This window comes from Abrus precatorius, unplaced genomic scaffold (assembly GCF_003935025.1).
Source record: "Abrus precatorius isolate BTA unplaced genomic scaffold, Abrus_2018 Scaffold2, whole genome shotgun sequence".
Classification (NCBI taxonomy): domain Eukaryota; kingdom Viridiplantae; phylum Streptophyta; class Magnoliopsida; order Fabales; family Fabaceae; genus Abrus; species Abrus precatorius.
The window spans coordinates 36,413,726-36,472,274 of record NW_020874362.1 but is presented as its reverse complement, the minus strand read 5'-3'; the positions used below and the strand labels follow the sequence as shown (position 1 = coordinate 36,472,274).

General features: G+C 30.2%; 6 protein-coding genes across 19 annotated transcripts; 4 read left to right on the top strand and 2 right to left on the bottom strand.

Annotated features, from left to right (window-relative positions):
- Nucleotides 1-759: 759 nt before the first annotated feature.
- On the top strand, nucleotides 760-15,690 carry LOC113858370 (probable helicase MAGATAMA 3). 2 transcript variants are annotated; one of them, XM_027490994.1, is made up of 20 exons: nucleotides 760-895; nucleotides 985-1,138; nucleotides 1,469-1,602; nucleotides 1,796-2,005; nucleotides 2,875-3,066; nucleotides 4,581-4,616; nucleotides 5,521-5,606; nucleotides 5,800-5,844; nucleotides 6,979-7,090; nucleotides 7,164-7,269; nucleotides 7,750-7,847; nucleotides 9,885-9,998; nucleotides 10,081-10,173; nucleotides 10,858-10,911; nucleotides 11,422-11,480; nucleotides 11,578-11,662; nucleotides 12,932-13,300; nucleotides 14,631-14,753; nucleotides 14,845-14,931; nucleotides 15,192-15,690. In XM_027490994.1, the coding sequence occupies exons 1-20, from the start codon at nucleotides 794-796 to the stop codon at nucleotides 15,408-15,410; spliced, it is 2,478 nt and encodes an 825-aa protein (XP_027346795.1). In that variant the 5' UTR covers nucleotides 760-793; the 3' UTR covers nucleotides 15,411-15,690. The 2 variants fall into 2 exon arrangements, with proteins under 2 accessions (XP_027346795.1, XP_027346794.1); XM_027490993.1 differs by having other exon boundaries at nucleotides 772-895; nucleotides 5,797-5,844; nucleotides 15,192-15,553.
- A 7,314-nt stretch (nucleotides 15,691-23,004) lies between these two features.
- On the top strand, nucleotides 23,005-26,837 carry LOC113858204 (G-box-binding factor 4-like). 2 transcript variants are annotated; one of them, XM_027490721.1, is made up of 4 exons: nucleotides 23,005-23,890; nucleotides 24,134-24,205; nucleotides 24,619-24,648; nucleotides 26,223-26,837. In XM_027490721.1, the coding sequence occupies exons 1-4, from the start codon at nucleotides 23,393-23,395 to the stop codon at nucleotides 26,325-26,327; spliced, it is 705 nt and encodes a 234-aa protein (XP_027346522.1). In that variant the 5' UTR covers nucleotides 23,005-23,392; the 3' UTR covers nucleotides 26,328-26,837. The 2 variants fall into 2 exon arrangements, with proteins under 2 accessions (XP_027346522.1, XP_027346523.1); XM_027490722.1 differs by lacking the exon at nucleotides 24,619-24,648 and having other exon boundaries at nucleotides 23,121-23,890; nucleotides 26,223-26,759.
- Nucleotides 26,838-28,051: 1,214 nt separating this feature from the next.
- Nucleotides 28,052-34,906, top strand: LOC113857911 (probable U3 small nucleolar RNA-associated protein 11). The gene is made up of 8 exons (XM_027490199.1): nucleotides 28,052-28,261; nucleotides 28,341-28,431; nucleotides 28,507-28,598; nucleotides 28,745-28,838; nucleotides 28,937-29,016; nucleotides 29,784-29,867; nucleotides 30,363-30,462; nucleotides 30,547-34,906. The coding sequence occupies exons 1-8, from the start codon at nucleotides 28,206-28,208 to the stop codon at nucleotides 30,637-30,639; spliced, it is 690 nt and encodes a 229-aa protein (XP_027346000.1). The 5' UTR covers nucleotides 28,052-28,205; the 3' UTR covers nucleotides 30,640-34,906.
- Nucleotides 33,415-35,233, bottom strand: LOC113857910 (bidirectional sugar transporter N3-like). The gene is made up of 6 exons (XM_027490198.1): nucleotides 35,182-35,233; nucleotides 34,594-34,630; nucleotides 34,298-34,511; nucleotides 34,003-34,164; nucleotides 33,781-33,900; nucleotides 33,415-33,675 (listed from the first exon to the last, which is right to left on the bottom strand). The coding sequence occupies exons 1-6, from the start codon at nucleotides 35,231-35,233 to the stop codon at nucleotides 33,415-33,417; spliced, it is 846 nt and encodes a 281-aa protein (XP_027345999.1).
- Nucleotides 35,234-47,091: 11,858 nt separating this feature from the next.
- LOC113857405 (protein FAM135B-like) lies at nucleotides 47,092-55,878 on the top strand. Of its 10 annotated transcripts, none has more exons than XM_027489259.1 (16): nucleotides 47,092-47,155; nucleotides 47,560-47,721; nucleotides 47,797-47,882; nucleotides 48,836-48,990; nucleotides 49,763-49,824; nucleotides 49,957-50,151; nucleotides 50,882-50,936; nucleotides 51,121-51,336; nucleotides 51,431-51,564; nucleotides 51,904-52,096; nucleotides 52,241-52,300; nucleotides 52,394-52,639; nucleotides 53,742-54,000; nucleotides 54,097-54,302; nucleotides 54,543-54,593; nucleotides 54,752-55,878. In XM_027489259.1, exons 3-16 carry the CDS (start codon nucleotides 47,819-47,821, stop codon nucleotides 54,782-54,784), a joined length of 1,929 nt encoding a protein of 642 aa, XP_027345060.1. In that variant the 5' UTR covers nucleotides 47,092-47,155; nucleotides 47,560-47,721; nucleotides 47,797-47,818; the 3' UTR covers nucleotides 54,785-55,878. The 10 variants fall into 10 exon arrangements, with proteins under 10 accessions (XP_027345060.1, XP_027345058.1, XP_027345056.1 ...); XM_027489255.1 differs by lacking the exon at nucleotides 47,092-47,155 and having other exon boundaries at nucleotides 47,187-47,721; nucleotides 54,752-54,820; nucleotides 55,012-55,832; XM_027489253.1 differs by lacking the exon at nucleotides 47,092-47,155 and adding an exon at nucleotides 47,214-47,408 and having other exon boundaries at nucleotides 47,664-47,721; nucleotides 51,121-51,354; nucleotides 55,012-55,876.
- Nucleotides 55,879-56,078: 200 nt separating this feature from the next.
- On the bottom strand, nucleotides 56,079-58,332 carry LOC113857407. Of its 3 annotated transcripts, none has more exons than XM_027489260.1 (2): nucleotides 58,138-58,332; nucleotides 56,079-57,726 (listed from the first exon to the last, which is right to left on the bottom strand). In XM_027489260.1, the coding sequence occupies exon 2, from the start codon at nucleotides 57,586-57,588 to the stop codon at nucleotides 56,413-56,415; it is 1,176 nt and encodes a 391-aa protein (XP_027345061.1). In that variant the 5' UTR covers nucleotides 57,589-57,726; nucleotides 58,138-58,332; the 3' UTR covers nucleotides 56,079-56,412. The 3 variants fall into 3 exon arrangements, with proteins under 3 accessions (XP_027345061.1, XP_027345063.1, XP_027345062.1); XM_027489262.1 differs by having other exon boundaries at nucleotides 56,175-57,698; XM_027489261.1 differs by having other exon boundaries at nucleotides 56,210-57,716.
- Between the last annotated feature and the right edge of the window lie 217 nt (nucleotides 58,333-58,549).

Here is a 58,549-nt window from a genome sequence, read left to right as displayed (position 1 = left end):
TATGAATTTGTTAAAATTTTAATAACTAGTTTTTTAATCAATGATGCATTTTATCACTTATCCTCCATTGGTTTCAGTGAAAGAAAAGTGAATGGAAGGAAAAACATTTAAAATTTAAATTGAAGGAAAAGTAAAAGTTAAAAAAGTTTGAACTTTTTATTTCTACAAGTCAATTTTTATAATTTATTTAATTTAAAAAATCATTAAAGAACATTTTTATTATAAAGAAGCACAATATACAAAGTATAAAATAGCAAATACAAAATCAAAAATTTATTAGTCTTACAGCATAAAGCATAAATAATACAAAAAATATTAATGATTTATTTTTATTTATTGATTAAAATTTGTTAAATATCATCGTAAATATATTAAAAAATAGTTATATTAAATACAATTATATTAAATACTTAAAAAAGTTATATTATATAATTTATACACCTTAAAAGGTTATTTCATGCATTTTTCTTTAATAAAAAGAAGAATAAAATTTTAAATTAATTAAAAATTTTATTTAAATAATAGCGTATAAAATTTTATATTAAAATGGCATATCAGTAAAAAATTATTAATTAAATTCTATTAAAAATTACACTTTTTAGAGAACAAAGTTGAATTACATAAAATTTACGCATTAATTCACTCTTAAATATCCCGGTAAAAATACGAAAAAACACTGAGAATTAGAACTATAACAGCGGTTTGAGGGTTTTCTTTGAGGGTTCTTAGTCCTAAAACCCTGTCCCTGTCTCTATTCTCTTGTTGCAGTTTCTCCCTTTCCCTCTCTATCGTTATGGCGGTGGAAAAGGAAAAGCTGCAGGAAGAATCCGTAATTCGCCGCTTCTATCAGATTATTCTTAGTTGGGACTACTTTCGTCTCCTCAAGGAATCCAAGGCATTTCATTTCATTCCTTACTCTTGTTTTTTAAAACATTTACTAGTCATTCCAAAATTCACCAACTCTTTCAAATTTGGTGTTTTCAGAAGCAGAAGAACAATGGGGGAGAGGAGGCTGTGTCGAGACTCGTGAAGGTGAAGACCCGATACAAAGACGTTGACGATTATATTGCCACTTACGAGCCCCTTGTCTTTGAAGAAGCCAAATCCCAGATAATTAAGGAGAAAGAGGAGGAAGAGGGTACTTTTAATTTCAACTATTTTGCGCCTTTTTGTTTCAGTGGATGATCACTATTATAGACTAGCATTGTTTATTGTTGATGCCGTTGTCTCGGAGGGATATTTAGCCTTTTCTATATGGTTCTTGTTAATTGTTAATGGCATTGTGTTTTTATTGGGTGGTCATTGCTACCCCATGCATGCACATTGCTCTGCTCTGATTCTGAGGGCTATCAAAACTTTTTCAGTTGCGGTTCTCAAATTCTATCTTAAAATTAAATGATGGGTATTGATTCCACGTTTGAAAGTTTGGATTTTGACTGGGGTCTCTTTATCTTTTGGCTTACTGCAGTGACTGAATGGAAATTGGGAGTGGTAAAAAGTTGGAGTGAGGCGGATGACTTTCATTTTATAGAATTTCCTTGTGAAATCAAGGAGGGAGAATCAATATCGCAGAATGATCTTTTACTTCTTTCAAAAGATAAGGTACTGATGATCAGAGATTGTGTGTTTTTGGACTTTGCTGATCCTGCTATTATGTAATATTATTGTATATTGCATTTATACGTGTATTCTTGTTGCATTATTTTCCCTGAATTGTTTGAACTTTGAATTGTCTGCCTATTTGAACTGAGATTTATTTTTTATTGTTGACCTGTCAATACTTGTCACTGCACAGTTTCTGGATAGCAAAAGATTTCCAACTGTGTATGCATTTGCTTTGGTGGAACACGTACGGAAATTTTCTGAAACTAGACTTCTTCGAGTTAGACTCTATCTTGCTGGAGAGTTCTCCCATTTTAATACAGATAATGTACAATCTTGCCCCAGGCTGTTTAACATGCGTTCTCATATATGCGAGACAGAGAGACAGTTGTATTTTATGAAGGTAACTTGTTCTATCTTATATTGTATTCTTGCCCGGGTGAAATATTATATCTAGGCTCTTTTAGGAATTATTATATTATACATCTTGCCTTTATTTTCCTCTCACTCTCTCTCTTCCCTTCTTCCATTCAAAGCTTCAGTTCCTGCAACTCCTTCTTCAGCCTCTCGTTCTCTGCTTCCATCTCCTTCATTCTCCTTTTGCTCCTTAATTCACGTTTCACAATCACACACCCTTATCCTTTTCATATGTCTGTCATTACATGGTCCCTCCCATTTCCCAATATCTCCTTCCATCACAAACAAAGTTGTTCAATAATTATGTCCCATCTATCTCTGAACATTTAAAGCACTTTATGTTCTACAGTTCTAGTTAATAGTTATTCTCAGTTTTTTTTCCATGATATTAAAAGCAATGGTTTCAAAAACTTAATGTGACTCCATGTTTACTCCTATGTTATTGTCTGATGCAGAACTCTTATTACCTGTCTCCCCCACGTTTGCTTTTTGAAAAATTTCTGAAATTCATCTTTCTTCTGTTTACCCACATGTTTAGTTCTATACGGTATAGTTCCTGAAGTTTACGTAGTTTTCCATGTTTATGGTCTTCTTGTTTCCCCTTATCACTGTTTAGAATGTCGAAGACTCCATCTATCATAGATAATCAATCAAATGTATTTTCATATGAATTTTATTGAAGTGAGACCACTCGTGTGCTTTTTACACTGGGGAGGGGGGGGTCTTCCATTCTTGAGTAATGGATTTTGTTATGAGTTTGTAAAAGAAGGTAAAAGGCTTTTCGTTATTGTTTTCTTAATAGAAAAGGTTCTCATAAATTAGTTTGGCCTTTGAGCCAATGTGGAAATCCTGCAGGTATGCAGTTTATCTACCATTGCGCGTGAGTATTTGGCTATACGAACTATAAGCTGTCTCCCATACAAGGATTTAATAGTAAATGCAGTTGGAGAGAATTTTGGTACAGAAGTTGAGGGTTGGAAAATCCCAATTCCTTTGAAGGAATATGTTGAAAATACTTTCAATCAGTACCAACGTGAGGCCATAACAGTAAGTCTTTACTTTGGAAGTTCTTTCTCTTTGTATCATTGTTAGCTAACTTTTGTTGTTTGGAAAGAATAAATATGTGGTTCTGGCAATTAATAAGTTAAAATGTTATATTTTGAAGTTTGAGTTTGACATGTAGTTAAAGGATATAATAATTAAAAATCAGGATGTATTACTTCAATCAATTTATCATGCATAAATTATCATTCAGAGTCCTATTTCTCTCTTTTTTGTTTATATGTTTTCTGAATAATTTGACCATGTTCCTTCTTTTCTACTGTTTTTCTTTTCTTTTGTACGTGTTACTTTTAAAGGCTTAGACAATTAGACTTTCACAATTTCAATCCCATATTAATTTGTTTTTGTTTTGATTTAGAAGTGAAAGAAAAAACTAAGAAATGCAAGAGCAAATGAAAAGATGTCCTCCAGAACACTGCCTATAGTCAAAAAACAGTAAATTGAAACTTGCACTGTATATTTATCCCATATCATATATGCTTTCTTCTTTATCATTTTCTTTAGTTTTATGAACCTTTTTTTTTTTTGCTTGAGAATATGTCTTTTTGTTGATGAATCCTTTTAAAATGGACTTCTGTAAAAAGTGAAAGCTATTTTATGATATATGATTCATTGACACCAGGTGTCAAACTTAGATATTTACACTACTTAATAACTAATGCAAGATTGACCAATCTAAACTTGAATCATTTTATATTATCTTGTTAATCATGTATATTACAAATTTCACATAATTTATATCTTTATAGGAATATTATCTAAATTTGATATTATTTATATTTTAAAATCTCAATACCTGTTAAAATAAAATAATACGATGAAATACCTATTAATTTTGTTTTTGTATGAAAATAACGGTTGGATTGTCTAATCTTGTATTTTATGAAAAATTATTTAGTGGTTTAAGTGTTTAAACTTGACACCTAGTGTTAACAAATCCTAACTCATTTTATATTTGGATGCAATCTTCTAGAAGTACTTTTTAATGCTTGAACAACTTTTCCTTTTCTCAAAATTAGCTTTTGTAAGATCTTCTTTCCCAAAGCATAAAAATTTAGCTACCAAAAAAAAAAAACAACCAAAATTTTAGTTTTTTCAGTTCAAAGCTCATCCAAACACACTCTTGGATTGGTTGAAAATGAGTTGGCCAAATTTATGGCAAAGGGATAGTTGTTGATCATTCTTCAAATGATATATAGGAATAAAAGCTTTTTGATTGATCTTCACTTTCTTATAAAAGATTCTTTTGTCATTTTCTCTCTCTTTGTTGCTTGACTTGTGACTGATTCTGTCTTATGTTTATAGTGTAAATTTCTCTTATAATTTTGCATCTTTCGAACTTGGGAGAGCATTTTACAAAGGAAATAATCATCTGATGATAAAAGCTTTTTTGGGATGTTGCCAAAAAGTGATTATTTCTCAAAAATAAGTGGAACCAAGCATGCAAAGCTCATGTAGCATTTATTTATTCCACAATAAAATTTTATTTTCTGTTGCAGGCTGGTCTATCATCAAAAGCCTTTGTCCTGATACAGGTTTGCCTCTATGTCTAGTCTTGCTTCTCCTGCAAACTTTTTAATGCTTTTGCATACTTGTCTTTTGTTTTAGGTAATGTTTGATATTTCAAGCTCAAATGCAGCCACTTTTTTCTCTGATCTTGGGCAAAAAATTTTCCATGATTTTCCTTGACCTCCCAAAAGCCTGAGGAGATGGTTTTTTTAGTGTTATAAGAAACAAACTAATCAGTTAGACTGGTTGAATCATGAACTGGTCCATGATCTGGTTCAGTTCCTTTAAAGTTTGTTCTAGGTGATCTAATGTACCCTTTGCTGTTTTGTTTAACTTATCATACAAAGCTTAGTTGTTGGGTCATGATAGAAATAAGCCCATAATGAAAGAGTACATTATAGGAAAAGGAAGAGTGGGCCAGTTAATGTTAAGGCCCAACCTAGAGAAACAATCAGTTAGCTCATAATTAGGAAGCTGTTAGGAGACAGTTACTTGTTGTTAAGGTCAGAGTTAGGAGAATTGTGGTGTCCTTTTGTAAGTGAATAAGTCTGTGTAGGAGAGTTGCCAGGATCTCTCAAATATTTTTGGTATTGCATGATAATAGTCTGTGCTTACATTAGGTACAAAACTGTGTTCAATCTTAGTAATATAATTCAATATTTCTTTCTTTTTCCTTGCTGTACAAGTTATAACAGGTCAGAGTTTGTAATTTATTACTGCTAGAGAAATAGGTTATGATGTTGATTTATATCACAAGGTCCTTTGTAGATTTTTTGCTGAAGCTAGGTCCTTTCTTGATAATGTACTTGCTTTTGGAAATTCCACCTGACATTCATTATCCCCTTGCAAGATATGCATGAGACATATATCTTGGTTTTTATCTGCCTTCTTTTAAAATAATTGTAATTGAGTCTAACCAAATCCTTTTAGGGGCCCCCAGGGACTGGGAAGACTCAAACCATACTTGGGATTCTAAGTACCATTTTGCATGCAACTCCTACAAGGGTGCATTCAAAGTAAGTATAATAATGTCTTTAGATCTTCTATGTGTATAATTCTGTTTCTGCTTTATTTTGTTATCCTGAGCCAAGCATTATGTTAAGAGAGTGCCTGGTAGAGGCGAGATTTTGAAGTAATTTTTGGTTCTACCAAGCAATTTATAGTCAAAATTTTGCCTTACAATTCTCTGTATCTGATTCCATGAAGCAGGACTTATGAGCTAAGGCAGGGGCCACAATTACCAATTGAGGAGAAGTAAGTTACCCTTTGAGAATATCTAGGTTTCACTTGTTCAAGAAAATTTTATGACATGGATGTTGTTTTTTCATGTGATTCTGGTATGAGGTTCTTTTATTCCCCAGGTGGGACATCTTTTAAAATATTTTCTTTGTTCTTTTCATTATTGGTTTCTTCTTCTTGTGTTATACATGTTTTCTCTCTAAGTCTCTGGCTGTGCTTATCTTCTAGTACAACAACAACAACAAGCCTTATCCCTCTAGGGCTATCTTCCAGTAGACATAGTTCATATTTAAATTGTTTTGAATCAAATTAGAAGTGGAATGGTAAGGGTAAAAACTGAGATTTGTCATAAACATCAAGAAACTAGCTGTAATTAGGTGCACATTTTCTTGGTTTCTCTTGACATAAATTGGTTCAACTTTACATTGGCATTGTATGAAGCCAAGAGGATTGTTTAAAGCTTAAGGGCACAGTTTCCAAACTCATGGATTATACAGGCAAGAGTCTGGGCAATTACTTATTTGTTAACTTTGTTGTTAAAGGATGATAAGGGAGAGCAAATTGACTGGATTTGGTGTACTTTAGAATTTTCCAAGAGAAAGTATTTGGATTAGAGTATTCATAACTGGTGAATCATAATTAGATTTTCATTTAATAAGAGATCCTGATTAAAGTACAATTGTAGATGGTTGATGTATTAGGACCTGATAGCTCAGCTTTATTTGGTCGAGGTTAAGAATGACAGTCCATAGCAGAGTGCACTTCAAACTAATAAAGTTGATTTTGGCCTCCTTATCATCCCTTGCATATTTCTTTCATTCCTAGTCTTGTTGGAATTTAAGAATAATTCAATTTGATTAGACAATGTTGCACAAATGCCTTGCAATAGTTAGTTTTTAAATTGTATACTCAGTATTAGTAATCACCTTGTCGATTAATTTCACCTTCTCAGCTTGTGTTATACCACCAGACCATCTAGTCTTGTTCATTTAATAATCAATTTGGGATGTTGACCAGTTCTGCCCCAAGAACAACCATAATAGAACAAATATGGTTATTATACCAGCTTTATCAGTAGAATGCACTTTTCATAATTTATCTTGCTAGAAGATTTTTTATGATTTTTTTAATTCCCTTTTCCTGTGGCAGACAAAGACATTGGGGACTGGCATGTCCATGGCTTAACAGTATCAATCCAAGGGATAGTTTGATGCCGAAAGATGGTGATGATGGTTTTTTCCCAACTACTGGAAATGAATTAGTAAGTACTTATTTTCATTGGTTGAGATTGTTGATTTTACAAAATCATATCTTCTAATTATTGGTTTTATCAGAAACCTGAAGCTGTAACTTCAAATCGTAAGTATCGTGTAAGGGTGCTAGTATGCGCCCCATCAAACTCTGCCCTTGACGAGATTGTCTTGCGGGTTCTCAATGGAGGTATGAAGTTTCTTTAATGCATTTATTTGGGGAAAAGCTTTTTGCTTTACATTTGCTTGCATGATGTGACAAAGCTACTGGTGTAAAAGAGTGCAGTGGACTATTTGTTTAGATAGCAAGCAAAATTTGTTATTAGTAAACTGGAAGTAATTTTGTATTAAATTGTAATGCTGAAAGTTCTGAAGCTTGCAGAGTACAAATTTTCTTATTTATAAATTAAAATATGATGCATTGAATGCATAATGATATTCATCCCTCTTAGTTTTCTGTTTCGATGCTAGTGATGGTGTTATTTTGTGGTAGGGGTTGAGTCCAACTGGGACATTGTAATTAACTGTTTCACATTATAAGCAGACTGCAGTTGACCTAGCTGCTCTTATGCTTTTTTCTTATTATTTTTTTCTTTTAAGAATTTCTAATATCGATGCTATATTATGGTTGCATATTTAGTTTTTAATTATTGTTCATGGATGTTCTCAGGTGTACACGATGAAAATGACCGTGCATATTGCCCTAAAATTGTGCGGATTGGTCTCAAAGCACATCATTCTATCAAGGCTGTTTCCCTGGACGAACTTGTATGTGGTTGAAGATTAACCAAATATGTTTTGAATTAGCTATGATACTGCCATTATTATTTAATCTTCTACATGACTACTGTAAAATTTGGTTATAATGCCATTGTTGAGAGAGATGAGGGAAACAAGAGGAATAGCATGAATCTGTGTCTCAATACATGAAGGGGCTAATTATTTATAATGAGAGCGCATTAAATACATAATAAATACATGATTTGCAGTTACTTTGAATCATGCTAATTAAATGATTACTTAAATACTTTCTTTATTTACAAAATTACCCTTTTTACATTATTCCTAACAGCCATGATCATGCATGACAGGTTAAGGAGGAAGCTTAACTACTAAATTTTTGGTTTTGCTAACATTAACCCTTAGAGCTAATTTTTTAATGGAAAATAGAGCATTTATTACATTGAAAATATTAAAGTGTAACTAGTACGTGTTTTCCTAATAAATATTTACTAGTTTTAGATACTTAAAATCAATGTTAAGGGTTGATGTTAACATTTTTCTTAAAATAATGAAGACCTCAATAAATGCTTTATTTCCTTTAACATTAACGAAGAGCCTCAATTCCGTCCTCAATTTAACTAACATACCATCTATATATGTTCCTATACAGTTTATTAGGCAGGTGAATGTGTTGCTGGCATTTGTGAAGGAGGTTATATTTCACTTATTATAGATTACTGTGGCAATTCTCACCATCCCCAGGTTAGACATCCTATTTCTGCGTCAAATGTCTGAATGGATTTCCAGAGTGACAATGATAGACCCTCCAGGACTAAGATGTAGGAACCAAGGAGTACAAGGGATGTAGTAGATTAATCCATGGAAAATAGTTGTGCTGATAGAGTTGGGCATAACAGATCGCTGATGTGGCAGCCTGGCAGGTGAGAGTGAAGAGAAAAGATTAGTTAGAATAAGGGAAAGGGAGAGAGGAAGGGTGATCACAAAAAATTATAGTGGTGAGTTAGGGAGAACTAGCCCCTCGGAGCTAGTCTAGTTTCTGAGAGTTATGTTTCTGTTAATCTGAGAATCTGATTACTATTATATTTGGGGATTATTCCCATTTTCTGTAATCAAATACATGTGCTTCTATCATTTAGTCTCTGCCTCACTATCGTAAATATACTGACAGAGTATTCTGTCACCTTGTTTATAAGAAGAAATCAGAACTTGAAAGCATGGCCAGCTTCAGTGTTATGCATTCAGATTCAGACACACTGTAGATAAACAATAGTCGGTCATTCTGTTTCTTCAACTTATGTTGTTCTGTTTTTGCTCTCTAGAATCTCCTCTTTCCTTGCCATATTCTGGAACCTTTCAATGTTATTCATGAAATTCTTCTGATTTGACAGCCTGGATCTCTGCAAAGCAAGTGGTTTTTCTTTATCCATATGTGGATCTAGAGTACACTAATTTAATATTGACACCATTGTTATAAACCAAAAACCTGCAATTTTCTGCAGGCTTTTGACCAAAGGGTATCCATGCAATGCACCTAACTGCCTAAGCTCAACTTGGAGAACTGTGCCTGAATTGCACTTGAAGATATTTTGCTTCATCACTCTTTGCTAGGATTGGAACCTTATCTATATCTTTTGCTTTTATGGCTAGGATCTGTGATCACCAAAATAATTTTAATTTGTGCTCATCCTTCATATATCTTATAATTGGGCAGTCCAATCTTATCGTGTTATTAAACCCAAAACACATTAGTATGTAGATTTTCAGCCCAAAGCATATTCAACAATCTTGGTTTTATTTTTTGTGTTTCATCCTCTGAAGATATGGGGATGACCTTTTATATAGACCTTTGAGGAAAATATTCTTAAAGAAAATAAATTGAGCATAATTCATATTTCTTGAACTTGGTACAAATGAGCCAAATTAGACAGGCTTTGATTAATGAATTGGTAGTGTAAACTTTATTTACATAATTACTGATTATATTGCAATATGTATAGTGTATCTGCTCTTCTAAATGTAATTTGGGTCAATTTTTTCTTATGCTTAAAATTTTAATTGCAGCTGAAACAAAAACGTGCCAATGCCACCAAATCATCCACCGATAAGCAGAGTAATGGTCCTGCAGGAAGTAATGATGACAGCATCCGGGCTGCAATTTTGGATGAGGCCACAATTGTATGTATTTCAAACTTTCTGTTGAATGCAAAAGAAAAAGCAAAAAAACTATTTTTCTTAGTACTTTCTTTGTGCTTGGCAGGTCTTCTCCACACTCAGTTTTAGTGGTTCCCATGTTTTCAGTAAACTAAATCGTGGCTTTGATGTTGTGATTATAGATGAAGCAGCACAAGCTGTAAGTGTGAAATCTTTTTCAGTATGGTCGCCAAATAACATGTTAGGTTGCTAGTAATATAAATTGACCGAGCAAAGTTTTGTTCAAATAAGTTTCTGCATTTCTTGAAAATATTGTGACAACTACTCGAGTTGTAGCAAGCAGATGGAATATGTCATAGACCATCTAATAAACTTAAAGCTATTATGTGATGACTGACAACACTTGAATGGTTTATGTTGTAAATTTAACCCACCCCCTCACACAAGAGTCCTTTGGGCTTCAAGGGTGGATAATGCACACATCCTCTTATCTTGTGCTGTAATTTTTCTTTTTATTAGAAGAGAATAGGCAGGCAAGGATTGAATTCTAGATTATATGGTCATAGAAACTTTGATACCATGCCATGAACTGACTATCCTGATAGCTTAAGCTATTAGGTGAAAGACACCCATGACAGCAAACATATGTAAATATACTGAATATTTACATATGGAAGAATGAATACAAGATGAATTTACTTGCAAGAAAAATTAGAATAGTAATTCCAACTCTTATTTCCAAAATTACAATAAATCTAGACAATTTTGGAAAGTGTAGCAAGTTTATTATTTTCTAGTTTCCAGTTGTATTGTTTACTTGTTACTATTTGCAATGATAAGATTAATAATTGTCAATATGCAATGACATGTCACCCTTAAACAGGTGGAACCCGCAACTCTTGTTCCTTTAGCCAATCAATGCAAGAAAGTTTTCCTGGTACTTTTCATTGCTTTTCCTTACATTATTAGACCCTTTTACTATTTTACTTATAGTATTTACGTTGCAGCTGTGTTAATATGCCCACTATACATGTTAACTATCTAATCTTTCATAAAGTACAAATTTCAAGGGGGGAAAAAAAACCTTTTTACAGCATCTGTAAAGAAAGCATATTTATTTATCATTGCCCAAGAGATATGAAATGTTATACAAAAACGAGATTCATAATTCATGTCTAGTGATTTATAGTATGTTTGGTTCAGCATTTATAATCATAAACATGTTTTTTTTAAGCAACTAAGAGTTGCTTGTGGATCCAAAACATACGTGTATGTAACATTAACTAGCATCCAAACGTGCATTAACTGCTTAGACAAGGCCTGGTGAATGGAAATATTATTTTACAATTATTTAACCTTTTTAAAACTTGCTGGAGTAAGCAATTTTAAATAATTTTGGGTGAATGTTGTCCTTACTGCTGCTACATTTTCTTGCTATTTTTTGAAGGTTGGGGATCCAGCTCAACTTCCAGCAACCGTAATTTCTGACAATGCAAAGAATCATGGGTAAACAATTATTTTATTGATTGTTGTATCATTTTAATACATTAAACCATTCTTTTGGCTAACCCTTGAATTTTCTTTTTTGTTGCATGAATTTAAGATATGGCACAAGCTTATTTGAAAGGTTGAAGGAGGGTGGTTATCCAGTTAAAATGTTGAAGACTCAATACCGAATGCATCCCGAGGTTGGTGTATATTTTTAAGATTTTCCATATCGGCTAGAAATAAGACCAAAATATTTCTTATGGCTTGGGTTATTCTCTCCTCTTGAATTTGCTTTTGGAGTTGTGTTAGGTGTTAGCCTATTTCTAATACATATGTTTAGTAAAATCTTACAAAATTAATTTGTTTAATTTTAATATCCATGAGTATCAAGACATTGAGAGAATTTTCTCTGAATCAAGAGGATGAAACATGAGCAAATTTCCTTCAAAAACTAACTTGATACTTTGAATGTATTTTTAATATACTAAGATCCTTGATACTGAAATGAATGTAGCAAACATATATTCTTAATCTTTTAGAAGACTGTTGGGTAACAACTTTGTCATAATTGTTTGATGTAAATAAATCCCTTTTTCTTTTCTAATGCAAGCCAATTTAAAGTAATGGAATTAGAAATATTTATAGCCATTAATCTGTGCACTTAAAATATGCAGCATATAGCTAAGTTGAAAAAAGTATATGGCTGTGATTCGCAGCCCCCACCACCACCACATTTCTCTGTGCAATGTATGTATGGTACACTTATTACCTAAATGATATGCTGTCTTACTTTCTGCATCAAATTTAGTTTTGAGAGCTAGACAGCTTTCAAATTTTTATATTTTAAATTAGATCTCTAGTTTGATGGGTTTTAGCAAAAAATGAGTAAAATAGAATTATGGTTTTGAAGGAATGAATTTTAATGATGCATAGTCGAGAAACATATTGAATTGAAGGATATGTATATTGCAAAAAGATGATGTTAGAGAGAATCTTTTAAATTAAAGAGTACATGCTACAAGTGGAATGTGTAGAGAAATTTTTCAGCCTTCACATCTACAGTTCCTTAGGCATCGTTGAATTTGGACTCAGCCTAACTCAACCCCAAAAGCCAGCTGGGGGAGGATTGCTTTGGCCAATCTCTTATTTAGCTGTATCTATAATTGATGTGGGACTTCAACAGCCATTTTGCCTTGGATTTTATTGCTTCGCATAACAAAGTGAATGTAACCTGTTAAACAGAGTTTCCTTGTGTTGCATCAAGGTAAAAAAGCAGGAGTTATATCAATCTCATCAGGAGTCGGACCTTGAGTATCTAAGATATCATCCTTTTATAATTGTATTTCTCTGGAGAAAATACATCCTTATGTTTCTTTCTTCTATTACTCTTATCTTCTTTTTGTGTTCTCTGCATCTGTTGATATTTCCTATCAATTTTTTAAGTGGGTTTTTTTGTTATGGTCAAACAGATAAGAAGCTTTCCCTCTAGGGAGTTTTATGAAGACTCGTTGGAAGATGGGGATGGGGTCAAATTACAGACAGTTAGAGCATGGCATGATTACCGCTGCTTTGGCCCATTCTGCTTCTTTGATATACATGAGGGACAGGAGACTCGGCCATCTGGGAGTGGTTCATGGATAAATGTTGAGGAGGTTGACTTTGTCCTATTCTTGTATCAAAAACTGATAACGCTTTACCCCACACTGAAGTCAGGTAACCAAGTTGCAATTATATCACCCTATCGTCAACAAGTCAAGCACTTCCAAAAACGTTTTGAAGAGACATTTGGAATGTCAGCTGAAAAAGTAGTGGATATATGTACTGTTGATGGTTGCCAGGTAAACTAGCTTAATGTTAATCATATGATATCCTTCATTTTCTTTTTTGATTTTAGTATTGATTTTAGTATTGATTTTAATAATAAATTATGCAAATACTTGAATGTGGTTTTGACTGGAATATAAACCTGTGACATCAAGGGTAATTGCAAGACTAAAATTGTGAAGGATTTAAATCACTAGCTACGAATGTTGTTTGGAATAAATAAATAATAATAGTAAATGCACTTGGGAATAGTCCATTCGTGTTTCACATGATAAAATGTATTTAGTACTGATGGGTATTAATGTGTAGGAAGTACTACTCAATTAATAGTATCCTAGGAAACAGTCTTCACTAAGTCTATTGAGAGATTATAAATGGATGATATGCGGAAACTATGTACAGCACTACATTATACTGATTAAGAAAGCATTCTCATTCTGAATTCTCTCAAAACATTTTGGTTATCTTTTTCTTCCTCTCCCCCTCAACTATTGTGAAGGATTTTCTCCCACGATAGACACCGATCAACATGCAAATTCTCTTTTCCTCTTTTCCCATGACTTCATTGTCTACCCCTGTTTTACTATCATGGCATGAACCATTACAGTAATGCATTGTACATCAAGGCCACAGGCAGTGACCACCATCGTAGTGGCAAGTGGAATTGAAATAGACAAGGAGAGATCAGGGTTGGGATATTCAATAGTCGTAGTGTGAAAAGCCATAAATTTTGTTATTTCAGTTGGAAGGCTTATTATGATATTAGGGTTTACGCATCAATTAACTTGATTCATCATCATTTCTATTATGTCCTTGATCTGTTGAAGGGACCGACTGCAAACATTGGACTTGACTAAAGAACTTACTTCATGCCACTTTGAATCAATCCCCTTCAATTAATCTGCTTCTTCCTGTTTGTGGGTAAATTCTGATTTCCATTTGATAGTAATTTCCGTCTGCATGCCGTAGCTAATTTATCATGTCAACAAGAAAACAAAATCTAAGCTTTCACTAAGTATCTACAGAATGCTACAGCCATGCATTTCAAGCACTTCTATCAAAGGGTAAGTGCTTGATATACATTCACATGAACTGTTGCACTGCACCATAGACATGGCCACTAATTTTGTAGTTTTACTAGATTAAATTATAAAACTTTTGAAATTGAAGAAATATTCCATGGCTAAATGAATTGTATATTCCATAATATTTCTTTCATTTCAATGAGAGTTACACCGTTACTTAATGGTTTGTGAAACAACTTGGGCTTCTCTCCCTATTATGCTTCTTACATGGTTGGCACATTTTATTTGAGATTAAAGAATACTCTCCTCTTTCTTTCAGGGAAGGGAAAAGGACATTGCAATATTTTCATGTGTCAGGGCAAGCAAAGATAGAGGCATCGGGTTTGTGGAGGACATCCGACGAATGAATGTTGGGATCACTAGAGCAAAGTCTGCGGTGTTGGTACCGTATCTTTTGGGATTAATGCGATGCTTTCAAGAATTTCATTTGATAACATGTCTTAATGTGATCAATTTTTTTTTTGTTTACGTAGGTGGTTGGATCTGCCTCAACGTTGAGGAGGAGTGAACAATGGAACAAGCTAGTGGAAAGTGCTGAGAAGAGGAACTGTTTATTCAAAGTAAATATGCTGAAAATTTCTAATATTAGCAATGCAGTGAATTTGATCCATTAAAACATGAATTTTTAATTGAGCCTAACTGATCAAAATTTAGACGCTCGAGTAGTACACTTCCTCTTATTTATAATATTTACCTAAGTAATCATTTGTTGGTCTATCTAGAACTATGCATAATACATCCATAGTTATTTGATTATGGACTTAACACAAATTTCCACCTTGTACTTTGAAGCTGAAGACTAATTAATTTTCATGTGCAGGTTTCTAAACCGTATTCCTCGTTCTTCAGTGATGAAAGTATGACATCCATGCAAGCAAAGGTGGACGAATCATCTCAGGGGATGGGGCCTACTGATATGGTAGACAATAATGCACAGCCTGACAATGCTGCTGCATATAATGATCAAGCACAAGTTGAGGACCATGACTATGGAGATGGTGACGCTGATATGTATGATGCGGGTTATGATGATGATTAGGTTTAGTTGTCAGATAGCAATGTAGGTATGCAGACAGGTGCTATTTATGTTGTTTATCCTGTAATGATAGTATGCATCTTTAATGAGGAAAAGGGTATTGTAATTTTGATCTTCCAAGTATCTAAAAGGTGATGCGAAAAAGACCATGCACTGATCAATGACTATTGTTACTAACGTGTTTATTAACTGCCCAAAAAGGTGTGCAGCACTGATCAAGTTAGGTTTGTTTGGTTACCTAGATTTCTGGTAGAAAGAAAAATGAGAAAATGAGTACCAATCCCAGCATTTGCCTCAAGTCCTTTCTTTGTCATCAATGTTCTATATACCACATTTTCTTTTACTTTGTCCTAAGATTCAATTAAGAGAGAACAAAAGCCCAACTACTATACAGCAACGTTACATAAGAGCAACCACGAAGCATCGACATGCTTACCACATGTGGGGTTTGAGGATAGATGTAATTAGAATGTGATCGTGAGGGTGTTTGTTTCCCAATTCATGTCAACGGATAATCATGATAACATGGCCTAAACAATTTTATTTCTACATTGTCTCGAGGAAAGTGTAGACGACCATTCATAAGGATCGCAAAATGGGTTAACTCGCTGTCTCAGCAGTCCTTAAAAACTGAGTTGAGTTTAACCTATTCAATTTTTAAAGGAGCTATAAAAAATCACGACAAAAAAAAAACGAGTTTAAAATATTAATGTCTAACTTTAGGTTGAGTTGATCCACTTAAAATTCTTTTAAAAAATAAAATATATAATTAAATTTTAACTTAAATAAATTGTTAATTTTATTGATTTTAATATTTAATTTTTAAGCTTACTATTTTTACGTGTAAAATTTAAGAGATATAAAAAAATGTTAATTTCTTAAACTTTTATTTTATATATATATATATATATATATAAAACTAATCTTATGGGTCTAACTTACATTACTTCATTTAACCTACTTTAAGATATAGATTAAGCGAGACGGATTGAATAGATTGTTGGGCTCAAAATCTCCATTTGGCCTTGTGAAAATTAGTAAGTTAGGCAGAGCCAATAATTTGAATCCGTATTACCATTCTTATGTTCATTTGCATTCTAATGATTTTTCAAAGATAGTCTACGTCACATGATTAAAGACTTAGGTGATGTGAACATGTGGTATATTCTGATTTTGCAATAATTTTCTTTATGTTAAAGGTTCCTCAAACTTAAATTACGAGGTCCACTCATCATTTCTTCTTCTGCTTTTTTGGTGCAAAACAGAGCTAAGCCCCAAGACTTAACCTTTATTTGTGGGTGGATAAAAGAGGTGGATTCTTTGTTTGCTACTCTACTGTTTTTCCCTGTGTTCTTTACTTCTTTTGTCCGATCTTTGCATTGCTTTTGTGCCCCGACCTCTAAAGTTGATTTGATATAACTTTAACATCATTTTGCTGATACCTACTATTCATAATCTAGGATGTCTGAAGTGCATCTTCAAAGAAAAGTACGCAAGCTCCTACAATTCTTCGGCATTCCCTTCCAATTAATTTAATTGAATGTCAATGCCAAATTTTTACACTAATGACATATCAAATTAAAATTAAAATAAATAAATAAATAAATAAATATATATATATATATATATATATATAAGAATATTTAATATTTGAATGAGTTAAATAAGAGAAGTAAAGAAATAATAAAGAAATTTCTTCTATTTATTTAGATGAATAAAAAAAAAGGTAGAACTTTCTTTTATGTCTCTACAAAGTTATCCAATAACATCTAATAAATCGAACAAAATGTTTATTTATTTTTTTCAAATGTAACTAATTGCTAGCTTCAACTTTATATAAATTCTGAATTCTCCAACTTAGAGAATTAGAACATAACAAGAAAAAATTCAAAATTGAGGCTATCATGATAATATAAGTATATAATGTTTCTCTGAATTTGTTGTTATAAAAATCAATGTAAATAAGGTTAGAATGCATGTGTCTTAAAAAAGAACTAATAAAGTTGGTCTACAGAATGTTAAAAGAAATATTAGATAACAATAACAAAATTGAGACGATGATTGATGTTAATATTAATAGTATTAAATAAATAAATAAAAAGAAAGATATGTAGATAAAAAAATTTAAAAATTAAGAAATAAAATATCTAATGAGTGATAATATTAAAGATTAAAGCGGCAAAAAATATATTATGCTATATAATATTATTTTTGTTACACAATTAATTATATAATGTAAACATTTCAGTGTTATATATTAATAGTATTGACTTGAAGAATTAAAATAATGGATAGAGATAAAATTCATATACTAATATAACATTCTTAAAATTTTAAAAACTAAAATACTAATATAACTATTATTATTGAAATAAATCTTTTAGATATTACAATATAATTTTCAATTAAATTTTGCTATTTAATCCAACGTGATACAGCGTCAATGAAAACGCGTTTCTAATTTAATTGTTGGAGTTGCCTATTTTCAAAACCTCTCGAACCATTTCTTCAAACTGCACAAACCATAGTAGCTTAGTTTAACATATTTCATGGCAAAAACATCCATTGTTCTAAATGGAATCATTCTGAATGCACTTGACAATGAAAACACACATATTTTCTCTCAGTCATTTTATCGAACACCTTCCCAAAACCTTCCAAAATCCACCCAAAAACCTCCGAATAAAAGTACAAGAAATCTGGTTGCATGGCTGAGTATTACTCAAAGCTTAATTTCAAGATTTTGGGTTGCTCGATGACATGCAATTTAGGGAACACTTCATCGTCCTCTGCACATTCTTCTTACTTTGTTTGCCATTCTTCCGTTGCTTTAGTTTCAAATATACAACATTTCTTGATTCCTTACCCTGTCCAAAGCTGTACCAATTCATGAATGTCAAGCCAAGAGTTAACACTTACAATGCACCACACAGCCTGCGTTGCAGTCAATGATTGATGATTGATGACATCTACAGCAGCTTACAAGGATTTAACTGTGAATATTAAAATCCTATAAGATTATTAATATACTTAGTATTAATTTGTTTAACTAAATAGAAAAGATATATTAGCCCTCTGAAGGTACTATAAAGATTTTGTTCCACTAATTAAACCTTATAATGAGTTTTAAAGAGATTTAAATTAATGTTTTTTAATATTTTAAACAGTCTAAAATTAAATTTAGGACTCCATAATCAAGCCCGCTCTTATTCAGTATTTTATTTACCTCATTTGATGCGCCTTTTTTTTAGGCAAATTATTACTTTTTTTTATGATGTTTCATTGAGGATGAAAATACATGTTTTTTTTTTAATATATATAATTATCTGTCGGTGTTTAATGGCATTTAAAACTAACACGGCTGCTATGATTCTAACAATCATTTTGGCAGGATAATTATCCAGCATTAATTTTAAACAATTTATTTATCGTGTATAAATTTACATAGGTTAAACCTCATTAATTACACACTTTTAATTAATTAATAATAAATTACACTTTTTTTTTCTATTAAAAAGACAAGGTTGTACATGACAGATAAATCAAATTTTAATATATATAATTTATTTTGAAATTTTTTTTTCTAAATTTATATATATATATATATAATAATTTTTTTTATATTAATATAAGTTTAAAAACTCTTACCCTCAATTTGAATATTTTATTTAATTTATATCTAACGAGTTATAATTTATTATTTTACTAATTGTTAAATGTAAATTAAATAAAACATTCAGATCAAGTATAAGAGTTTTTAGACTTATAAATAATATATATATAAACAAAATTTTTTATACTAGTACAAGTTTAAAAATTTTTACTCTCAATTTAAATATTTTATTTAACTTACATTTAACGGGTTATAATTTATTATTTTACTCACTGTTAAATGTAAATTAAATGAAAGACTCAAATTAAGTATAAGAGTTTTTAGACTTATAAATAAGAAAATATTATATATATATATATATAATTATTATGTCTTACCAAAAAAAAAATTTAAGTGTAAACAATTTTTTTAATACAAATATTTTGAAATCAAACATTAAACAAAAAGGAAATTACTTTAGTTAGAAGTGCACTGTGCACTAACACAACGCAAGAGTAGAAGCAACCAAGGATGAACAGGGAAGAGTAAGAGGTCACAAGAAACAACATGAGGAGGAAGATTCATGCACGCGAAAGCAAAGTCCTTAATGCACGTAAAGTCAAAACATTGGAAAGCTTCCTCTATCTCCTCTTAACTCTCCTTATGCTTAATAATTCAGTCAATTGTTTCAAATATAATACTTTCATTAATATAATGCTTAAAAATTATTTTATTTATTTATCCATTTAAATATTTAAGACAACGGCAATTCTTCATCTAATTCTTAAATACTTCACACAATTATCATAAATAAGAGAAAATTATTAATAGAGTTATTAGAAAATTTAAAAATAATATAAATATATATATTGAATATATTCCTTAATTTATATATATAATGTTCTTTTAAGTGATAAACAACAACAAAAATACAGTATAAAATAGAGAAATATTAATAAACAATCTATAATAATTACTTTTAACATATAAAACTGAATTTTTTATTAAAAATAAATTATATTTAAGTGTAATAAATTCATTTAGAGTAAATCTTAAGTATTGATATTAATAAAATTTTATGATATTTTAATAAAAATAAATAATTTGTAAATTTATAATATATTTTAAAAATAATAATGATATTAAATAATTAAATTGAATACTCATATTATAAATAACATATTTAAATTATACAAACAAAATTTAATACAAATGTTATAGACAAGAAAGATGTTTGCAGGTCTAATATGTCTTGGACTAAGGATATACTAAAGGTTACAAATAACCTTGGGACACACAAGCATTCTATATGTTAAAATTAAAGGATCTGTAACATTTATTCACAAACTATCCTTGGAAGTCTTAGTTGTGATTCATCTACAATCCCCAAATGCACAAACTTTCAGGTATATTGTTACTTTCTTTGTCATGTCCATCAACTCACATCAGATGAACAAGGACACTTACAAAGACTCAACTAGATCAATAAATATAAATTTTAGAGTGGATTTATATTTATCACTTAAATAATTATAAAAACTTTTGCATTAATATAAAAGTATATTATTATTCTGATATTTACATTTTTACAATTAATAAGTTGTTAAGTATTTATTAATTAATATATTCTAATGTTTATAATTATATTATTCAAAATAGATTATTTTTTATATTTTATATTATTATTTTTATAATAGGTATTTCTATGAGTTTAAAATATCTATAACATAGTGAAGATAACTTTTTGACAAATATTATATATATAAGGCTCAAACTCAATAATTTATAATGTATTTAAAACAATATTATTTAATATATACTTTCGTACAAGGTATGTTGTGTCACTATAATTTTTATTATTAAATTATGGTTAAATTCATTAAAAATTTGATAGAAGAAATATTATTAAAATAATTGACTAAGGATGTACGACAGTTACTCTAAAAAAATATTTTAGAGTTCGCATTTGAAAGTTATGTCAAATAGTTATAAAACTTATTAATATAATTTTGTATTAATTTTGTAAAAGAATTTTCAAAAGAAAAGTGCTGATGTTTTTTTAAAAATTTAAATACATGTTAAATGAGAGGAAATTAAAAGTAATTTGTTCTGTAAAAGCAACAAATAATAAAATTATTATATCAATAAGAGTAAATGAAAATTAATTTAATTATATAATAAAAAAAAACACCACATGCACGCACCTCACGAAGGTCATATGATCTCGCGGAAGGTATACGGTGATGGTGCTGCAGGTTGAATGGTATAAGTTTTGTCGAGAAAAAAGATGTTTGATTTTTTATTTCATTTAATTTTAAAATCATTTTTAATCTTTTAAAAAAGTATTTTAAATTTATTTTTTTAATTGTTATAGGACTGTATTAGTTATCTGAGTCAAAGTGTTAATAACATTAAAGATTTGTCCAATCATGCTTCCCAATGTTGTTTTTAGACATCAAATTCAAATTATAAAAAATTTGAGAAGTTAAAAAATGTATTTTTCTTTTATTATTTGATAAAATTTAATAGTATCTCTTATTTTTGTAAAACATTGATAGTTTATACAACTTATAGATGGATTACTTGTCTATTGAATAATTGAATTTTTTTTTTATATTTTAAAATCTATCTTGTCATTTAATAATTAATTGGTTAATATTAATAACTATTAAAAATAAAAATTAAATATTAAAATATTAAAATATTTAACAATTTAAAAATTACTTACTAATATTGATCATTAATTATATATTTTTATTTTTAAATATAAATTTTATTTTATTTTTTACTTTAGTGAATTAACTAATGAGCTAACCCACTATCCGATATGTCAGGTTACAATTTCATAGGCTCTCTGTAAAGGTGAGTTGTGTTAAATGAAAGTTAAATTAACCTATGTGAGTCAACTCCAGTAAAATATTGGGAGTAATAAAACTCTTCATCTAAATATTAAATATAATTGTATTTGCTGGACTCAAGTTAAAAAATACAAATTAAATTGAAATAATTTTTTATTAAATAATTTATATGCTCAAAAAATAATTTTAAAAATTAAATTAATTTTAAATTATTAAACTTATTATTTAAATTATCATTTTAATATTTATAATATTAAACACTCAATTAATTATTTGACATTCCCAAATTGAAGAATTAAACTAATATTTTAATTAATGCAAAATAATATAGCTTGAAGAGTCATTTTAAGAAATAAATAATAAAACATTTTACTTCATCCATAGGTACAATTAATATTTGAATATTGTCATTTAAAAGTAATAATTAACAAATTAGTATTTGAATATTGTTTATCATATTAATAATTTTTAATAAAACCTTTTTATTTTTGGTTTCTTAATTAACAGTTATCATTCCCGTTATTAGAAATATTTTATTTTATCATAATGCAAAAATTATAATGTAAATTATATCTAATTATTTTAGATTGAATTTATTTTAAAATTAAATTGAAATTCAATTAAAAAATATTTAATTTTAATTTATTCATAGTTTTATTGAATAATTATATAAAAATTATAATTTTATTAATCTTAAGTTTTAGAATTGGGTTTAAATATTTAAAATTAGTTACTTTTTATAGAAAAAACACTGTTCTTGTATTAAATTAATAAAAATATAATTTTTTAATAAATATTTACTACTTTTAAATATTGAAATTAACATTTTAAAAAATTGGATATGTGTATAAATACTAATTCATTAACAAGGCATAACAAAGCTAATCTTGAAATAATAGTTCATACCCACTCTCAAAAGTTAATCATTAAACGTCACGGATTAAACTTACAATAATTCTTTTCATTTTAACTCAGCTTTAAAAAGTGCGATTATTTTAAAAGCAATTGAATAATCATTTGTCTAAAAAATAATAAACACACATGAAGTATTTATTGCTTTTTTATTAGCGTGTGAAGAAGGTGGAATAATATGAAATAAAAAAAAGTGTGAAAAATACAAGAATTAATGAAATAGGAAAAGAACATTTCACATCCAAAGCACAGGAAACGAGGGATGTGAGAGAAGAGGGGAGGCAACATTTGTGGTATGTAAAGTGAAAGAGAGTTACTAAGAAAAGAAATTGCATACATAGCATCCCAAAATCAAATCAACTGAGCAAAAAGCCGAACCTGTTGTTTAGGATTGAGTTATTGTTGTGTTGTGCTGCAAATAAAAGATGGGTTGAGGACACTTGTTTCATTGCATTTCAATGTATTTTTAATTTAATTAAATCATTGTCTGCTTGATCTCGAAAATAAAGAACCCACAATCCACCCTCTCCTTGTTTGCAAACACAACAACTTTAACAACAACAACAACAACAACAGTTGAAGTGGAACAAAAAGGCAAAAGAAAAGACGGCTAGAAACGCGGCATGGCGTCGTCGAAGGTTGTCTCGACGAATCCGGATCTGCCACGCGACTCTTCTATATCATCTTCTCTCTCTAACCTTCTTTCCGATCCTCATCCCAACAACTCCATGGACGATCTTCTCAAGTCCATCTACACTCCTCCATCTTCCAAAGACCCAAAAACCGTTGATGATGTTTGGAAAGAGCTCGTATCTGGAACGCAGTCTCATGACAACAATGAAATGACCCTTGAGGATTTTTTGACCAAAGCTGGTGCTGTTAGAGATGAAGATGTTGGAGGGGTTCTTCCTCCTTCCCCTTCTCCTTCTCCTTTTCCTCTTCCTCCTCCCGCTGAGGCTTCTTCTTCTTCTGTTGAGCCTTTTGGGAATGCACCGTCTCCTTCTGTGGGTAAACCCAAGAGAAGGGCCGTCGAGGAGCCTCTTGATAAGGCCGCTCTTCAGAAGCAGAGAAGGATGATCAAGAATAGAGAGTCTGCTGCTAGGTCCAGGGAACGCAAACAGGTCTTTCCTCTTTTTTCATTGTTTATAACAATTAATCAAGTTTGGTTTTTTAATGTGGATTTGTGGTTTCATGGTTGTAATTTTGTTGGTGGGTGAGAAGGAGCTGAATTGAAGTTTTTTTTTTTTTTTGGGGGTGGTTCACTCTCTGATTGTGTTTTTTTTCCGATGGAATTGTGATTTGGTTATTTATTTTTGGGTTTTGGGTTTTATTTGTGAAGTTGATCGGTGGGATGTTGTTTACAGGCTTACACATCGGAGCTTGAGTATCTGGTTCACCAGTTGGAGCAAGAGAATGCGCGGCTATTGAGTGAAGAGGTGCGATTATGATGCTTTATTTTGCATTTACGTGTTGAGACCGTTTTGCGTTTTGGAAATCAGTGAAGAGGTGCTGTAATTTCGATCTTCTGGTCTTGAGAACTCGTTTATGGCATAAATTTGATTTCATTCAAACGCTGGTTGGAGAAGGGTTCTCCTAAATCTGTATTCTTCGAATACACTCCTGCATTGCATGATTCCATCTTCTATAAAGTTGTCTTTTTGCTGGCATTTGAGTGATAGCAGTTTAAAACTTCCCTTAGCAACGTTAATGCAATTTTATTGTTTGTTTAAGATTTGCTGGTATTTGACAGTATTTTTTCCCCCTGGTTGATGCTTGTTTAATATTTCACATTTGGTGCCTGGAATCTGATTTGTTTGTTGGTTTTTGACATGTTGGGTCTTGAATCCAGGCTGAGATGAAAAGGCAGAGGTACAAACAGGTATGTTATTTGTCTGCTCTCTTTTTGACAAGTTAATTTGCATTTTCTTGTATATTTGATCTGATATACTGTAAATTGTCGTGTAATGAATTGTATATCTTCATTAAAGAAGCCAAATTCCTTTTATAATTTTCTTTTGATGAATGTGGATTCAATGGGTGGACAGAAGCTCAAAATGTAGGAAATTCCAGCCAAATGATTTTATAAAAAATCAAGCACTGATGGACTGATGTTGTTATATGGAAATAATGGGGCCCATAGTTATAAATATTGGCATGCAAAGGGCAAGTATGTTGAGGGTGATTTATTGGAGAGCCTTGAAACTATAGTGTTCACAGCGATAAATCAAGAAAATTGGGTAATTGAAGCATCTAAGATGTGTTTGTGTGCTATATACTATTCAATTCTGTTTTTGTTTTTGGTCCGTGTGGAGGACACGTCATGATTTCTTCCAGCCTTCTGAACTAGTGGTTAAGTGCATACAATATAATTGCTTTGGCAAGGAGAGAAGATACTACTTTAAGTCTTAACCATCCATTTGAGTCACAAATAACAAATAAATTAAACATCGTTACTTTCTGAGTGTTCTTTTTCCTTATGTGTAGAAAAAAAGAAGTGGAAAAATGAGGAATACAACTTGACTATTGAACTTTCTGTGAAGTACCAGTGGGATGTGTCCAAAATACCAAAATGAGCAATCTATACTCTTTATTAAGTTGGAAACTTTCCATTTGACCTAATTGTCATCTCTCAATTACTTCAGTTACTATGATTTTTGTGTTAACCACAATTTATACTCTCATTTGGGATGATTTGCCTACGAAGTCATCGTTCCTTACTCTTGAACTTGTCCTTGTGTACGAAACAACATTTACAATCGATCATGACTTTTATTGTTCAAAACAGAGCATAATATTACGCTAATTAGATTGTCCTGACTATCATACTTGTCGGATTATGCTACTTCACATGGACTAGACTTATATGTTCTTAAATTACATTTATGCATGCCAATTTAGTTGAATCTGCATTTTATATCTTTGGAAATATTTTTAGAACTTTGGTGGGCTGTCATATTTGGATACTTCAGTGCCTAAATTTTATAATTTTGGTTGAATCAGGAAATCAGTAGTGAAATTTCTGTATCCTTGGGGGAAAATAAAAAGGATCCACCTAATTCTTCGTGCATTTTATGTCCGTATAATATAGTCTGACAACTTCAATCTATCTATGTTATCTCTTATGAGATAGTCTCGTCTTCTTGCTCCTCTTTTGCTGGCTATCAATTGTCTCTGATTACAAAATCTACTTGTGGAAATAGTTCTTGCTTGTTAACGTAATGCTGAACTTGTTTGTTACTGATTTCATGATTTCATCTTCCCATTCATTTGGTAGATGAACAATTTTTTCAAAAAAAATAAAAGGGACTGCTCAAGAAGTAATAATAACTGATAACAAGTGTGGAAGGGCCATGTGCACATTGGCCTTCAACTTTGTTTAAACCATACAATTGCTTTTTTTCATATGCTGGCTGTCACTCTAATCTCTATATCCTCTAATTTGATTTCCTGCAGCTCATGGAGTGCATCATTCCAATTGAGGAGAAGACTAAACCGAAAGAAAAACTTCGAAGAATAAATTCAGCACCATCTATGATCTGTCTGTTATCAACAGACTAGGTGTTGTGGCTTGTTGTAGATATAAGGGGGGAAATATGACAAAGGTTTAAGAGGTTACATAACATTGCAGGTTCTTGGAGTTACATTGTATAGAGAAAATAGCTGCTGCCAAATAATTATAGTAATTTGATTCAACCTGATCGTATACTACTAATCCACTGCTTGTGGAATTCTGGGTGGATTTTACCCGGATTAGGCCTTGTAGCAAAAGTTGAAAATAAGAATTTGTGTTATGTTAATTCATGCAATTTGGATGCTATGCTTAGTTGATTTCCTGGAGATGGGCTACTGCAGGTGAGGGGAAATGAACATTGAACCTTGGATTATATATACTGGTAAAGATTAGAAGATCATTTATATGTCACATGATTATGATATGTTACCGTTTGCAAAAGTAACATGACTTTCTGATGTTCTAATTGTGGCCTCATATAATGGTCAATATTTATTGTTTTAATATTTCTTGTATTCTCTTGTGTATGCACTCATTTATATAGTTGGAGTTTATATATATATATTTTAAGAGTAGTAATCTTTTAATTGAAATATAATAGAACATTGATCTATTACGGAATGGAAAGTGGATCACCAGTGAATAAAGTGAATGTGATGTTGCTAATAGAATAAATAAAGGATTTATTAAGGACTTATAATTAGTGTGCTAAATTTTAAATATGAAATTAGCAAAAATAACTAAACTGTACAGTTAAATTTTTATCTTTCTCGTGTGTTTTCTGGTGAAGGATGCTTGATTGTGCGAAACTTGGTTTATTTTATATGACCACAATAAGAAGCTTACGAAGACTGAAGAATGCTGTAATAATTTTTTTCACAATGGTCTCATAAAGTTGAACAATCTCTTCCTTCGAAAGGTTGAAATCATATTCTAAAATTGTTCTCTTGATATTATTTGCATAGTTACCAATCGTACTTACGTTTTATCTCTCTACTTCGGTAGATAGAATAATTGTAATTTCTGAGTATGAGAATATGATTTTTTTGTAATTATGTGTACTTTGAAGTATATCAACATGAAATTATACACAATCAGACGAATGTGCGTATACATTAGCTTCTAAATCTGAAAATAGTATATTGCAAAAGGTTAATTATTAATATTACTCATCCTATAATTAACCTTTGAAAAATGATACACCTTTAAGATATTTGGGGTGACGTGCACTTTCCAAAAGCTTCTTTGACAATGACGATGGAGAGTCGTGTAAGAATGGGTGTTGAAGCACCCATCTTCTACGGGAAATTAGATGGCTGCAAACCGTGTCAAGGCAAAAGAGATAAATATTAGGGTTGTGTTTTGACTTTTTATTAATTCATTTTGAATTCAATTAAGAGTTTAATTTTAGTGGATGTTAGGGTAATTTTTTTTTTTAAACTGTTAACTAGTTAAAGATTGTGGAAATTGTTATTTTTAAATTTTTAATTAGTTATGGACTTCTATAGATTTTAAATATTTTAAATCACATTTTTATATAATACATAAATTAATTATTTAAAATTTTATGATTTGATAATTTTTTCCCTCAAATGTTTCCTTCTTTTAATATTTTAACGAATCAAAATTAAATAAAAAAACATATTTAAAAAGAATAAATTTCCATACAAACATATTAAAAAATTCCACACACAAAAATATTTTCTATTTTTTAAGGTGTATAGATATACTGTAATGGATATATATATAAACTATGAAAAAGTTTTTTAAAAAAAGTGCAAAGAGCAACTCCCTGGACATATATGATTGGGCCGGCCCGTTTATCTATGGGCTAATAGGGCGCGTTATAATGCAGAGAAAAACGCAGCAGCGGTCACCGTGTGCAGAGTAGAGAGGGCATCACCGTCGACGACGCAACGAAAACAATGTCGTCCCTGAGAAACGCCATTCCCAGACGCGCTCACAAAGAGCGTGCTCAACCGTCAGTCTCTTTTCTCTCCCAATCGCTATTCATTCTCCTCTGTGACTTCACTTATTTTTTTATTTTTAATTTTGGTTAGGTCGTCGAGGAAAAAATTTGGTTTACTCGAAAAGCACAAAGACTATGTCCAGCGTGCAAGAGCATTCCACAAGAAAGAGGACGCTTTACGGGTACTGTTTTACACTTTAAAGCTTCAATTTCTCATTCCCTCCATAACTTATTTTTTATTTGTGTTTGTGTTACAGAAACTTAGGGAAAAAGCAGCAAATAGAAACGAAGATGAGTTTTACTTCAAAATGGTCAGAACAAGAACTGTTAATGGAATCCATAGACCAGAGTAAGAGTCACTAACTACTTCATATGTATCCTATGTTTTCATCCTTAAATTAATAGCATAAACTATTGTTTAAAAGGAGCTTATCGAATAAATGCTTAATTAAGCAATATTTCCAAATGCACCCTGCGTCTTACTCAATTGTGTAGGAGTGAAGCAAACAAGTACAATCAAGAAGAACTTATACTGATGAAGACCCAGGATATAGGATATGTTCTTCAGAAAGTTCAGAGTGAGAGAAAGGTGAACCAATGCTTTCGATTTATCTCTGGTTTATATTGTGATTTTATGCTAATATTGTAATGTAGGTTTACCTGTGGGTGCCTTGATCTTCCTTGCAGAAAATTGAAAGGCTAACTGCCACGCTGCACTCTCTTGATAATCAGCCATCCAACAAGCGTGTTTTCTTTGCGGAGGACAGGTTATAACAAAATGGACTCATTTTTTTTTAAATGGTTATATGTTATGTTTGATTGGTGTACTTAGTTATGCAACTTTTTATTAATTTAGTTATGAAAATTTTATGGGCGATATTGCTGTTGTATGTTAAGGCTTTGGTTGCAACTTACTACTAGTTTCTGAGAGATTAATTGTGCTGAATATGTCATTATGGCTATGATGTAAAGGATTTGGTTTCTGGTTTCCAGTTGCGTTGCAATTTCTATGTATGTGTGTATTGTGTAAGTGCATGCAAATGCTATTTGAATTATAGACTGCATTTAAGTAAATGGATTAGCTAAATGTTTATTCAATAAGAGCTTATCGCATGAGAGCTATGTCATAAGTAGTTAATTCAATAAGCTTATTTTGATAAGTTCTACCATAAAGCTTATTTTAATAAGCTACAAGAGCTTATAGGACAGTCACTAACCTCACACGTTTACTCTTCAACTAAAGTGTTTATATGTTAAGTTAAGATAAACTCAATGATTTCATGGAAGCTTTTCCAAATTCCCCCATAGATCATAGTCATGTTATATGATCTCTTCATTCGGTAAACTCTTTTACTTTTCCAAGGATATGTTGCCATTTTCTATTTGATGATTGATATGTTATTGTTCCTCCTCTAGCTCTGTTCCCTCTATTCTTTCTCTTTATAGTTTGTGTGTGTAATTGTAGATTTTATCCTCATTCCTCAAATTCATTCTGAATGGATACCTTTCTTAATCATTTTCCATTTTTATGTAGGGAAGAGGCTAAAGAATTACAATCACAATATCCAAAAAGTGAAATTCCACTTACCTCTGATGATATTCCTGCTAGCATTAAGAGGTACAGCTTATATTATGCTTTAAAGACTTAAATCGATTCCTTTCTATTTTTTTTTGATAGCTTCTGTGAGATTAAATATTTTTGTTAAATAACTTGTCACCACTGAAACTTTTCAGGGATCTATTCTTTCAAATAACTTGTTCTCTTTAATGCACTTTAAGATCGTTAATTATAGTAGATACCTTTATTGTAGTAAATGCTAACAGTATTAAGATGTTTTACAGTAATGTCTTGGCTGAGTCTTAGCATTCTCTTCCTCCTGTATTGCGATTAGTTCTGTGCTATTTGGCCATATTGAAGTATTTCGTTGTCGGATACTTGGGTTGAATTTGTTGTAAAATTGCTCGTAGATTGCACCCTTTACTTATTTTATAATTCATTGACTGTTATGATCTATTTATTAATTACAGTACTATTGTTTTCTTCTGTTTGTTCTTTCTTATCTTGATTTCTGGCACCATATCAGATTGATAGAAAGGTATTTTTTTTCCACAGGAAAACAGCTCGGTCTTACCAACAGTTGGAAGCAAGGAGGAGCAGACTCAACCAGCTAGAGAAAATCTACATGGATATGGCAATGCAGAAGGAATTGCAGGTATTGATAGTTGGGATTGCTTATTGTGAACCTGTTTCTTACATATGTAGAATACTCAGAGAGGATATTTCCATCTATGAACAGAAAAAGGGTAAGAAGCGCAAATTACATGAAGATGAGATTGTCTGTCAAACCACTAAACCAGTATACAAGTGGCGTGCTGAAAGAAAGCGCTGAAAAAGTTAATTATACTTTGAGCTGCTGCTTACTTCATTTTGCCTTTTACTATTTAGCATAACGATCAATACTTCTGGGTTGGGACTGGAGCTGGAGAATTTATGTCTTACATGAAGCACCAACATATCTGATCGAATGTCTTACTTGAAGCAAAATTGAATGGGATCACTCCTGATGCCAATTACCATGACTTTCCTCGATGATGTAACCATTTTCTTTACTCTGTCGAGTTTCCTTCCCTGTACCTTAGATGTTCTGCTACTGGATTGTGTAAGTCTTCTTACAAGTACACTCAACTTTTAAGTTTGTTTATTTGTATCGTCTTACTTTGTGAGTATACTATAAAGGTACACTAGTTCCGTCTTGCTGCATGCATGACTCTCGACAACTTTTGATAATTAGATTTTGCTAGCTTCCCTATTGGGGATTCCTACACTCAATTTTTAAGTTTGTTTATTTGTATTGTCTAACTTTGTGAGTATACTGTAATGGTTAACTAGTTCCGTCTTGCTACATGCATGACTCCACGATTTTTGCTAATTAGATTTTGCTAGCTTCCCTATTGGGGTCCCCCCCCCCCCCCCATATTTAACCCAATAAAACAAGAAAGTAAACAAGCTAACTGTTGTCAAATCAGTTTTCACGAGGAAAACGTTCTTCGCCAACGGGTGTTAAAAACCTGTTCCAATCCAACAGTTCATTTTAGCATGAAGTAATTGGTCTGGACTGTCATGCATATGTCTTGCTAGCTCTTCCCACTGAGCTATCATGCATATGTTTGGACGTTGCTTCTAAATTTCAGACTATGTTACATTTTGGGTTAGTTTGGCAAGGTCCAGGGCCATCAAAGTTTGGAGAGGAGACACGTGTGACTACAACTTAGTACATTCAAAGATCATTAAGCTCAAAATAAAGGAGAGGACTTTCGTAAAAGAATGCTATTGATAATGAATGAATGAGATGCGGATATAGGTGGGAATGATAAGTATTTATACAAGGGAGAGCTGTTGGCGAGAAACAAGAGGCCATAGGAGTTGTTTATCAACCCAGCCAAGTTGAATAGAATTTATCCACTTGTGCAGAGTTCAGAAAATATAGGATGAAAAATTTTGTAAGTGTATAAGGTATAAAATGACAAATGTTTTATGTTTTGAGTAGGTTGGGATGAGTAATGCTGATGATAGTAGATTATTTGACTTGCCCTGCACCTTTAAGGGAAAGATGAACTCACCTTCACCTTAAAACGAAAAGAAACCTTGATATAATGTGATAATGTGGAGCAACCCTGGCTATATTTTGGGTTACCATAGAAATGTATGAAATTAAAATGTAAAAATTAAAAGGCTATGTAATAAATATAGAATATTATGGATGAATTTCTTAAAATCACAGGATGGATGTTTGCTTTAGAGTTTTGCTAGGGATAGTTGGGGATTAATCCCTAAATGATTAAGAGATTATATATTATATGGGCATAAATATACTATCAGTTGTGGTATGTGATAAATGGTGATATGTGCATGAGAATATCGATAATGGACAATTCACCGAGCAGGAGGCTCTTTGATCAACCCATTGGGAATTGTCTAACTGGAAGATGGTGGTATCTCTAGTACATAAATGACAACCCCTAGAGTGAAAGTCTCATGAGATCCCCATCTAAGTTGCAATATATTGATAACATGAAGAATTTGGAAAAAAAGAAGAGGATACATTAATATGATGTTATACATGTGTGAAATGAGAAAAGATCATATGGATCTAGTGAAATGATTATGTTGGATTTGAGGAAAATGTGACATTTTCTAGACAAATGCTTTATGTCAGACATTCCCTGTAGAAACCTAGATATGCTTGTCATGTGTACACATAATTGAATGATGTGAAATATGTGGAAAGGAATAAGTATGAATAACTATCTAACTAAAACTTTGGGGGTATGTCTCCTGCTCTAAGGTTGTGTTTGGTTAGAGAATTTGACATCAAGAAGGAGGGATGATTAAAATGTAAATTAAGTATGAGAAGAATTACCAATGGTAATTAATTATACATAACAGAAGACATTTTAATTTTTTTTAAACATGTCATTTAAAATTTCTTATACTTGACTTTAAAAAAAAATAATCGAAATTTTAAAGTATTTCAAAAATACTTTTTTTACCATCCAAATATATATGCAATATAGGAATTTAGAATTCTTTTGTCCAAATACAACATTAGGATTTGAAAATCTTCCAAGAACTTGATTTTATTGTGTATTTTTTTAATTTTAAATTCCTTATCGTAAGTTACTTCCTAATTGAGTTTCAAAAACTCATTCCTTAATTATTATGACATTTTAGGTAATGACCAAGACTAACTTTCTGTGACTTCACTGGTTTTCTAGAAGACCTTTTAAGTGCTATTGATGAGTTTCTTTTTTTTTTTGGGGGGGCGGGGGGGTGTATTTTGAATTTTTTTTGTATTTGAGACTGTTAATTATTATTTTTTAAATGAGACCAACTTTGGCTGATGTTATGTTTAGTATAAAATGGATTTATAAAGAAGAAATCCGGTAATATATTCAAACCGTTGATAATATTGAAAGTCTTCAAACATAACATAAGAATGGTAAACATTCACCTGCATAAACAACAATATATATTGTATTATTATTCTCTTTTTTTTTTTAAAGCCTACATTATTTTCTCTTACAATTTATTATAAGAAAACCGTTTCCTTGTATCTTTCGAAGTGCTCATGTAACAAACACTCCGCAAACATAAATACGCGGGTTCACGCTGGGCTTTCCTTGATTTCCGCCGTTTTCTCCTTATCTTCTGCAACTTCCTTTCCTTGTTCATTCACATCACCGATAACTGGAATTGGGTACACCTCACACGTTCCCAACGTGTTCACCACAACAATGTCTCTCATTGGCTCTAGTTCTTTCTCCTCTTTTGTAACTACGGCTTTATTTTTATTTCCACTATTCTTGTAAATGCCGTATAGCAGCATCTGAAGTAATCCCATTATGAAACCCAACACATTTGGAATCTGCACATATATAAGACCCAACAAATTAAAAAATGAAAAACCCTTAAATGAAATTGCTTTAATGTTAAACTTCATTAAGTATTTTATATTTATATATATACTTACAGCAATGCATATGTCCTTGAGTATGAAACCATAGGCAAACCACGTTATGGCACTCAGCGTGAGGGCAAGTGACAAATAAAAGGGCATAAACTCCACACTCTTTGTTCTAATAACCTGTGCCTGCATGCAGATAAAAAAAATTAACCATTGAATAAGAGGAGGGAATTACGGGAGTGCAAGCACTGAAAAAGCACTCAATATGTAATTAAAATTTTCACTCACCACAATGCTTAGAGGTGCTGCAAACACACTTACTGCAATAGATACACAAATCCATCCAAGGACTTGGACGCGGAGGGAACCTTGCATAGCAAAGTAGGTGATGAGGAAGATCGAGGCGAAAGACCCGACGTTCATCACCATAAATAGTTTAACGGTTATTCTCTGCATGCAGTTAAAAATCAGTAATTTTGATGAGTGTTAGTGAATTTGTAACATAATTAGTGTTATCAATTTGATTAGACGATTTAAGAATGAATTTCAAGTATTTAATTAGATAGGTAGTTAATGAAAGTACCCTGGCATCCCTGGTTGCATAGATTATGTAGATGGCAATGTAAATAATCTCAATGACACATCCGAATGAGTTAATGGTAATGAGAAGGGTAGAATCAGCTGGCTTGAGTAATGCATAGTATAGCCAAAGCATGGAACTGAATAATGCGACCAGGTAAGGCAGTGATTGGAAACCTTCCGTCGATTTCCTTTTGCATATTCGGTAAAAAGTTGGCCTATAAATTAAGAAAAGGAAAAAACATATATTTAATATTTACGATATAAGGAAAACATATATTTGTGTTGATAAGTACTTACAGGGGTGCCATGTACACCAGGAAGGAAATGACGTTACCTAAGCATCAAATGGAGAATATGTTAAGTTCTTGGCTTTAGCGGGAAATAATAAAGAGGTTAATTAAAATGGGTATAGTAAATTAACTAAACTACCAGTTAAAACATAGTGCTTGAGAGAAAAAGTGCAGAGCAATTAGAGTTTATCATATCTTGGCGATTAAAAGAGTAAACGATCATGTTCTATTGCTACATAGTCTCAGAGGGAAAGAAAAATGATAAGTTAACATCTAACTTTTGAATGTTAAATAGGCGGAGGAAGAGAGAAATAGGAAGGGGAAGGGGAAAAAAAAGAAAGAAAAAATAAAAAAACGTAATGGATAACTTGATGAAACAAAAAAAGAAAGAATTAAAAAAAGAAAAGATGGATAACAGTATGGAAGCATATTCAGTACTTTCAAAAGAAAAAAAAAAAGTTGTCAGGAAATAAATGGAGGAAATGAAATGCTAAAGTTGGTTATGTTAACTTACATAAAATGGGGAAAAAAAAAGAGAAAAGAAAATTGCAGCAATTAAGAGAAAGAGAGCAATGATGACCCTTAATAAGTTTACCTAATAAGCCAAAAGCTAAAGCAGGAACATTGTGACTGTCCAAAATAGCCATGCCCTCTCTTTGCTCTCTTTAGGTTTCGAGAAAAATTTGGCTACAAGGTTTAGGAGCTGCTAGGTTAAGAAACCTTGATTGGGTTTCTTCCTAATGAACCCCTAAAACACATGCAGTACTGAAGCTGGTGAAGGTTTGAGCAACCCATGCAAGGCTATATATATACACGAACGGTATGAAAAAAGAGCAAGAAAATGATGAAAAGTGACTTTAAAAAGCAGAAAATAACCATATTACTATCATTGATGAAGTGGAATAAGCCTGTAATTCGTCTAATGATTGATCTTTTAGAAAGTAACGTAGCACAAAACACATTTAGTTTGCCAAAGTTCGGATGATTCACGTGCCACTTGAATCATGATTTTGGGATCCCTATGAACTTGTTATTTTCACTAATGTAATGCACTTATAGTAGACACGGCACGGAAACTAAAATTGCATAGAATGTACCGTACGAGTCCTCAGCATTTGCTTGTAATGTTTTTGTTGCCAAGGGTCTTATGGGTGTCATTGTTCTATATATGGTTAGAATTTTGCAACAAGGGTCACGCATAGAGAAGAAAAAAACGTGAGGGATAATGTAACATTTACGATGCATGTTATTCTAAAACTTGAGGAAGATCTTTTACGTTACTGGGATATGGGGAATGTGTCGCAGGTAAGAAATGTGAGGGTTTCACGTGACCTTTCGTATAAAGCTTTCTAACTGTGTCTCTCAGATACGCTTCGCCGCGTCACTAACATGTCATCACCAACCTTTATCTTCTTTTTCTTTCTGTTGTTCTATGTTGTCCCACTGTGAATGAAGGTTTTCCGTGTGGCACAGAAATGGGATGTTGATTAGGGATGATAACCGCTAAAGTATGGACAAGCGCGTAATCAACAACTACACGTATAAAAATTAAAGTTATTATAAGTATTAAGTATAAACATTGATAATATGGATTTATTTTATTTTTATTAAGTTAATTTATTTTAAAATATAAAATATATAATTTAAATATAAAAATAAATAAATATAATAAAAAAATTTATTTGTTAAAATAAAATATTATTTAAAATTATTTAAAATATATATAATTTAGTATTTTTTAGCATAAAAAAATAGCATAATTTTTTTAATATAAAAATAAAACTTATATTGTTTCATGATATCATAAATCATTCATTATTATAAAACTTTAAATAAATAATTATAATACTAATTTATAAATATAATAAATTTTTTAATATAAGTTATGAAATTTAAATAAAAAGCTTTATAATTTTTTATTTATGTATTTATTTATATTTGTTGAATTAACTTTATATAATAAACTATTTATTTGTAATTATAATTTAAAATTATTAATAAAATTTTATTATATAATTATTAAGGCATGATTGTATTTAATATAAAAATTAATCTTTATATCAATTAAAACTATAGATGTTGATATAATATAAAATTTATGAATCACATATAAAATTTGTCTAAGAATAAAGTCAATATAATATATATATATATATATATATATATATAATAAATAAGAGAGATATACAATAAAATAACAAAATTATTTTATAAAAGACTTAAATGTTCGTTGACATTTTACTTTTCAAATTCTACACAATATTAAAAGTATTTATATAATACTGCAATAAAAATGATTCAATCTTCTAAATCCTTTATTGTTGCCTTTTATTCACCATTTTTTGCTTTGTCTTCTTCAAGTTGCAACTTAAAAGAAAATATCAAATATAAATTAATGTATGATCTAAAATATTTAAACAATATATTATAAATTTATAATTTATACATTAATTTCTTCCTTGTTTTTAGTAAATTTAGTATTTTCATAGTTGGAGATATAAGTGAACAACTTACTGCAAGTCATTTTCTTTTGTGTTTTACATTTGTATCGTCTAAACCTTCTTTTTCTCAATTTGTATATATCAAACAATAAAAATAAAGTTATTCATTATCATATTATAAACATTATAAATAAAAATAATGAAACTTCAATTTAATCTCCTATATTACCTTCATTGTCGGCTTCATAATTTTATTTGTAATAAAACTTTGCCTTCCACGACTTTTAAAGTAAGTACTTATTTTTATTTAAAAGATATGTGAAGTGCTAATAATCTTTAAAAGTTGTAGAGGCAACTTTAACCCTTTACCATTACCCTTAAAAAATTATCACATAAAAATAGTTATATATTTTAATATATTTTATTTATATAATCAATCATTTGATTAGATTTTTCAATAAGTTAGAACTTAATACATTTACTTATAATTTCTGATGTTACAATAAGATCTTTTAACTTTACTTGTATTAATTGTTTAACAAATTCATCAAATAAGATAAATATAGTTAAATCTGTGTAATTTTTAACATCAAGTTCAAGACAAAATATGTAATGTATATAAATTAAGATAATAATATATAATTTAATTTATTTTAATATGAAAATTTAAAAATTAGAATATATAATGATGAATTAATTACCTCATCATTGGATACTCAACATCTTTATAATATGATTCACATTTAAAATTTGTAGTTGTGAAATAAACTTTTTTTTTGCAATGGGAGCAAAAAATATAATACCAATTATTTTTAAGCAATATATCGTTCATCGTTGCAATACAACTAATTACGACATTCTAAAAGTTAATTAAAAAATTAGTTTAAAAATTAAATAAGAAGAACAAAGTATATGAGAAATTAAATTTAACATATCACTCTTTGGTTTTACCATTATCAAATTTTCAGATATATTTTTAAAATTTCCTAACTTAGTGTCGCAACCAGGTAGTCGCAACGGTACGGCGAAAAACGTAAACGTTTTCAAAATATCAGAAGAGTCACCACCAAAGTTTATTTTAAGAAAACCTCGGAAAAAACTTTTAAAATTATATGATCTTTGAAACCAAAAATGAGTTCAGGAGTCATTTACATGTAAGGAAGGTATTAACACCCTACAATGTCCGTTTAAAAATGGTTACCTCAAAATTAATTGTGTAAATTTATCTTAATTTTAAAAAATATTTATTTAACCCTTAAACAACAAATTTTTTTTTAGTTTAGAAGAAGAAAAATTATTTATTGAGATATTGTTTGGGTTTCTTAATAAAGAGAAAATTTATTTTGAAAATTATTTTGATTTGACGGGTCTGGTTTCGCTCCTCCTACGTATCCTCATGTCAAATGGAGAAGTCAAAGTCACGTAGTTCTATCTAAAAAATACAAAGTTGGTTGATTAAAATTAAGTTTGATAAAAGAAAATTTATTTTAAAATTAATATTATTTTCATAAATTATAATATTTAAAATATAAGATAACGTAGTTATACACGTACCCTAAGAGAAACAATACAAAAAGTGGAGGAAGATCACACAACTATATTGCAAATCATTAAAAATATTTTATTCATAAATGAAGTATTTGAATTTGAATTTTGATTATAATTAATGTTGAAAGAGAATCTAAGATATTGTAAGCTATACATAAATCTCTTATAATTTATTGAATAATCGAAGATAATGTAAATTAGATGTAAAAATTTGTATAAATAAGTAAAGAGATTATTAGTTAAAATATGACTTTAAAAAAAATATAATACGAAATTAATTCCATTTAATGAAAAGAATAAATATATCTAAATTGATTAAAGAAAAAAGTTATTTAATGAAAGATTAAATTTTATTTAAAAAATTTATATCGCGTGGGACCTAAAATAACGTTGGTACACAAAAGTCTTAACAATAAGGTATATAAAGGTAGAGACGCTACACAATAACACTATAAATCGTTGCACTAATATAATAAGAATGTTATAGATGATAGATTTTAATTAATAAAAATAATAATGATAAAATTGATTACTTTAAAAATCAGATAAGATTTTTAATATGTTAATATTGAGTAAAACTTAAGGTAACATTGGTATACAAAGATTTTATCAAGTTATAACACATGACGGTAGAATAGCTACACGTTAATGTTATAAATTGGTACTATTATCTACTTGTTTAATTTAGATAAATTTTTGTTATAATAATTTTTTTTAATAATTTAGCATAATAATAGAAAAGAATAACACACAAATTTACATGAAATTATATCGATATCATACATATAAATAAATGAAAAATAAAATAATATATATATAATATAATTTGATTCTTCAATTCATTTATATCTATCTCATATAATAATAATAATAATTACTCAAAAAATATATAAAGAATAAAAATATATTAAAATTCAATTACTAAGTAACAATAAAACATGAGATGATACATTAAAAAATTATTATTTTATTATTATAGACACAATAAAATGTCTAAATTTATATTACAAAATAAATGTTCAAATAAAACGTTAAAAGAAATATAATAAACTTAGGTATAAAATTAACAACAACTAAAATATATTTTAACAATGGTACCTAAATACCTAATAATAATGTATATTTTTGAAAAGAGAAAAAAAAAAGAAAAAAAGAATTGAAACATGCATGAAAAGGATGACAAAACAAGGAGTGTTTAGATAGAAATTTGAAAAGCTAAAATAATCATCCAACATATTTAACGTGTACAAATGAAGGTGAGGATGGAGTATAGACAAAACATCAAATTTAAACCAACTTTTTCATTCTTTTACATATTTTTATAGAAAAATGATTAGACTTTACCGTAAAAAATTAATATATGAACGTTCAAAGTCATGGGTGCACAGCAACTTTCAATAGAAATGAAAAGCATTTATATATCATCGATGCTGAATAAAATTGAGAGTAAAAAAAGATCATTTACCTGGAAGAGGCGTTGCTGTGCAAGAGCTTAAGGAGATAATGGAGTAGAGTGGGTGGGTGATATTTACCTCTATAAAAGATGATGATTTTTTTTCCTTTTCTTTCTTGGTCTTCCTTTTTAAAATGTTACTTTTTTTTTTAAAACCAACTTGTTGCTACTTCTTGCAATATTTTTCTTTCTCTGAAACGTTATTTCTTCTCCAAAATTTTTTTCTTTTCTTTTCAAAAACCTCTGAATCCCCTTTCAGATTTCTTACTTGAGATTTTATATCCCTTTCTATCTCACGTTTTAGGGTTTTTTACAAAATACTAAAGTTTTGAGTTTTTCTTTTTCGTATATAGAGTCAGTTTTGAAATTGTAGTATAAGCCTGCATGTTGCAAAACTTTCATTTCCATGATCTAGTCTCTTTCTTTTTTCAAATTTTTTCATTTTTCTATAAAATAATTTTATTTTATTTTTATAAATTAAAAAAAAATTTGAAGGTCGTCCTAGAGATGTAAAAATTGGTATTTACACTTAGGAAGATTCGTAAATATTGTATTATCAATATTGTGAGTAATATGCATATCATTAAAATTTTTACAACAAAGTGATAATGAATAATTGAAAATATGATTAAGATAAAAAATATAGACATATCAATAATTAACATAACAGAAAGATTTTAAATAATTATAATACTTCAATAAATCTATAAAATGAGTAACTTTTGGTATGTTAATATTTATATAAATCTTTGTTGATCTTGATATAGAAATACAAATATTACCTATCATACATACATTCATATTTTTATGATTAAATATGAAGCATACATATAAATAATTTATCTAAATGAAATATTTTAAAAATATAATAATACAATTATCTTGAAATTCTTTTATAATAGTGGATATGAATATTGCAATATGGATTTTTGAATTCTTAGATACATTATTTTTTATTATTTCTTCAAACAGTACAATGTATTTTTTATATTCTTAATTTTATTATTATTAATATTTTATTATTATATTAATATATTATGTTTAGTTATTTTTCTTTATAAAAATAACAATTATTTAAATATGAATTAAATTTTATTCAAAACTAAAATTTTATTAAAAAAGTGATAGAAAAAATAAAATAATATACAATATATATATATATAAAACAGAACAATATAGTAAATAATATAATTTTAAATAAATTATATATAATAATATATACTTTTTATAACTTATTATATATTTTATTTTTATTGGTATAAATTTTTTAAATAATGTATCTATAAAAAAACATTTTAAATACTAAGTCCACAACACACAATCACACGCCTAAATATAAATATATCAAATTTTAAATAATTATTTTTAATGAATTTTACATAGAAGTAGATATATTTTTTCTTAAAAAATATAGTTATTAATATACATTTGAAATTTAATAATTAATAAATATTTACATAAACCAAAAAAGTATAAATAAAAAATTATATTATTAATTAATTTATCAATTTATATATAAATATATATTTTAATATATTGTATGAATAAATTTTTTTATATTATATTAATGTTATAATGTAGTTATTAGAACAAATAAAATTAAATATTTCTAATTATTTTTTTAATTTAATAGTTATTATTATTGTCATATTATATATATATATATATATATATATATATATATATATATATATATATATATATACATTGCATTGAGTTAAAATTTTTATATTAAATTTTATTACATATTTTTTGATTAAGATAAAGATTTAGAAATATAAGTTATTTTAATTTAAATATAAATTTTATTAATTTTTATTACACTCATATGTTATTTTTCTGCATTTATGAATTTTATAATATAAATATTTTTTATCTACAATTTTTATAATGATGATATTTTTTTAAATATAATAATTTTTTAAGTTGATTTAACAAATTTATAAGTGTTATTTTTTATTATAATTTTATGTGTTTATTATCATTTTATTTATTGAATATAAGATATTTTTACACAAATAAAATATAATTATCATAAAAAATAATTAAAATATTTAATATCCTAACAATTTTATAAAATTAAATTAGGAAAAATAAAAATATAAAAATTTTATCTTATGAAAATATTTATAGTTAATGCTTAAATAATATTTTAAAATTTTTTTATAAAATTATATAAAAATTGTTACAACTATTTTATAATTATCAATAACACAAATAAAAATTGAAAAATATGTAAACTAATTTGAGGATAAAATAATTATATTTTTATTAAGATTAAGATTTTTATAACAGACTTTAGACCAAATCAAGTCATTTAAATAAGTTAAGTCAGGCTAAAAATAAAGTCTTTAATAGATAACAGGTCATGCTTAGGTCTAATAATTATGTTATAAACTAAGTCTGTTTAAAGTAAAACTTAATTTAACCAGTCTATTTTTATCCTTAGTTAAAGTTAACAAAATCTTAATATTAATATACAAAGTTTTTTATGTTTATCCGTGTTTACTAAACTTCTAAATCTTTTAACTTTTTGATAGTTGATTTGTGATAATATTTTCATGATTTTATTTGAATAATTTCACTAATCTAAATTTACTTATGTTTAATTTGATATTTGATAGCATTATTTTTACTTAAAATATCAATTATTTATTTTAGAGTTATGAATGATTTAAAACATATAATTAATTTTTAAACTTCACGTTTCATTTATAATATAGCTATTTTATATAATTAAAAAATATTTGTTTATCCTTTTCAATATTACACATGATAAAAGATTTTATATAACAAGTTTTTATTAAAAATTATAAAATTCAATACATAAAAATTATTGTATAAATACTATTAATGCATTGAATTATATCAAATTATGTGGTTTTTAATATAAACTTAACGATATATATAACTTTTTATTTTGCGTAATATTGCATAAATTAAAAAATCATAAAAAGATTAATATTTTTTTAATTATAAAACATATTTACTTAACTGTAACAGTCATTTAATCAAATTTTGTTTTTTCTTTTAAAGGCAAACCGAAAAATGGCAATAAGTGAGCAGATTTCAGTACCTCATGAATAATAAGAGAGGAAATCCCTCTATTTTGGTGCTAATTAAGCATCCTGCCACCTTAGCTGCAAAATATTTCAAGCAATTTTGTTCGTATGGTTTTATTACTTTGGAGCTAATTAAAAGTGTTCGTATATTGTGTTCCTTTATGCTTATTCAGTTATTTGCTTTAGAATTGTTGTACTTTCTTATTTAATTTTTTTAAATAACTCAACCATATTATATAACCTTTATATATGACTAATATACTTTAATCATAATTATTTATGATAAAATTTAATCATTAATATTCGTTCCTTATTTGATATATCGTGAGTCACTTATTTGAAATTTATAAATATCATAACAAAATTTATTTAGTTCCTTACAACGAGAAACTTAATGAGATTCATTTTAAAAAACTTAAAAATTAAGAGGTAAATAAAAATTAAAATATTATGTTTTTTAAGAGTCCGTTATCTATTAAATGGCGAAAAGAAAATGAAAAACATGCATTTATTCAAATTATAATCGCAACTTGGCAGTTCAGTGAGATAAAACAAAACAGCAATAGAATTAGACACAGAATTTTAACTTTTGCCATTTAATCACATGTTTAATAATAAATGTTATTTTTTTAGTTTATGAATTAGTATTATCATACATTTTAAATTAAATTAATAATAAAAAACTTTTTATTTCATAAATTAATTTATTTTCAATAGAATGATCATAGAAAGGTTGAGGAAAATCTTTATTTTATTTTGATTGTTTAGGTTATATGAATATTTGAAATTAAGTGTTGACTATTTTTTTTTATATGCATAATTGTTGGCTATGTTTATGGTACGACTACTGATTAAAAATAATATTTAGATAAATAAAACGATACTATAGTTTATTGAAAAACATGAAAAAATAAATTAAAGGTTTGAGCAATTTCTGCTATAGTTAAAAGTACTCCTAACTACACCATAAATTGAGATATACCAAGTCACCAATCTCCTTACATATAGGGTATGATCAACGCATTGCAATTTCGTCATTCTGAAAACTAAAGGATATTGAGAAAGGAAGTTGAACACAAACATATGTTTCTCTTTTAATGTCATTATCATATACGTAATGAATGCTTTGGATGAAGATATTGTTGTTCTAAGCATCAATTGTCAATTTATTATGCAATACAATCAGATCACATCGTTTAAAACTCACAACTCATTTCTTAATTACCAAGCAAAATCAGTGCAAATATATATTATAAAGATAATTAAATGAACTCTATCGCTTAAATAGTATCATCAAATACTTTAGATAAATAATATTGTAAATATTTTACATATGAGGAGTCAAGAGACTTGAATTAACAATAGTTATAATGACATTTTTATAAACATTAAGATTTGCTACATTTTATACCATCTATTTACAAATTTCTCGATGAATTTTGGTTGACGCAGGCGAAAAATAGTGCAGTTTACATTCGGTAATTCAAAAGTATAGTAGTCTATGAATTTTTCGTGTGTTTATTTTTTGTTAGAATATTATAGTTGAAACCTTTTTTTATTAAATTTATGTATGTAAACGTTTTAGGCAAAAACTTTATTTTAAGAGATTGTTAAATAATAGTGACGAGTATGATAAAACTTAGACACATAATCGTAGATATTATTGGTATTATTTTTTTTAACTAAAATTAGAGTTTTATTTCAAAATATGTGTTAACTTTTAATAATTATAAATTATTAAAATGGAAATTTAATTTTTTAATTAAGAAATAGTACCAATATATATATAACACTGCGTCTAAATTTTATTCTAATGAATAATGGCTACTAGATTAAGAAATAGGCCGTGCATGAGTTAATTACATTTAATTTACCATTAACAATTCTCAATTAACTTGGATTGAGGACTCAGATGACGAATTTGGAAACTGCAATTATGATGAGAAAAAGAAAGTGAGAATTAAAAATATCAATTAAATATTGCTACGTCATCATAGCAATGCTAGTCATTGATTATAAAATTTTCAAAGTATTATAATTTTATTATGAAAATATATTTTATAAATCTAATGAAAAAAATAGTAAAATTATAGGAATTTCAACCTAACAACAACAGTAATAAAATATTTCAATGCATAATCAAACAATTAAGATATTAAAAAAATAATATTTTTTATCGTCAGAAAAAAATTGAATGAAAAGCATAATCAACGTCATAATCAAAGGATGAGATAAAATTAGGGAAGCAATAGGTTTTGAGGCAAAGAATCTTAACCTTGTGGCTTTGATTATTGTCATATCAATGTTTTCTTTAATGTCTTGATTAAGCATTTTAAAGTAGTGTTAGTGTTGCGTTAAGCTTATTAATTCAATGTTGATTTCATTTGAATTAATTTTGGAAAATTTGTTGACCTGTAATTGTTCATAAAAAAACAAGGTCTGTACTTAACGAACCTTTAAGTTGAGAAGTGACATCCTACCAAACCGTTTGATGAAAAATTGATAGGTAGCAGCATTTGTTTTCAGCTTTATGATTTTTTCAGGAATATACCTATTTTTTTTATAATATTAAATGCTACATTTTATAATACAAATTTACTTTTTTAAAAAACGTCACAAACTTTTAAGATAAAGACATTATTAATATTAATAAAGGACATTTATTTTAAAATTAGAGTACTAAAGATTAGTAAATTGTCAATTTAGTTTTTATTATTTTTCAAATTTATTAAAACAGTTCTTAAATTAAATAAAATGTTATTTTAGTTTCTAATGTATGTAATTATTAATTATTTTAGTTCTTTTAATTTTGAAAATTCATTAAAATAAATTTTTATTTAAATAAAATATTATTTTAATTTTTAACGTATATAATTATGAATCATTTATTTATGTCATCAATTAAATATTAATTGTTCTAGTGAAAAAATAACTCAATAGACATGATAAGTAGTATTTAATAACAACATAAAAAATATTTAATCAGTTAATTTAGTTTCTATAAATTTTAAGTTTAAAAATTATTTAAAAATTAAATTAGCGAATTTTAAGAACAGTAAACTTCAAAACATATTACTTTATTTACATAATTAATTAATATTTAGTTCTTGAAAATATAAAGATTAAAATAATTGTAATTATATATGAGATTTTACTTTATTTGTTCACTATTTTTATGAATCTTGACAATAATAAATATCAAATTGGATAGCTTACTATTTTGTTGGTGATGTAGATCATCTATCAGTGTACAAAAACGTCAATCAAATTAAATGCTATTTCTTAAAAAAATTATTTGGGAAAATAGCATTTAAGACATAAGAACAAAATAATGAATTGAATCACGCTGTTACAACTGTTAAATTCGACTACTTTTCTGCTGTAATAGTTATCTACATCTCATTACCATCTCGTTTTTTCATTTCAGTTGATGACAACGTATCAACTTTAAAAATGGTATTGTTACCTCACTCTTAGAGTTAAATTTAATTATCTATAAATAATTTTTTTTATGAAAATATATATAATTATTATATTAAAATTATAAAAATATAATAAATACTTTTTTAATAAAATTTTATTATTATTAACTAATTAACTTCAAATCTTAAGGTTAAAATTAACAAAACTTTTAAAAAAATTATCATTAATTAAATATAATAATACTAATAGATTTATTACTTTCTAATTTCCATTTCACCAAAATCAATCTCACTGACTAAATACAAAGCTTTAGAAACTAGACTAAGGTTAAGAAATGGCAAACTAAACCCATGGAGAACCTTCAATCAGTGTTGCTGGTATGAAAACATAAAAGAAACGACCTCTTACGCGTTAAAACTAGAACGTGGCAGTGTTACAGACACCATTCTCAGGGTGAATGGCCCATGATTTTCGGACAAGGTCTTCACCGACACGACACCCCATGTTACCATTTTCAATTTTTTTTTTTCACTTTTTTTTTGGGTTTTAAGTAAAAGACCAAAAACAGATCATTAATTGCACTAACTGCGAAAAGGGTTGACGAAAATGATGTTCCTTTGGGCCCTGCCGTGTGCCAACAAGGTATATGAATAATGAATTATTACTCCCCATCATGAACAAAGTTGCGCCTTTGTTCTTCTTGTTTCCACGCTTTCAATTCATTCATTGACATTCACTTATCTTTTAATTTTTCTTTCATCTTGGTCCCCAACTTTTCCCCTTAGTCCAACCAATCAATCGCTTCAACGCAGACCCACATTGCAGATGACTTTAAGTTTGCTGTTTTCAAGCATCAGAGGCAGCATTAATGGGTTGGGTATGCATTGAAACGAAGGTGGGTGGGGGAAAGTTGGTTCCTTTTTTGGTTAAGGACTTGTGGGTTTTGCTCCACTTCCATTGAAAGAGATAAGGAATGAATGATCATTTAGGGATTAAGTAGTGTTACTGTGTTGGCTGTTAATACTACTTATGTTTCGGAGACTCAGATGGTTTGTGGGTCTGAATCAAAAGAATTGGTCAACCAAAAGGTTGGTCAATGTTCAACAACATGGCCCTGCAAGGCCTAACCATTTGCCTGTGCTCGATGCTGTTTACGAAGTTGCAGTTTACATTCATAGGTTTCATAATCTTGACCTTTTTGAACAAGGGTAAGCTTCGCTTTGCTTTTGTTTACTTTTCATTTTTCATTTTTCTTATGTTATTTCATTGATGCTGTTATGCAGATGGTACAAAATCAAGGTTACCATGAGATGGGAGGAGGGTGAAGACTCCTATCCTGGGATTCCAGCACGGGTTGTTCAGTATGAAGGTGACTTGTAATCCTAATCGCTTGAAGTATTAGTGGTTAAAAGATGCTACTCTATTGAAGACACAAATTTCAAGTTCATTGATATCTTGTGGCTGTGCCATCAAGTGTGTGTGTGTGTGTGTGTGAGAGAGAGAGAGAGAGAGAGAGGGAGGTTCACCCTAAAACATGTTCTTACGTGGAAATTACAGTTGTCAATAAGTTTTTCTTACTAAAGGTTTAAGATGTGAACCTCTTATATTGTGTCATTGATACTGGTTTCCAGAGGTTATGGCAACGACTTATATAGCTAAATCTTAAATACTAAACATCCAAGCTGTGCCTGTATACACGTGATATCTTCATGGGATTTGTGGCATCTGGTATTTTAATTTTAAAGCCTAGACTGACATTTAAAACTACAGGTTTTATATAGAAGCCATACATCTCCATTTAATTCCATGTGGTACAGCTGCACTGTACAATTTATGTGTGGTTTTGACATTAGTCAAGCCTTTTAAATATGAGGAATGATGCATACATATGCTTCATGCTCACAAACCCCCAAAACAACAAGTGGCAGAGAAATTTGGGCAGGGTAAAGCAATGGATGACTCACTTGTCTGCCACACAGTTTTGTTCAGTGAAAGGTTTGTGAGTATGAAGTTTGTATGTGTATTTTTTTTTTCTTAAGTATTGATATCTAAGTATGATTGTGGTACTTTTGTGCGTTTACTCAACTTAGTGGTTGTCAAATCTCGTTAAAGTGGATTGTAATACTTTCCTAAGCTCTTTAAGTTTACTATTTTGAACTGCAGGGCTCTTTCAATATACATGAGACATTGACACCTACAAGTACAAGCTTGATATGCTAAATAATTACTTTGTTTTTGTTGTATTGAAGTTGCACTATATTTATATTTAAGTGTTTTAGTTAGAGTAAAATCTTAGAATCCATCCTTTTCTTTGAGCTGCAGCTCCTGAAGTAGGTTCTGACAATTTATGTAGAGTTTGGATGATCGATGATACAGACAACAGTTTTTCAACACCACCATTCCAGATTAGATATGCAAGGCAGGATGTATTTCTTTCTATCATGATTTCATTCTACCTGTCTTTTGGTGAATATGAGGTCAGTTTTTCTCTATGTATATGTTTTCTTGAATCTCTTTAATACATGTGTGCATTCAGTTGAGGAAGTACTTTTTTGTTGATGCAAACAAGCTAGGTATAGCGCACTAAAAATGTTATAAAAGAGCTTACCAAAGCCAGGACACATTTACAGTTGTACACAGCATATGATGCTAAGGAGAAAACAATGAAAATACTTATACACAACTTTTTTTTGAAATGATCTCATATACACATGTAAGCAAATAGCTTTAATTGATTAAGTGTCAAAAAATATATAAAGATAGGCTTAATTATGCACAACAATTCGAGTTGCTGATGGCTATACCTTGGAGCATATTATCTGATATCAAATTTTCACAATTTACCTTGACATATGCAGAAATTAATTGCAAAAAGAGAAAACCTTTCCTTTACATCTTAAGTTGTAAAAAGCTAGCTACGTCGTTCCCTGGCATATTAGGTTGGGAAACCTATATTTTTCCTTATGTCTGTTTGAAGTAAATTTTTACTTCTTTATGCAAAGAAACTGAACAATTTTGTTGCATTTTCAAGCCACTTATGATTGCTATTTTCTTTTCATCTGCTTTTTAGGAGTAATTTTTTTATCTCCTATCTCCCTCCCCGTTGTAGGTTGTCTTCTTTCTTTCTAATAATATTTTCTAAAATAAATTGTTGTGACTTGTTGCCTTCTTGGTGTGCACCCATCTCTGTAGCTCTAACCTTTTCTTTTCTTTTGTGTCATAAATTTCTTGGCTAATAACTATACACAGGGACAATCCTCTGCTGTTATCTTGAAGTTTGAACTCATGCATGCTCCTATAACCGAAACTGGGTTAGTTGATGATTCTCTTTCCCTTTTTGGGTTCAATGGTGTGTTGAACAAGTGAAAGTTAAATACAATGAAATTGATTTTGACTGAGATTATATTATTATGATACTCTGAACTTATTGCATCATTGTGCAGATCTGAGTTACAAGGTTCACTGGATGCATATGCTACTTCGGCTCATGAATACAAAATCCCCCCTAAAGCTCTTCTGGGATTGCATTCATATTGTCCTGTCCATTTTGATGCTTTCCATGCTGTCCTTGTTGATACAAGCGTTCACATCAGTTTACTGAAAGCTAGTTATCACACATCTCCACAGAAGGTATCCAGGTTTGTCAAAGCACTGGTTTTTGAAGTTCAAATATACACTCTAGTAGCTGTTGTGTGATCATTGTTAGTCTTCTGATTGAGGAATAATCTTAGAAGTTGAATCCTTAATTGATAAGGGTTGGGTGTGTTATTGTATGGTTTCGCTTGTGCTTGTACTAAGTATATTTACTTATATAGTACTTCATAATTATTAGTTTAAATAGGCATTGGTGCTTCATTTATATGCATTAAATCAAATCTAGATTCTAGAGCTTGCTTGTTTCAGATTTTTCTATGACAAATCACTTTAATTTGAAAAAAAAAATCACATTAATTTTTTTTAGTGTATTTGTTTAAGCTTATGGGGAAAAAACAAAGACAAAAATGACATTTCTGATAATTTTGAGAAGTTGTTTCGAATAGATATTTAAAAAAATCTGAAATTAAAATTACCTCTTAAAACAAAATTTTTTATATATATATATATAGTTGTAATCAAACAAAATACACTTCTGCTTTTATAAAATCTCTAAAACTTAAATCAAATCATATATTCTTAAAATCATTTTTTCGTAAAAGCTTAAACAATGGTCCCTTATCTCATATTATTCATTCGTATTCTTATGCTCTCTTCCTGTTTACTATCTAAAACCCTATAAACCGACATAACTTAATTATCTTTCTTTTATTTGTTGTACATGTAATGTATTCATTTAACTTTTGAATAATATGGTTTGTTGAATTATACCAGTGATTCCAGAGGTTCAGAAGGTGCATATGTTGAAGACTATGTTGGATCAAACAAGGTATGATATGTAGTGTTTCTGTCAAGTTTATTTAGCTTACTTAAATATCTCTTGTTTTTATTGTGTTTTAAGTTGATATTCTGAAATTGTGATTTGTACTATTTCTTAAGCTAAACTTCATTGAGAAATCTCTTTGCTTACTATTGTAACTTATTCTTATTCTGATTGTCAAATCTCAAATCAGGTTATGCTCATCAAAGCATTGATGGCTGCCCATGATATCCTGCTTGAAGATTTGAGAAGAATAAGCACAGGCATTGATAAAGCTATTGATTTGACTGAAATTACTTTTGAAGCAGATGCTACAGAATGGTTTAGTTCAACTCCACCAGCACACGTGAAAAGTATTGATGGGGAAACATTACATCAACTGTCAGATGAGACACACATCAGTGCTGAGGTCCATAATTCTGGCAATGTAAATGTTTCATTATTTGTTTCAGCTGTGTTGAAGACTATTTACTGATTTAATACTTTCATCTTTCCCTCAACAGAAAGCTGCTCATTATATCAATGATCTTTCCAAATCATTTGAACCTTTTTCTTGGGATGGTCATCTGTTAAGCTCTTTCGAGTCTTTAGGGAATCAGCTCTTATGTCTTTGGAATATATTTCTGAAATTCCACAGGTATAATTGAACTAATTTCATGTTGAAATAATTATTTAGATTTACTGGTTTTGCAGCTTTAAGGTCGTTGTACCTGTTTTAGTGCTTCTACAGTTGTACATCCATTCTGATCATTATGACATAAGGAAGAATGGATTTTACCAAGTTTTTCTTGGATATTTTTTGCATACTATAATTAGCCAAGCTTGAGCCTGGTTGACAGGCTAAGTGTGATTAACTTGTTCTGAATAAGGCTGCTTTTTGTTATTCATGTGTTGTTGTATGGTCTCCATTTGTAATATGAATGCATAGCTTGACTATTAAGTCGATGATATCTCTCAGTCTTATCACTCTACTCAGGGAAAACAAAACAAAAATACTGGAGTTTCTACGCAAGTCCTGGGCAATTGATCGGAGAACTGAATGGTCAATATGGATGGTGCACTCAAAGGTTGCAATGCCTCATCAATATATGGGCAATGGAGTTGAGGGGACATCATTGTCCCATGGCATACGTAGAAGTTCAATAATTGCAAGAAGGTTAACTGATGATGTAATGATCTGTTATGTCATAAAATATTCGTAAAATTCATTGTTGTCTGCTTTTTCAAAAAATTATCGATTGCTGTTGTTATGTGGATTTTCTTTACTGGATCATTTTCTTCCGATATGTTATTTCCCTTATTCTTCTGTTCAGCCTATTCAAACTGCAATGATGCGTGCCGAACTTCATAGGAGTGGAATAGCACAAATGAGGGTAAGTTACTGTATTTGTCTGGAATGTTTTGTAATCTTATAATTTCAGCTGACTGGAATAATGGAATTTATGATATCTGTGAATCTCATGCAGATCAACAATCGTTCAATTCAAGACATGTATATATTTGGAGATCCTCTGCTTGTTCCTATTATTATTGTAGAATGCTTAACAAACATGCACTATCCTGCCAATGTGAACTCAAATGGCATTCCTTTGGAGGATGAAGTGAGACATATTCTTGAAAATGGACCCAGAACCACAAAAAAATTGTGTGGTAGTAGCCCACATCAAAATGAACACATTTTGAGAATAGTTGTTTTTGTTCATGGGTTTCAGGTATGTTTCACATTCTTGTAGTTGTTTTTAGCTCCTTGATCTGTTTTGGGTTCTGTCTTACAAACTACAAGTCTGCAATACTTTTTTTTGGAAAACTGAAGCAGTAATTTGTACTCTGGAGTAATACTGAAAATGGTAGGATTTAGAACTATGTTCTTGCTGTCTTGATATGATAAAATACACGTGCGGTGCCTGTTTCACATCACATCTCTTGCATCAAATAGCATCAAAATTGGGTTCATACTTGAAGTTTATTTGTGAGGTTAAATTTTGAACACTAAGGTTATATAGCCCCTGAAGGGTTTAGGGGGACAACTTGTTCATGAGGGTTTCTGGCTATTACAGTTGGGAACTTGGGGCAAACTAAATAGTTTTGGCTTTTCTTCTGTGAGGGTTTGGCTGTTGGTAACTCACTTTTATCAAGAAATATAATTTCTTAGCTAGAGTACTACTACTATTCAATTTCCTTTTTGCCTTTTTTTTGTGTGACTTTATTTTGAAGTTATCTTTGTGGTACCTTTGTAACTGTAGATTGCTACTCTACTACAGTGGAAGTTTTACTCGTATATTTTTAAGCAAAGAGCACCAATCATGAACTTTGCAGTGTACTTTTTGTTTTATCTGTTCTACTTTGTTCAAAGAAGTAACAAATTTACAGTATAATTAATGATTTAGATAGTCCTGAAAAATTGAGGTTTGATCATTCACTCTGTTATGTCTTTGTACAACTTTGAATCCTTAGTCTTTAAAAAGTTACACATACACAAACACACACACACACACACATGCTACTTATGTATGCAATAATAAAATGTCTTTTTCTTTTTACTTTCTAGTGTGGCCTGGTTTATTTTTGTTTTATGTTTTCCTTTTTACTTGTTTGTTGATTTATTTCTGATGATTTTGACATACGTTTGTGTATAAAAGAAGTTGAATATCTATGTTAATAGTTTATGTTAATGGGATTCCTGCTTTAATGTTCATACCTCTGTTCCCTGGGTCAGTTTTGGTGGCTACTGACTAGTCTTTGTCTTGTTTTCCATCTTGTTTCATTAATTGATGATTTGACTAAGTATATTCCTCATCACTCAAACTTTAACAGGGAAACCATTTGGATTTACGGCTTGTTCGGAACCAATGGCTTTTAATAGACCCCAAGGTACAGTTTCTAATGTCAGAGGCAAATGAGGATAAAACATCTGGGGACTTCAGAGAAATGGGATTACGGCTTGCCCAGGAAGTGATCTCTTTCCTGAAAAAGAAGATGGATAGAGCTTCTAGAAGTGGAAACTTAAAAGATATCAAGCTTAGCTTTGTTGGTCATTCTATTGGGAATCTCATTATCAGGACAGCCTTAACAGGTATCTTTGCACAGATTTTAAGGATCTAGTATACTGCTATCCAAAAATATTAAACCAGGGAAAGTAACATGTTTTTCTTATTTTAAATAATTCCAGAGAGCATCATGGAACCATACCTAAGATACTTACATACATATGTCTCCATTTCTGGTCCACACTTGGGATACATGTATAGTTCGAACTCTCTATTCAATTCAGGGCTGTGGATATTGAAGAAGTTCAAGGGCACACAATGCATCCATCAACTTACCTTTACAGATGACCCTGATCTTGAGAATACTTTCATCTACAATCTTTCCAAGGTATTGAACGCTTAATTTTTTGTTCTTAATTGTAAGTTGTCCTATCCCTAACCCCTTATCCAGATCTCCTTTTCCCTAGTCCCGAAAATAATAGCTTGTTTGGGGTTTGAAAATGGAGGTAAGTATTGGAGAAGTGACTACAGGGTTGTTTTCCTTCAAGGTTTCTGTGCAATTCTGTTTGCTATAGTAGGGAACAAGTGCTATTATATTAAGCTTACTGTTATTGTCTACAATCTACAGGAGAGGACACTAGCTAACTTCCAAAATGTGCTGCTTTTATCCTCACCTCAGGTAACCTTCTGTACATGCTTACGATGGGAATTGTCATGGTTTGTACGACCGTACATTAAAACAACTTACTTTCCTTATTAAAACACTTGCATTCAAATACTGGATCATTTCCTAAAAGGTGAAGATTTAGCTAAAAATTGTAACTTATGTATCAATAGAAATCTATGAGGTGGAAAGCTTGCGCTGATTAGGATTCAAGCTAATATTGATATCATGACTATTTAAGGGTATGTCTTTTTTCTTTTCAAAATATATACATTTTTTATGATAAAGGATCCTATGATCTTGTTTTAGAGTTCCCTGCAAGGTAACTTTAGAAATTACTTTTTCTCTTCTGCATAACCTTGCATCTAGCTACAGTTTGATTTTGTTATTTCAAAATATATATCACAACGCATCCTTGCTTATTACATGTCAGGATGGTTATGTTCCATACCATTCTGCCAGAATAGAACCATGTCCAGCAGCTTCTTTGGATTTTTCTAGAAGAGGGAAAATCTTCCAGGAGATGCTAAATAATTGCTTGGACCAAATCAGAACTCATTCTGACCATCGTGTGGTCATGCGCTGTGACATCAACTTCAACACTTCCTCCTATGGCAGAAACTTAAATACTCTTATTGGACGGACGGCTCATATTGAGTTCTTGGAGTCTGACATTTTTGCAAAGTTCATAATGTGGTCATTCCCAGAGCTGTTTAGATAGCAAAGAAGGAAATCTGCATGGGATTCAGGTAACATTGTTGACTTAGAGAAACAATGAGGTTGACACAAGGACTTCAAAGAAACACTGGAACTGAAAGCACAGCATTATCATAAAACAGTTGAGAGGTGGAAAATTGAAGTCCATCAAGGGTCAAAACTGAGTTGGTATTTTTCTAACACAATTCTCACAGTAGGACAAAATGATGAATCTTAGCCCTCCCAAAATTGGTGTCCACATTTGGGACTGGAAACTTGGGGCATGTGCAGAGCAGCAGACATGCATAGAACCTTGGCCATTGTAATTATTTTTGTTTAGTTTTTATATATATTTTTTCTTCTCTCTGTTATGAATCGGGGATACAGCCTTTTGGCCATTAGGCAGGGTGTAGGCATGTATGTACAAAGAACAAAAGCATTATTGTACCATATCTGTTGAAGTTCATAGAAGTTAGTTCTGTAGGCTTAGGAAATAGGAGCCTAGAGAAAATATTGTACACTTGTAATAGTTGATTTTTAAAGAAATTTTTAGAGAACACCCATGCTTCTACATAAGAAAACACTTTCCTGTGTCATCTTTTTAACCTCGTTCTTTCCTTTGTCAACAGTTTTGGTGTTTTGATGTTGCTCACGGTTTATTTCCGTTGTCTCTTAAATCATGTCAGGTTTCTGCAAAATACGTCAACAGTTGGACTATATCTGAAGCGGCTGATACGTTTAATGCACCATGTTCTGTGCAGCATGCTGTGTTAAAAAATGAAATGATACTTGCACTTGGGTAGACTTGCAATAAACTTAAAATATGTTAAGCTCGCATATTAATATGGAAATTTGGTGGAATTACAATGAAGGTGAGAATAGAAAGGCCTTCAAACATTACCGTACGTGCGAGCAACCACTATATAATTAAGCGAAAACCATGCAATATTTAACAAGTAACCTTACCATAATTTTTTTACACAAATACTGAGATTAATACAATGCATTACAAGAGAGTAAAATGATTTTTCTGCTAATCTCGCCTAGTCATTCCTCCTCTCAAAAAAGCTGGTAAGATGGAAAATGTACATGTTCCGCAAATTTGTACATCTGATAGCTCATCAACAACCCACCATTTTCATTGTTCTGTATAGTTTGACGTGCCGAGGCAATCAAGCCCCTCAGTTCGGCATGCCATTATCTTCCGGAAAGCCTCCCTCACTTGGCGCTCCAATGGATCCAATCCATTTTTAAAAGCTTCACAAACTTGTGTTAGCTCCTTCAAATCCCGTTCAACCTCCATTTTCAGCTCCTCTGTCAATGGAAACTGAGCAGAATCTATCACATCGGTCAGGTGGCGGCTGCTTGTCTCAACTTGATAAATCTCCTTCAACAAACCATTTGAGTTCCGGCGCTCTCGCTTCTTTGACTCCTCCATGATCCTTTCATGAAGTAAGGTAACTGCAGTGCTCCAGGATAATTGGCGTGGGACTGAAAAATGAATGTTTAGGCCCCTATCCTGACAAGGAATGGCTGCAACAAGGATCCACAAGACTAAAAGGAGAATACAGTTCATTGTATAAACAGGAATTGCAAGCCTGCTTGTTGCAGCGATCTCAGTTGCACGCGGTGGAACCAGGTTATTTGCAATGGACTGTAGTTGCTTGGCTGCAGACCAGGAGCGAGAGACACTCCATGAATGTGATCTTGAATGCCCTGCTGAGTGATGATCCTTGCTAGAGTTATGTCGCCCAAAAGATCTATTACGTTGAGAAAAAACCGATCCAGAGTCCTTCTCATCAAGCATTGCCAATGCTAAATCCATCAGTGCCTTTCTTGCCCTACGAAACTGGCCTTCAGTCAATGCCCTCTTATTCGAACTCAAGGCACAAAAAACAATTTCCAGATGCTTTTGCCACGTGCGAATCTTCTCAACCCCATCACGGCTTGCATTACAAATGTCAAGTGCCTTCACTGACCTCTCAAAGAATTCAGAAATCATACGATCCAAGGGGGATTTCGTGACATGCTCTTTATTATTCAACAGAATGACTCTGAATTCCTCTTGGCAGCTGATAAATGCACTGAGGAGCTTGTGCATCCAATCAATTGTGAGCAATTCATCATCACTAGCCATGGAAAGCTCGTGAAACCGATCTGTAACACGCTTTTGGAATGATCCAAGTTCCAAATTACAGGAATCAGATTCATGACCTGCTTCCACAGAATGAACCTGCTCCTGCCTGACACCAAATATTGAACGGCCAAACGAGGAAAACGACGAAGAAGAGCTCTGATTATCTGTAGAAGGCATTGTTACAGAACAGCAGCCCTTGACGAAAGCCCCCTCAAGATCCTCAGTGAACTGGAGCAGAACCACAGAGATCACATGAAACCCATAAAAAACAGCTGCATTGAATTCCCCTATTTCGGTTTTGTTTCCTATAAGTAACTGAATCCAGGAAATTTAAAACATCTTCAACACTCCAACAAACATAATTAACACACTATCCAATTGAGAACCTAACGATTATCAAAACATCGATCTTAGCAAACAGATCAACCAAATTTCAATACAGGAATCAAAACCCAAATCACAATAGATCTCAACTTTCAATAAAATGACTCTCATCACCTTCAAATTCAAAATCCATCAGCACCCAAATAAAAATCAAACCTTGATCTCTAACCCAAGGCCAAAAACCTCAGAATTTTCCAACAACCAGATACCCGTATGTCCAAACAACTTCAACTAATACCAGGTTTCTTAGGACATCATCGCTTGAAAAATAAATGAAGAAAACAAAGAGTGCAGGAATAACATGTAAACAAGCTTAAAGAAATGCAGAGAAAAGGGAAATACCTTTGAATTTAAAAAGTGTAGAAGCAAGGGAACAAGACGATGGGAATTTGTAGGAGTAAGAGGGTGATCATAGAAAGCGTAGAAGCTACGAAATGGGAAATGGTGAATCCCAAACCCTAGCGAAGGACCAAAGCCAAAGCCCCTTGGCTTTGGTTCACGCCAGTTCGAAGGAAGCAAAGGCAATGTAGTTGGAATATTATTGTGGTGACCACTGACAAGACAACGTTTTTTTAAGGTTAATTAAAAAAATGTAAGAATATACAAGAATTTTTGTTTATAAATATCAATTATAATATAATATACTATGCATGTGTCTTGTTTTTTATCAAGAAATCCTGGCAGAATAATTTTTCCAGTTTTAAAGGTTTTAAAAAAAATGTTTAATTTATGTGTACAGACGTTGACGCATTGT

Excerpts from the sequence above, each read along its gene's own strand:
- LOC113857910 (XM_027490198.1), bottom strand. The coding sequence starts at position 35,233 with ATGGCTATTTTGGACAGTCACAATGTTCCTGCTTTAGCTTTTGGCTTA. Across the intron at positions 33,901-34,002 it reads CAGCACCTCTAAGCATTGTG|GCACAGGTTATTAGAACAAA; the intron begins GTGAGTGAAAAT and ends ATCTGCATGCAG. Across the intron at positions 33,676-33,780 it reads TCAAGGACATATGCATTGCT|ATTCCAAATGTGTTGGGTTT; the intron begins GTAAGTATATAT and ends ATATATGTGCAG.
- LOC113858370 (XM_027490993.1), top strand. The coding sequence starts at position 794 with ATGGCGGTGGAAAAGGAAAAGCTGCAGGAAGAATCCGTAATTCGCCGC. Across the intron at positions 13,301-14,630 it reads GTACTGTTGATGGTTGCCAG|GGAAGGGAAAAGGACATTGC; the intron begins GTAAACTAGCTT and ends TCTTTCTTTCAG. Across the intron at positions 14,754-14,844 it reads GAGCAAAGTCTGCGGTGTTG|GTGGTTGGATCTGCCTCAAC; the intron begins GTACCGTATCTT and ends TTGTTTACGTAG.
- LOC113857407 (XM_027489260.1), bottom strand. The coding sequence starts at position 57,588 with ATGCCTTCTACAGATAATCAGAGCTCTTCTTCGTCGTTTTCCTCGTTT.
- LOC113857911 (XM_027490199.1), top strand. The coding sequence starts at position 28,206 with ATGTCGTCCCTGAGAAACGCCATTCCCAGACGCGCTCACAAAGAGCGT. Across the intron at positions 28,432-28,506 it reads AGAAAGAGGACGCTTTACGG|AAACTTAGGGAAAAAGCAGC; the intron begins GTACTGTTTTAC and ends TTTGTGTTACAG. Across the intron at positions 28,599-28,744 it reads AATGGAATCCATAGACCAGA|GAGTGAAGCAAACAAGTACA; the intron begins GTAAGAGTCACT and ends TCAATTGTGTAG.
- LOC113857405 (XM_027489249.1), top strand. The coding sequence starts at position 47,543 with ATGTTTCGGAGACTCAGATGGTTTGTGGGTCTGAATCAAAAGAATTGG. Across the intron at positions 52,301-52,393 it reads GTGGAATAGCACAAATGAGG|ATCAACAATCGTTCAATTCA; the intron begins GTAAGTTACTGT and ends AATCTCATGCAG. Across the intron at positions 54,001-54,096 it reads TATCAGGACAGCCTTAACAG|AGAGCATCATGGAACCATAC; the intron begins GTATCTTTGCAC and ends AAATAATTCCAG.
- LOC113858204 (XM_027490721.1), top strand. The coding sequence starts at position 23,393 with ATGGCGTCGTCGAAGGTTGTCTCGACGAATCCGGATCTGCCACGCGAC. Across the intron at positions 23,891-24,133 it reads GGTCCAGGGAACGCAAACAG|GCTTACACATCGGAGCTTGA; the intron begins GTCTTTCCTCTT and ends TGTTGTTTACAG. Across the intron at positions 24,206-24,618 it reads CGCGGCTATTGAGTGAAGAG|GCTGAGATGAAAAGGCAGAG; the intron begins GTGCGATTATGA and ends TCTTGAATCCAG.